This window comes from Merops nubicus, unplaced genomic scaffold (assembly GCF_000691845.1).
Source record: "Merops nubicus isolate BGI_N331 unplaced genomic scaffold, ASM69184v1 scaffold5944, whole genome shotgun sequence".
Lineage (NCBI taxonomy): Eukaryota > Metazoa > Chordata > Aves > Coraciiformes > Meropidae > Merops > Merops nubicus.
In genome coordinates, this window is record NW_008606122.1 from 21,183 (window position 1) to 83,776 (window position 62,594).

Here is a 62,594-nt window from a genome sequence, read left to right on the forward strand (position 1 = left end):
TTTGTAAAAACTTATGATTAAGATGGTAACATGACTGCTTTGTAAAATATTACATGTAATATATCATTCGTCCAATCTTACATACACTTCCTCGTGACATCCCAAATGCTGTTCTAGATACAGATATCTCTGCTGCCTGCAAATGTAAAATGTAAATTTAGGTATTAAAAATTGTATTGCAATATATCTCCTCTTTAAAGAAAATGTTTAAATATATACAATTTAATACAGATTTCTTTAATTTGCATTACTGCTGACTTTCTGGTTCTGAATTCATTTTTTGAACCTGTTTTATGCGTTCCTATAGGTGGGAAGCTTTTCCCCTCTTCTATATAATGCTCTGAGAGAAAGCAAACCACCTTCTTCTGCTGTGCCCAGCTAGGCTCAGGTTGTGCAAACAGACCTTTAAATCACTTGCCTCTTACCAGAAACAGAATTTCCTGGACCATTTTAGTAGCATCCTTTTGTAGTACATAGGAATTCAAATATCTTCACAGGCCTTCACTTCTAGACATGCTCAACAACTGAAACTACCAACAACCTCAGGATATTTGACGCCCAGCTGAACTGGGTTTATAACCCTTTCTTTTTCCCCATTTAAATCTAATTTGCAAAGACACTCAAAAGAAAGCATCATTGTTATTTTAAATTTGTCTAAAGCTCATGCAGTCAAATCTGCCTGCAGCAATCCAACAACTTCTGTGCCGTGCCCTGATTTTCAAAATAATAAACTTCAGAAGGATGTGCTCTTAATTCATACAAACCAGGCCACTTCCATACAGATTACCAGCTTAAATCCATGTACTCAGATCTGAGACCCAGCCTGATGCCTTGAAGTGTCCACTTTTAAGAAATGCAATTTACTTTCAAAAAGAAATGACAAAAAGTGTACTGTTTTATCGGTGACATTTATTTGAAGGGACTCAGAACATTCACTAAAGTGCTTTAAAGGAGGAAATATAAACAGCTTCCTTAAAGCTATTAATTCCTAAGTAGCCTTAATACAATTGATAAGATTAGCCTCCATGCATTACATGAGCTTGGACATTCTATAATACCAGACAAATGCATGTGTGCAGCTTAGCCAAGAGCATGGGAATGCTATATCGGGCTCGTAGGCACCACACACTTCCTACCTTGAAGATTTTTCAAGGCTGATCTAAAGAAAAAGGGATCCCAGCAGAACAGTCACTTATTTCCACCCGCCCTGTTTATTTTGTAAAAAGCCCAAACGCTGTTCCTACCATAATCAACGTAAAATGGGGGCGGATCACAAACGCTCATTCAAAAAAAAAAATAAAGAGCATTATTAGAGATTAGTTAATTAAGAGATAAGACCAAAAAAATAGAATGGTGCCATGTGATAAGAGCCCCCTGCAGGGAGACAAAGGCTTAAGCAACTTTATTTCTGGTAACAGTAACGTCGTTATCTCAAATCTGAAGTAATGTGTACGTGAACCTTTTTTTGTTGCTGTTAAATTGTGTCAGACCCATCGTGTTCAATGACTGACTTGAAACCCTGAAGCAGCAAAACACCTCTCTCAAAGCACCTGCATTTGCTGACCCTGTGTCATTTCACTGGTATTACTAAATAATTCATACAAAGCACAATTGTGAGGTGGGAAAGCTGGAGAAAACCGTGCCCTGGAGCCCAGCTTTGTGGGGTCTCCATCACGTGCACAAGCTCTGCAGCACCCTTCCCCCAGGAACACACCCCCATTTTGCAGCCTGCCCCCCATACACAGTGCTGGTGGAAGGGCTGAGCAAGGCTCCCACCTCCCATCCCACCAACCCCTTCCAAAGCAACACATACAGGACAAGTCTTCCCTGACTAATCTGTTTCTACTAAAAAGAAAGTCCACAACCATGAGTCAACGAGCAAGTTCTTCAGGTGCATTTCCACAGTTTGTTCTCTAAGCCAGTTTTTCCAGAGCAAAGGGTGGTACAAGAATCAGAGGTACCAGGCCAACTCAGCAAAACAAGGACCAAAGGACGGGTCTGCAGCTTCTCCATCTGAAGGCACACTGCTTCAACAGACAACAAAACCTTCACACATTTTACATCATGTTCCCAGGCAAAACAGGGTCAAGCATCACAAATCAGAAACGGGGAAACTCGGGCATATGAAACCTGGTAAGGCATGACTACAGCTGTAGTCATGTAATTAGAACCTAAAAATTTAAATTTATTTTCTACTTGTCTAAGTTTAAAAAAAAAAATTAAAATTTAGAATACTTCAGGTTATTATTATGCCCAAATTTCAAATAATTACTACTGCAGCATGTCCCCAAATCCACTTTCTGGCTCCTCCATCTCTGCAAGCTAGCACTCACCCAGGTGTGCTGCTCATGCAGGTACACCTTCCTAGTGCCATGTACCCTCCTGAAATATTTCACAACTTAAATATTTCACAACTAGGTCTCTGTCACTGGGGAAGACAAGTGTTTCCTGAAGCTCAGAGCAGGAAACAACCCATCCTCCTTTTGCTGCAATCACTGCTGCTGCAGCCCTGGGAAATCACACGCCCCTAGCCATGCCTGGAGCAGGGCTCCCCACCCTAAGCACATGCTCCACTCCAGTGCAATGAGGCAGCCACACTGGTTCTTGGGCTGGCTGTCTTAGGTGGACATGACACCTTTCAGCACCTGCATTGCTTTTATTCCATGCCTGCCTGACCATTGGAAATGCCACCCACACTGAAATGTTTTATCTAAATATCTCACATGCATTAACAGCAGCTACCCCCTAGCTTTCTAGACTCCCAGCAACTTCTGCAAGCCACACACATGGCTACCACATAGGATTTACCTCTCCATTAAATCAAACAAAAAAAAAACCCCAAACCAACAATGGAACACACCACTCAGAATCCCTTCTTTTCTGCTCCATCCCGTTCAGGTTGACGAGACAGGAGAGCTTAAAGCCTGCGTTGTGAAGTAGTACACAGAAAAAGAAACCATAACACAAAATACTGCTTCAGAATTCATACCACATTCTCAGCTTTCAGCTACTAGAGCACTCTGTGAATTACCAAAGCCTGACACGGAAAGATTTAATGCACAGAGGAGATGCCTGACTAGTTCAACAGCATTAGATGCCCAACAGTTACAGCAGAATTTTTTCTTCTCCTCCTAGGGTACTTTGTGCCAAACCACACACTCATTTCAAAAGACTGATGCAATCCTAACAAGAAAATGCAGGTTCCTTGGAGCTGTCTTTATGGGGAGCATGTGTTACCCTTCTAATGCAGGCACCTCTGGTTAGAGGACACCAGTGAATTATGTAATTAAGTGAATAACAGATCTCTTTGCCTTTGTTACATTTTTACAACCTTTTCTCTGGTTTATTAACAGGCTTTAGCACCCTTCATGTTTAGAGTACAGCATGTACAGAAATATGTTCCGCACACTATTTCTTGGATGATTTCAAATCCATCCCTTGCTTTTATAAGTCACTAAAAAAAGACCACAGTGGTCTGCACAGATGCAATCCCTGACCTGAGCTCAGCTGTCCCACCCTGCCTGGGGCTAGCTAGCCAGGCTGGCTTTCCCTCTAGGATCCTACGCAAAGGAAAAGCTGGAAAACTTACCACCTCCGAGCTCATGCCGTCTGGAAAGAGACTGTGAAAATATATATTCACTAACTGATGAAAAAGTAACATTTAATCGCTGCTGTCATGGAGACGAAGATTAGCACTTGCCATTTCTTAGCTCCTACACCTGGTGTACTTCAGAACTCCTCACACTCCCTCTTCTTTTTTCCTTCAAGAGAAGAGCGTTTGACATCTCTCCATCAAGACACAAAGATGTAAGATTTGGGCACCTAGTGTCTGCATGCCAGGAAAGGTGGCAGAAGAGCAGGAAAAAAATAAGAGGATCAATATGCAACAGCCTCGGGATAAGAATATGCAAAGCAGTTTTTGTACTTGGTAAAAAGATTTGTAGAAGAAATGTTAAAACTGCTATGGCTGCAGTATGAATAGAAACGTGTATGTATGAAACAGCAGAAGAAATAACCGAGCGAGCCTTTAGAGAGCACCATGTGTAGATAAACAGGGATGTGACTGACAGCAAGAAAGTGGGTAGATGCTCAGAAATGTGTTGTTCACCCCCAGCCCAGGAAACCTGAGCTGCAAATGGCCCCAGTACAGTCAGCTTCTCAGACACAGACCTGAGCTTTGGTAACAAGGAGAAAATGAGGTCATGTAACGTGTTGTCTGTGCCCTTCCCCTTCACATTACTGCATTCTAGCAAGAAAAGACAATGGGCAGCCTTACACCTAAGATTTATGAAGGGTAAAGCAGGGTACTGAGGCAAAACGTGGCACCACAGTTACTGCTGAAGCCCTAGGGGTATAAAAGATCTTTCCAGAAGGCAGCTTGCCACGACCAGTAGACAGGGAGGACTCAGTAGCCATTGCTCTGGTCCTCTGTGGCACACAGTGCTGGCCACAGCACCTGGACACACACATCTGGGTGCCTGTGGGTGTAACTGTGTGGGTGGAGACTGAACTTAAATATTCCTGTGCCCTTCCACATGGTCTCAAGCTGAAGCAAGAGGATGTTTTAGTGGGAAGCTCCCACTTAGCACCATACTGCTCTGCTTCTCAGGGCCAGCTGGGGGTAGGGTGTACTGGACAGCACCAAAACACTCCCCACATGATCAGGGGATACAACACTTTCAATGGCTGGTATTCACAGGACCCTGCTTTGTAAATGTCTGAACTATTTTACAATAGCTTATGTTCCTGAATCAGCCTGTAAATGTTTAACTAAATATGTACTGATTAATATAAGGTACAAATATTATTGACAGAACTAGCTCAATACAGCTGCATGGAAATCACACCTGAATTAGTCAACAGACACTGAGTTGACCCTCCTAGAATGGAACCAGGAATAACTATTTCTCCTGACCATTGTTAATAAATAGATATAAAATAATAATAAAATAGATAAGAAGCAAGAGGTAGAAGGAGCCTTATTAACAGTCTGAAGAGCACAGCTCTGTGGGACTTTCAGTCAGGCCTCAAAAGGCTTTCCAGTGGATAAACATCCAGAGCCCGACCTGGGGGCAAGCACTGACTGGTCAAGGTCCTCAGTAAAGCCAGAGATCCCTCACCACCCACCTGACATGGAATTCTTCACTGTCCCTTACCCAACGGTTCAAACTTCCAGGATAGCAAAACCCCTAAGCTGCATGGGCACTGATGGGTGGCAGCAAGGAGAGGCAGAGGCTCCAGCTCCTCCTGGGCATGCCTCCATGCTCCAGAGCTCTCTGTGCTGCGTGCTCTTTACATAGTTTCCACAGGCTGATCATAATGCACTTCCATCAGTCACTGCTTTTTCCCTAAACCAAAAAAGGACACCCCAACAACATGAAGCCACTTACTGGTAAACTAGAAATTATGAGCAACTAGAAATTAAATGTGCTATATACACACAAGACTTTCATTAGGCACTGAATAATAGACACTTTTTTGCCCCAGCAATACCTGTTGGCAATTTTCTTATTGCGAGACCCTTCCCACCTTCACTTGAATAGAGCCCAGAAGGAAAAGCCAACTCTACTCCTCCCCATTCTTCTAAACATTCAAATTCCATTAGAAAAAATAGATAACTTAAAAAAAAAAGGGAATTCATGATAAGGACAGAAATTTCCCTAAAGACAAGCCATCTGCAAGTCTTCCCCTCACTGGTGAGCAGCCTTACTGCGTGCCTGTTCCTGAGGACAGGTCGAACCAGTACCATGTACAGCCTGAACCCAGAGAAAGCAGACTGCCAAATGGGGACGTGTTAGCCATGTTATGCAGAAGTGTGACTGGCAGACTCCCTGGCTGATGTCACTCCTTGAGCACTTGAAAGCATTCTTGCAGAAGGCAAGTCTTGATAGTAACCAAATCCAGTGTTCCCATGAACTCCCCAGTGTTCTGCATGCAAGGTCAGGCTTTGGGACACTCACCGTAAGGAGCTGAGGAAATGAACAGCTAATGGTAGAGAAGAAGATAACTCCCTAGGAAAGTTTTCCTTTAATGCCAGTTAACATATGAAGAGCACCATCCCCCACCCACTAAGATGTGAGACTGGCCAGGCAACGACACAGACTCACCAAAAGCACAGCAGCTGCAACACAAATATACAAAGATCAGAAGCCCCAGAAATCAACCTGGTATCTCTCACTATTATCAGAGGAAATTCTCCCGATCCTGGTCAAAAACAAAATCATTCAACTGTTGTTTTGGTTTAAAGGCCTGTTCCTCTTTTGCTTCTTAGTAAACGAAAGTTGCTGTAAACCCACTTTCTTTGCATTATTTCAGGCCCCATCCTTGTCACCACTTTGGGCAGATGCAGCCTAGGTAGCCGGCCTGCAAGGTAGAAACTTGGTTGGATTTTCAGGCTTAGAGGGCAGCAATGAACAGTTGGAAACCAACCAGTTACAAGTGGCAATTCCCAGGGGCTCATATTCAAGCCAAAACTGTCATATTTGACTCACATAATCACTATGCTCAACAGTGGAATGGAAATGCAAAGCCACTGCTTCTTGCCAAAGACAGTTCATAGAAAGGAACAGAGTAGGAGAGTCCAGAGCAGAAAGTAGACAGATTACACACTCAGTTGATCTTAACAGGACTCTACTGTCAAGGGATTTGAGATGCAACTCATGTTGTTCACCTTCATCTCCCAAAAAGGAAAACAGCTGGGATTTTGTTCTGAAGGTACTTGCACGGTAGGTCAAGCATCCAGCTTCTCCTCTACACACTCAGGTTGTAAAGAAAGTTACCCCAATGATGGAGCTTCTAAACAAAACACCAAGTCATTTAGCATAAAATAAAATGCAGTTAAAATGAGACACCAGAGCGTGAGAGCTGGGTGGGCTTCATGTGAATTGTGAAAGGACAGAAAAGGGTCCGTGCAGCTGCACTACAACGCCCACAGGCCAGGGGAAAGAAGGGAACCACACAGCACAGCAACGCATTGAACTCTCCAGGTCAGGTTGTCCCAAGTGCCAGAGCGGGAAGCGAGGCCCAAATTTACTTTCTTAGTCATCAGCATGAAGACTGGTTTGAGGGACACAGAAGGAAGCTGTAGGGAACTGTGGGAGAGCTAAAGACATAAATAGGCTGAAAATCCACAAGCACTTCAACTCAGCCAACAAATTCCCAGTAACTGTACTGATGAGGTAGTTAAGAGAGCTGTGGGGAGCACTGGCTCTTGGCACAAGGCAGAGGGCATCAGGGGCTGCATCTTGGGTACACACTTCCAGCCTAAGGCAGATACTCTATCGCAGACTGGGGGGAGCACAGTGTCATCTTGAAGTATGAAGAGTAAAACACATTACTGATGTGAACCTCAACCCTCATCCCTTTATAAAAATGCAATTTACAATCCTTTAAATAGAAGATTAGACTTTTTGGTAGAGGTCAAGAAAGGTTTAGCCGACTGAAGCAAATGACACTAATAATATAATCATCTTACATTTATAGCTGGGGAATTGCAGATGTTGCACATCCAGGTATTCCTGTTAGCTTGTGATTAACAAGGTGACACACTTGAAAGAACAAGCACAGCAAACTTCTAAAAACAATGTTTGAGTAGTACTTATTGAATGTCAACACCAAAGGCATTTACTTGATGCTTTCAGCTTTGTTTTGTGCTCTGTTATGATTTTTTTTTTTCCAGGTTTGGGGAATTTGAGTGGAGCTTTTTTTGTTGTTTGTTTGTTTTTGTGGATTTTCTTCTCCCCCCAAACAGATAATACATTCTAGATTGTACACATAAACCATTAATACTAAATTTATAGCCAATTTATTACAGATATTATTTCCCTGATACTTAAACAATGTTATATATAAATATTTCTACATTAATATAAATACATGCAAAACAAATCAGAAAATAGATGTCTTGAGTAAAGAATGACTAAGCTCAAAAAAATTAGTGTACTTTGCAGTTACTGATGATCATAACTTTATGAACCTATGCAGCCTTGCATTCTCCGACTCTGATCCCAGAGAAACAAAAAAGTCCTTCTTGCTGTCAAACTTCTGCTTCGCACAGAGAAATCTGTCAGTATCAATTATGTTTTTAATATTAAGCTTACAGGAAAAGAGTTTTTCAAAGCAATTACATATTATCCAAAACTGTAGTACACAGCTTAAGAAGCAAGATTCTTGGCAAAGGAATAGTAACGTCACCAAAACGTCTGATTTCTAAGTACCATGCACAGAAAATGGTTGATACATCAACCAGCTTAAGTAGGGGATGGCAGAGATGAAGCATTAATGTCATTTTTTCCTGCATGTCTCTGTAAAAAGTGACAACAATATAGAAATGTTTCCATCTATGATCGGAAGTAGAGACAAGAGTAGCCTGCACCGTTTTTAAGAAAAGGAAATCACCATTGGCCAAGTTTCTTTATTTCATACTTCACATCTTCACTCAAAACTGTTACTGAATGTTTGAAAAATTGTCCTGTACACCATGAATATACAAAATTTATCTGAAGCATTAAATCTGCAAAAATAGAAACAATTCAGTCAGCTGAAGTGTAACTGAAGACACGGCAGACAGTGAAGGGATTGCTTATCCGGGCTGAAGACGTGGTCAGAAACTAAAGACTTAACTAAAAGAACCACAGGATAAGGAAACAGAACTACCTAAATTAAGATTCTAATTTGTCAGAAGATAGGCAAGATAAAGGTAATGGATTTTATTTTAAATCAGTAAGCATGTCACTTTTTAGAGATACCTTGGAGGTCTAATTACATACAACTAGAAAACTCACTGCCTTCAGGCACCCTCATATCAAGTGCAAATCTGCGCAGTTATAGAATATATTTATAAAATATACTATATGCAAACATCTTTACAGAGCTTTAAATCAAGCCAAAAAGTAAATATACCTGATGGGACAACAGAGGAAAAAAAAAACACTGATGCAAAAACGTGGGCAATGTGATTGAGGCCCTTCAAAGCCAGAGGAAACCATTCAGTTTAAAATGAAAAGCAGGTGGGATTTGCACCTTAAGAGTTGACCAGTTAAAAAAAAAAAATGAAGAGAATAGCCTCTGTGCTGCTGCAAATTAACATAAAGTTAGCTTCATGACATTTCACGTATTGTCATTGTCTTAAAATATCTTCTAAAGCACAATGCCAACCCTTGAATACCAATAACCAATCACATAATTGAAAGTGAAAGGGTTTCCCAGCTAAATTCAAATTACAAACTACATAATTCTAAGGAGTGCAATGCTCTGGAAAAGCTTTAAATTAAATTATTTTACTTGTAAAGCTAGTGTTAGGTTTTTTGAGTTAAAAAACAACTGGAAGCAAGAAAGCTGCAAGAGTACAAATGACAAAATCGTTTTAGATACACCAAGTGAAAGAGTGAATTATCCACTGACGCAGACGGAAACATCCATTTGCTACATTATTTGCTTCCTTACTTCATTCCATTGCATGGACACACAGTTTAAGTATTAAAATGCAGAACAATAAATAAAACGGCTCAGATTACTAGCAAGGGGCAAAACACAATCTGTAATTGTGCTCTATCTAGTTTCTGTTTCAGCAGTCTTTTTCTCTTGCAGTTTATAAGAAAAATCATAGTCAGACTTCCAAAAAGAGTCATTCATTTTTTTTATCAGAAACTCAAGTTCATTTGCCCAGGTTCATAACCCAAGACATTTCTGTGAAGGAAGCACAGTGCAAATTATATGACTAATAAAACTTGCTTACATAGAAATAAGTTTACTTGATTAATGTTAACTGGTATCTTTATGAAATACATTGTAAAACAAAGATTAAATAACAGGACTGGGGTGGTTGTTTTTCTTTTTTTCCCCTCAGCCTTTTTTTTTCCTAATCCCTCCTTTGAAAAGCTTACTGAGTTACAAAAATCTTAACAAAGTTCCAGTCTTCAGCAGATAACCATTATAAATGTTGCCAATCAATGCCAACTAGTGTTTGATTTGCTTCTTGTGCATGTCCAATTTCCTCTGTGATACTGTGCTGCTGCCAGAGTTTTTGGATCTTTTTAAATCGTTCTTTGCACAGGTGTAAGGGATTCCCACGTCTGAAAAGAGGATAATCATTATCAGGAATGGCAGAACAACACAACTAAGCACAAACACTCAGGTATGACATTAAATATTACATAATTCTTTAAAATATTAAAATATTTTGATAACCCTTTAAACATTATTCTCCTGTCAGAACAAATCAACAGATATTTGGACTTGTAAACTGGAGTGGTAGCTTGTCTGGTTCCCCACCCTTACTGCTCAATGATTCCCTCCAGCCTTTGGGAATCTCATGCACAACCCCCTAAGTCTGAACACAGGTTTTCAGCAGTCTTTCCATGCTGAGCTAACTCACATTCTAAGATTCTGACCAGGTTCAGAAGTAGCAGACATTATCAGTATCTAGTTTCCCAACTATTCTCATAGGAATCGGAGACAGGAGTTAAGACAAAGAAGTACCACGTTAAATAGAACAATCTCCTAGCATTTTCACTTTGTATTAAATTAACCCAGATTATACAAATGCATGCATTATATACAATTATCAGCCTTAGTTTCTAGGCAACTTCATAGATGCTAAAAGGATTTCAGTTTTTACACCTCAAAACAACAGTTTATAACCTGGCAAAGATCTTCCATTAAGTATTTTTAACCTTAACACACATGCTAGCACTAAAATGTTTGAAGACATTAGATGCAGCAGCAATGTCAAAACATAATATGACCTGCATAATTACAATAAAAAGGTAACACAAAATGTGTTTAACGAATCAGATAATTTTAGGATTGCTCTCTTTAAAGTATGTAGTTTTAAAAATATTTACCTGAGTCCCTGGTCTGTCTCTCCATAATCATCGAGATAAGGAGGAGGATAAAAGCAGCCCTTTGTTTTTCCAGCTAAAAATAGCACCTGACATTCTCGTACTCTACAGAGAAACACAGACAAGATTTTAGGTGTTGATTTCTAGTTTAATAGTTTCATTTTTTCATAGACACTGCTCTTCCAATTCTCATCTACTTTAATTCAGTATAATATGTTCAGATTTTTAAAGGTACTTAAAAAAAAAAAACCCTGAAGACCTTACCCTTCTCCTACTATACTCCTCCTTAGCAGTTAACAACAATGTCATTTCATGTCATTATTTGCAGACTGTGTAAAGTACTTGACAACCACAAAAAAAATAAAACAGTTTCACTTCTTACTAATCTCTGCCAAAGTGAAAACAGATTATCTCACATTTCCTTATATGCTGGAAGGCAAAATGAGTTTATGTTTTCAATAGCAGCAGCAACAACAACAAAATAATTAAGGTATTTACCTTCGTTGGTTTGTAATACTTGATTGGAAATAAATGCACAGAGAAAACAAATTCTCTTTAAAATGAAATTCAAATTTTCTGTAAGACTACCTTCAAAGAAACAACCTCCAAACCTTATATCAAAGTAGAAGGAAGATGAATACACTCTAGCTTCTAGGCAACCCTATTATTAAGAAACCATTGATTTTACAAACCACCCCTGCAATCACATTTCTAGACCTATTCATTTCATGTCTTCACACACCATCTAATCCATCAATATAAAGCAGAAGTTCCTTACCTAAGGAATATGCCCACTCCAGAACCACAACTGTATGTATGTGCAGTACAGGCTCCAACATCTTCTCCTTCCAATTCAGTTTGACAACAGTAACTCTGAGAGCACAGCATGGTCCCACACACAAGGCACAATGTTGGGGCTCTGCTTTTATCACCACCTGATTTTGGACACCTTTTGTTAAGGGGAAAAAAAAAAAAATCCATCATGTGTATTTACTCTAGATGGTTAAAAGATTCAAAAGCACTTTTGAATTTCTATACGATTAACATTTATACAGATCCTTGCAATTTCTGTTTTGCTGGAAGAGATAACAATCAATACATGCCCATTAACTTTATGATTGTATAAAAACCCTTTCTGAGGCTTTCAGATGAGAAGTTTCCCAGCTCATCAAGAGGAAGGCTTTATGGATCCTCACTATAAAAGGGTACAACTTACGAGAAAGTGGATGCCTGGTTAATGAGGCAGCTGTAGTCATCTGGAAGGTCTATTAATTTGTTGGATTCTCGTGCATAGCTGGAATAAAGCAACCAAATTAACCACTTGTATTTCAACAAATACTATACAGTGATTTCCAACTCATTCATGTTTTCCTGACTCACTCACACAGCATCTGTGAATAAGTAAATTTTTACATTTTTCCTCTTCTCTGCCATTCACAGGGTAAAATGGTAGCACATAACCCACAACATCTCTCAACTAGGCCACCTCCAGTTTTCTTCCCATACTTTTTATGAATTTGAGAAAATGCACAGGAAAAAGTCAGAAAAACATGTCATATGTCTGCTTTTAACAAGACCTCATGATGAGGTGTTTAGTTAGGTTTGACTGAATATCTGTTCTGATCTCTTATCAGTTTGCTTTGTATTTTCCTTCTGTCAATAATATTGAATGGAAAATAGTCCTATTCTCAAGTTCAGAGAACTTGTATCCTGAAGACACCAAAATACTCATGCAATGAAAAGGACTTAATACAAAATATGTATGTCTTTAGAAATAACAGTTAATTTTTTTTTTTTCAGATGCTACACACTAAATTTTAATAATTTTAACTCTAGAAATAAGACAAATTAGGTTATGAAATATAGAGATTTGTAACAGAAGCAATGTACAAAACTTGCTAGAGAAAAAAAAAAATCACTGTCAAGTCAGACCATCTTGGGAAGAGCAGCTAAGAATCAGCAAAAAACATGGAATAAAATTCAAACAATCACACATAACAGTATCAATTATGCAGAGTATTCTTACTGTGTCAGAAATTCTTTCAACAGCCTGATATTTAACAGATGACGCGATGCATTTTTATTTTTGTCTCTTAGCATTGTTCTACTTACAATGTTGAAAGATTGACTTCATGTATTTAGCACATGAGATTAAAATGCAAGGATATATTTTCAGTGACAACACTTTGAACCTCATATTTCTTTATAGTTTTCTGGATAATAGATAACCACTATTTTACCCAGAAAAACACCCCAAATACTTTTCTGTGCCCACTGTGAAATGTGTTCTGAATTCAAAATAATTGCTTATCAAGTAGAAATGTATAAAAAGCTATTTTCTTTTTATCAACTGGCTCGGTGTTGATTGCAAGCACTGAAAAATTCAGATTCTTTAAAAACATAATTAAAAATGCTCATCAGTGCCTGGTATTTTTAAACAAAGGTTAGATTTGTCTTTTAGCAACAGCATAGTTTTGAATCAGAAGGTACAAATCTACTATAGGAAACAAGAGAAGAAATGTTAATGCCTCTGATTACTGCAGATTGGTCTAAATGAAATGATAATATTTGACTTTGCCTTTTAAATCTACTAATTTAAGCAATATATCATTTTTCTTACAAAATTAAAAAAAATATCTTTGCTTATCCCCTAATATCTTTGTCATTCAATAAAGAAGTGACACTACGTTGTTACAAACACCTGTTAGGAAAAAATATTTGGAGAAAACTGCAATATTAAAGTTTCTCACTGCTTAAAATTTCTCCATGTTTACCTGATAGCACATCTTTTGCCTTCCAGATACCTTTTTACTTCATTGTTACTGCACCAACTATAAGAAAGAAAAAAAATTGGCTTTTAATTTCAATGGATGATACTTTCCAAAGGCAAAAAAAATTCCACCAAACATCTATTCAGTCTCTACAACAAAAATTCTTTTAAACCACTTTTTTCACAAGTGTTTTTTGAAGTCTATGATTCATTTCCATATCTGCACTCCTGGGAGAATACTTATATTACTATCTTGTGCAGGGTTCTTTATTGTATTTAAAGTAAGCATAAAACTATGACTTACCTTTCTATTAACGTGTTCAGAATCTCACTATTTTCTTGAAAAAGGCAAGTGAGGTTGTTTGGCAAGGAAAGATAGCTACATAAATGTTCAAACTGGTTTGTTCCATTTACTGTAAAAAAAAAAAAGTGTAATTCTCAGTCACATTTTTTAAGTAGCTTTATCTGCAATAAATAAAATACAACTCTAAATAATGGGACAGCTTTTTTTTTTTTTTTTAAAACTGCATTCCCCCCACACCCAAAATGTTGTATGAAGTGCATCAGACAGGTATGTTGGAAAACTGCAAGTAATGAAAAGCAACCTTCTTCAAGCCTCCCCCCTAAGCAGGTTTCAAGCCTAGTCATGTAAGAACCACAAGGGAGAGAGCTCAATGACCTTTACACCTTAGTATGTCTGTGCTTAATGTGGTCCATTAAATGGCTACTTTGTCCTCCTCGGGTGTCTGTGGCACAAACTGAAACAGTGACAAGCAGTATACCACAGGCTCAGAAACACAGAAATTGCAAATGCCTGCAATGTAGAACTCCACTACAACATATAGAACACAGCTGCCAGATTGCCATATTCATGCTAGTCTACTGGATTGACTCTGTGAGCCTCTGCTCTCCCATCTCCAGGACAAAGTGTACCATGCCTCTTCCATGGCACAGCCTCTTTTGCTCCTGAATAAAGGGGTGAAGAGAATTGCACTAAAAGCTGTGTTCACTTCCCTCTCACACTGCAGTCACTGCTGTTTCACAATTCCCAGTAAACACCAAAGAAAAGGGGGTCCTGGGGTGGGGGAGTGGGAAGGGAAAGCAAAACACCCAGTGCCACGGCCACCCTCAGGACATCCCCCAGCGGCAGGGACCTGCAGGGCCATCCAGGCACCTGGGACTTGAGGGCTGTAAAAATAGTGCAGCAAAGTGTTCCTCTTCCCCTCTCCTATGGACAACTCCCTAAAGGCCCACGGACCTACCATCTGAGAGTACACCTGTACTTTGTACCTCATCTTTAGAGTATCCATAACTAAAAGAACTCAAGTGGTCACTACTGGTCCTGACTATGAGCTTGAGAAAACTTGTTAGAGAAAAATCCAAGTTCAAGTTTTTTCTCTTTTTGCCCAAAAGCTGTGTTTCAGTAATTTTTGCCCAAAATTACTCTGATTCTTAAATAAATTGTTAACTGAAAAAAAAAAAAAAAAAAATCTACATTTCAAAACATTAATCAATAGATTTGAAATAAGAAAAATTTCAGTTTATAACAGAAGATATTAGATTTCTGTTTTAAGTCATCTAAAATGGCATTTGCCTCCATATTAAAAACATTTTTAGAACAGAAGCAAAAATATTTTTTTTCCCCTTTTTCATTATGCAGATATGACTGCACTGGTAACAAGCCCACATCAGTTTCTAATGCATTTCATTCAATTGGCTTCCTCAGAGAAGAGACTTTAATTTATTTGTCAATACATGTTTATGTCTTAAAACACAGACAGTACCTTGCAACTCTGAGGGTGCTGGGACTCCATTTAAGTAATGGAAAAACAAAGCAGAACATCTCAGGAAAGGCATGATTCCAGCTTTTAGATTCCTCCACAGGTGCCAGCCTGAGGAAATTTCTTTCAAGGCACTTAAAAGAAAACAACAAAAGTTTGCTTTTATTTTATCATTTCAGTTTTAGAGCTATAGTTAGTAAATCTTCAGTTGTATTTCATATTATATTACTAACTTCAGTTGAAACAAGCATTCTGGAAAGTGTTTTTTTCAACGTAACTCCAAGAAAAATAAGAAAATGGAAATTCATAAAAGTGTAACCAACAGTCACAGTAACTTCAGTAAAATCTTGTATGGACATTTCTGATCCTAACAAGTTTTCTGTATTCGGACGCTGCCAATTCCAGACTCTACACCTCTGCAAACAGACTCAAAGAACTTGTTCCAGAGCATAATCTTAATGAGCTAGGTATCTTCACGAGTAGAGAGGAATTTATAGCAATAGCTATGTGAAAACTGAATCTAGAAGTAGCAAGTAAGAAACGAGATGCAAGAGTCCCCCAGTTAAAAGTCTCACCTTTGACGGCATTAGTATATCGAATTCAGTCAGGGGTTAACATTTAGTATGGCAGCAAGAAAATATTATAAAATCTTATCAAAAGATCACACTTTTACCTTCCTGTACACTGGCAAAGAAATTTATACAGTGTAAATACAGCTACTTCCTCTTCACTGTTAGTGTTTTCTTGATCCATGCCATTCTCTTCTGAAGAAGAAAGAAATAACAAGTTACTTCATATATACATGTTTATACAGCAAGAATGTAATTTTTCAAGTTTTGAGAACAAAGCTAAAACTAAGTGAAACGTTCCACTGGAATGTACTGGAAAAACGTTTTCTGCTGCACATCTTACATGGTAAGTTTATGCTATTGTCAGCTCCAGTGAAATGCTGGTTTACTTGTTTGATTGTTTGGATTTCTTAAGATACTTGCTAGAAGTTCTTTGCCTTTGGCATAGCACCCCTTATCCAGTAGCTCTTGCCAGAATGTACAGATTCCTTACTTTGCTAATTGCAACTTACTCAGCATGCAACACTTAAGTCTTTATAATAAACACTTGCAGGTACTGGAAAGCAAGGACTCAGGACTAGCTATGCTCCAAAACACCTCCATCACTACACAATAAAGACAATAGACTGAACTTCCATGAGTACAATCTACCAATACTTTCCATGGGCCAAAAGAGCACCAGCAATTTCACTTTGCAACTGTCAACAGGATATATATATACCAATAGCACCCCTGTGCTTTCCAACTACAGATTTGAGAAATTATTTCAATAAAAGTTGAAGGAAAGAGGAATTACCTGTTGATGAGGTAAGTAAAATTTGTATTATGTGTGCCATAGTGACAAGATAAAACAGGTGAAGATCTCCAGTGCCAAGACTAACCCCTGAAAAATCCTGACAATGTATAGCAGGGCAAGAGAGCACCAAGCTTACCTATAAAAGAAAACAAGAAAGCTGGTATATTCCTTTTCTTTTTGAATCTTCCAACTTTTTCTGTTCATGCAGAAACTATATCCTTTGAAGGCAGCATCTCTCATAAGGTTAATTTTGAAGCTTATAAGTTAGTCATTATTTAAGCCAATAATGATTAATTTTTTTTGGGGGGTAGGGGGTTTGGGCCTGTTTGTGAGAGGCTTTTTTTGTATTTCTTGCTTGTGGTTTGTTGGAGAGGGTTGATTCTGGGGGTGTGTGGTTTGTTCTTTTTTTTTTTTTGTTTAACATCCAAAGAGCATACATTCCACCTCATTTTACCCCTTTTTAAAGAAGACAGGAATACTTGAAACAAGTCTTTTAAATGTATGAAGTAGTGAATTAGTACTAAAAATGTGAACATTCTGAAAGATTCCTAACCTAAAGTAAAAGCAAGTTTCCAATTAAGTTTTTATATAATGCCTGTTAGAACAAAACATTATTAATATATATTACAGAATACTTACCAATAAATGAAACATGTCAATATCAAGTATGCAAGGAAGATTTCCATTTTTTTCATTAGGCACCAGTGCTGAGTATTTTAGAGAGAAAAATAAATTTATTACTTGAACATTTATATATGAAAATATTTTGGCATACTTCAGTTACAAAACAATAGCCACCTTCTTGGTTTATATACCTAAAGTACTTAAAACACAGAAGTAATGGGCCAGAAAGGTGTGAATCTGAGAGTTGTTCAACATCATTGGAAAAGCCTCTTGCCTACTTGACTATACTGCATTAATGTGAGAGACTAAAATGAAATAAACTTGAAGTAAGTAGTACAAAGTAAGTCCTGCCATTCACTATGCCCATAGCGACTCTCTTTTGTGGCTTAGGTTTCCAGTGGGAGATGAAATAAGACAGCATCTCAAGCTGTGACCCAGAAATCAGCTCAAACATTAGTCACTGTAACTGCTGTCTGTTGGACAGCTGTTCAGAACAAACTTCTACAATTCACTTAACTTCACAGCGTTCACTAAATTTGCCTCATGTAGCTCATTGGCCTTACAGACTCAAAAATACACTGCTAAAGAGTCTCTTAAATTCTTTATTTTATCTCTAATCAAGAAAGAGCTAAGTATCAGTCTCCCCATTTCTGTAGTATTCACAGTCACAGTAACCACAAAATATTAACCAAAGCACTCCAGCTGACAACAGAAACTTGCACAGCTAATAAATTCCAAGTACCTCCATCTAAATGCAAACATAATTAAAGTGTCCTGAAAATGTCACAATATTTTTAAAATAACAGTCAAGGAACAGTTGCAAAATTTTTTACTGCAAGCAGTAAAATCTAATTTACAGTAAAAGAGTTTCAACTGCAGCTATGAGAATAGTTTTACAAGGCAACTATAAGCAGTAAGATGCCAAGTTTAATAAACTACAGTAAAAAATGCCATCATAACAACTTAAAAACACTTCAGTTGAAGACTACTGCCTTGCTGGCCAAAAAATTAACAGCTGAAGATCTGTGACATTTTGAAGCTATTTCCATTAGCAAACATTTCACCACCACTCAGATCTCATATGCTTTCACTTTTGTAAGCATATATCCATGGAACTCAACCAGGAAGTGTGAAAAATGCTTCTGACCAGGGCAAGGGACTTCCAAAACCAAAGTTTTATTCACTATGTATACTATAGTTCATAGAATACTGACAGATCACAAGCTAATAATTTTCCTTATTCATAGCCTGGGAAAAATACAAGAGTGAACACTTTTCCTTCATAAAAATAAAAGCAGTCCAGTTGCTTTTGCCAGCTGGAAAAAGAGCTTTGAAGAAACGTTGATTCAAGTTTTTCAGAAAAGCTAATACAGAACAGTATATACTGCAAAGTTCCAGACAAACAGTTAGCAATGTTTTTTCTTCTGCTTCACATAGAGAATGTCTCAATCATCACTGTTACAAACTGATGTCAACCAAGTCCTTCCCCATAAAGCTGCCAACTCTGCTAGTCATTTCAGTATATGAAAGTATTTGAAGATTCCCTTTTCTACAGACTATAAACATAGGAATTATTCCATTTTAAAACATCCTTTAAGAATAGTCCTCTCATGGAGGACTGCACTAGGTTAAACTTCAGACTTTTCACCTGTATATAGAAATGCTTCAACTGTGGAATATTTTGGCTGTTCTCATTAAAATTCTTAACTAATCTATGACTTTGCCTTTTAAGACCTGTCTTATCAGAGAGGCCACTTTTTGAGGACAGAAGTTGGAAGATGTATTACGGACCTCTGAAAATACCCTATTTCCTTTCAATACTCTATTAATCTTAATTTCCTCCTCTTTACATTTCCTGTGTACCACTTCTGGTTTGTGAAGGACCACACTTCCTCTTCCTTTGCTCTAGGTATCTTTCTAAAAGCAGCTGGGATCAATCAACACAACTCCCTAACAGCAAAATATTCACACTTCTCTTGAAACTTATCTTGAAAGTGTAGACCAAAAGAAATGCCTTTTTTTTTCCCCCATGGTATGATGAAATATGCATAGGTATAGATGCAAAAACACCAACTCTCAGTCTGTTAAAACCACTACACAGAGCAATCTCTTTGTAATCAAGACTAACAATCATTCTGTAAGCATTTTTCTGTATCTTTGTAAAAAACAGCATAAGGTGGTGAACTTACATGCTAAGAGAGTACAAAAATGACCCTGTACTGCTGAAAGAGCTGAAACTGTCCAGTGAGCTGCTGCAAATCTTGTTAATGATGTAAGGCAATCATCCTTTAAAAACAAAGAAAAAGAGACACTGCCACAGTTAACGAAGTTCCTCAGCATGAAAAGGTCTTTTGACCTACAGCTTCTTTTCAGGCCCCTCAGCTGTACTTTATGGAAGTAGCTGGAATATCTATGTATATGACAGATGCTTATATTTACACAAACATACAAGTTACCTTCAGTATTCTTATTTTGACTGTTACAATGAGAAACCCTGGCCTTACTGAATAACATGTTAATAGAAAAGAAACAGTTTTGCTAGATTTTATTTTTAAATAGATTAACAATCAGATACTGATTGACTAAACAGTAGCTACAAAGCAAATAAAACCATCACATAACCATAACTTAAAATCTAGATCTTCTGCATTAAAAAAGCACAATAACTTTTTTTTCTGACTCGGAGAGCAATTCCTACTTGATCCTTACCTGTCGACAAGGTAAATGACCAAATAATGGTTTATCTTCATCAGCTAGAATTCGTTCTGGAAAAAAAAATAAACCCCCAAAATATTACAATGCTGTCCATTTAACTCAATTCTGAAATTCACACACAGAGGAGAAAAATGAACACATCAGTACCTATAGTCTGTATCGTGTAAGCACAGCTTCCCCAGCACATTATAGATACACGTGGATCTTCTTCATTTGGATGAACCTTCAAGCCTACTTTGTAAGTTGCCGTACCAAAAGTTGTCAACATCTCTTTAATGCTCTCAGAATAAGGGTTCCTGAAACAAAGAAAAACTTGTAGTACTAAGCTATAATGATGAATCCCACATCCAGTTACACAGGGGAGCAAAGCTTAATCCTGATGTGGAAGTTTCTGTAAGCGCAGCATCTTCTCTGCACCTCTGAAATTCTACTGCACTATTTACTACTTGCAGGTTAGATTCCAATACCATCATAACAATAGGGTCAATTTTTCCAGTTAAAGCAAAATTAATGTATTTGCCTTCATTCTTGAGACCTTGTAGCACAGAAGTTGCTCTATTTTTATGTTACCATTTCATAATGAATATTTAATTATTTATTAAGATGTAAACACATACTTCAGTTTGAAATCTGGTCTAAATCCTTCAGGTATTTGCAGCTGATCCATTTTTTCTGCATTGCCAGAATTGCCTGCACAAACAAGAAGTAATAAAACACTGATTATAGACCTATACATAATTTTTACCTTATAAAAAGTTGCAGGAGCATATCACCAGAAACTGAAGTTAAGCTATTCTCGCCATTTTTACCACCATCTCTCAACTCCACTGTGATAGAACCAAAATATGAATGTTTCCATGAATATGGCAACATTTTCACAGACAAACACACACATTTCTTCCAACTTACTTGCACACCCTTCATCTCGAAGTAAACACAGCACTTTTATTTGCTGGGATATTGTTTTGATCCACTGAGTTAGGTTTGGTTGGCCTGAAAAGTCTAACCTGTCAAAAAACATATATAAACAGAATACATACATCAGTTAAAAACAAATCATACATAAAATTAGTACTTCATAGACAGTTCTGTTTCTCAACAGGCTGTGCTGTCCACATAGTCCTTTATGTTCAGCTCTTTTTTTGTAGATCCTGTATTTCACTGTCCTTTCATAGTCTACATTCTATACTATAGAATTATCACAGGAAGTCTATAATCCAAAATAATTAGGCAGGTAATCCACTTGACATTATCAAAACAGAAGATAATAAACATTTTGAAATGTGTTTTTGGAGTATGGCTTATTGGGGATTTTGTTTTCTACATTTATTGCAGACATTTATAAAACAAACAGACCTGTTAAACAAAACTCTTGGTGGAGGAAGCAGGGGAATAACGGTGTTGCTTAAGCATTCACAAAGTGGGCAAAGGAATTCACCATTTTCTACATCATAACTTGTGTGTACTCGTAATCTCTGTTGTCTTCGTTGCTCTTTTGCTTGGACAGCATCAAAATACCTTTAGAAAAGAGCAAGGTATTAGTGGCAAATGATTAAAACGTTACTTTAACATACAAATTCATGAATTCTCATGAAGACACAGTTTTGCCTTTTCCTAGAAAAGCCCTACCCTGTAAGTATTACTAACTGCAGGCTACTCCCCGTTTTTGGCAGCCAAAATCCCCCAAAGTGCTTAAGTTCATCTGGTTGTTAAAAATCACATTGAAGTCTGCACATGAACAATTTGCATTTCACAAAAAAGGGGTAATAGGAAGAGGCAGAGAGAAAGATGAATGATTAAAAAAATTTTCTTCAGTTTTACATATAGTTTTACATACAGTTACACAATGCCATGAGCATTATGCACGTGCATATTCCATTATGGGCTGCAACAGACCAGCAACTGGGAAAAACTGGTGGCTGATGTCTGAACCCTGTATGAAAAAAATCAACTTGCTGCTTTGCTAAATTTAACTGCTGTTCCAGAAGTCTCTGAGATGGTTTGAAGTGTGCACAATGATGACCCAAAAATGGTCTGAATAGAGACATCTAAGGACGTTTCCAGGAGTTAATAGCAACAACAGAGGACTGTAAAGTGAGCTACACAAGACAATCAAGAATCCATCTTCAGTGAGCAGTGATATCAAAGACCACAAGTGAAACCTGCACATGGTTACAGTCACAATCTCTGGGAGCTCCTATCCTCACACACAGGGCAGAATTTGAAATCAGGCACTTCCGAAGCCATGCCAGGTACCAAAGCAAGGGTCTACCTGAAGTCAGAGGCTTGACTTGTTTGCATTTGTCACATGGCACCAGCACCACATAGCACCATGCACATTTATCCCCCTTGAAAAATCAAAGAATAAAAATAGCCAAAAAGATTAAAAAAAAAAAAAAAAAAAAACCACACTAAGAACAAATCATAAAATTGGACCAGGTCATATGTTTTTCTACTTCAAAGTAGAAACAGTGGAGGAATTAATAGTGCAAGGGATGCACTGAACATGTTTATTACTGAACTGGAAAAAAAAAAAAACACACAAATATTTGAGCTTCAGTGTTCATGTGCCTCACAGTGGATTAGGCATAGGGATAAACAACCAAAAGGAATGAAAGCTGCCACATGTGGCTTTAGATTCTTCTTTATCAAGGTGACAGTAAATAAAAATTATTTTGGCCATGTTTACAGTATTTATTACAATGATTTTACTTTATTTCCCCCCAGCAGAAAGCTGTTTTAAATGTTTCATTAAATATCTTTTACAGTTTATGTTACACAGTAATAACTTTGCTATTAAAATCAGCACCATTAGACAAACTGATGACATGACATGCTACTTGGACTAAAAACTTAAATATAGCTTTTTACCTTTGCCAACAATGAGCATGCATAACATGTCCACAGCTCCCTGTGTGTGTTCCACATGACAGATCTGGGTGCATGAATAATGGGTCACATTTTTCTGTATTAAAAAAACCAAACAAACAAAAAAAACATTTAAAATATGCATTTATAAAATAGTTTAACTGCAGAGAAATGTTACCACATTTCCATCATTATTAAACTTCATCACAGAAGTATAACTCATTTGACAAAGCATAGAACATATTAGTAATCCACAAGAACTTTTGTGGATCATTTCCAAGTACCATGTCAATTTGTTTTGAGCATATGTACAGTACTTAGACTTCAAAGCAAGATTTCAGAGGTGCTGGGCCCTGGTAAAAGTCCCCAAGATCTACCAGCAGTTTTGGTGGTTCAGTGCTATTAAACAATGAGGCTAAGAACATTAACCTTCAGTGCAAGAGTGCAAAATGATTCAGTGTAGAAATCCTCTATGTGTTTACAGGTACAGAATCCAGAGAAACCAATGCCACTGACCATTGTGACCTGTTTCACAAAGTTAACCAAATCCAAACATTTTTTTCTTATCACTAAAAGGCACCTCAGATTCATATAACTGAGAAGAAGCTAACAGATACCTTGTGCTTTTACAGCACTACATCCACACTTACTCTCTCTAGAACATTATGGGAGCAGTTTAAAAACAAACACTTCTGATTTTAAAGGCTTTTTAACAGTTACAAATAATTTGTCATAAACGTCTGGAAGAACATACAGATAGTGCTTTGCAGTGATTTTTACATTATTTAGAATCCACCTTTCTACCTCACTAAAAACAGGGCAGTTTTGCCACTGATCACAATGAAGTAATTGACAATTGTACAGCCAACATTAGTAGGTGATGCCACTGTGTCAAAAGAAAGCATGTGGTTGTTACAGTGACTCCAAGATTCATTAAAGCCAACTATGAACTCTACTTACCAGGGTCTGGAGTAACTTTGTTTCTATTTTTAGACAACACAGTTGATCGCTGAATAAAGGCTGCCAAGACCATAGCCCTGCTGTCCACTTTAACTTCTTGTTCCTCCTGACACAATATACACATAACAACCTGTCTGTGTTCAGCTACTCTAGTTTGCTCTGGTCCCAAGGCTGTGAGTTTTGCATCTGAAATTACAGGGCTAGAATATTCAAAGAATACGAGTGAGCAAATGACTTGAAAAACATCACAAATCAGAGCATGATTCTGATGTGATTAATGAGCTTTCTAGCTTTATCATAAATGCTCTCTGACAAAAAAAAATAGTTTTGGCACTTACACAATTCTTATGCCCCCAGAAATAGAACATAATTTCCAGAAAAAAAAATCATACCCTCCCAATAGTGTTACCCACTCCATTTTAACACCAAAACGTTACATGCAACCCTCCACCATCACCATCCCTCAACTGGCTAGCACTCCACAAAATCATTAGCATGCTTCAATCCTTATTTCCAGCTACAATCAGATTTTCTTTGAGAGACTCACTCAGACACAGAGCAAGTATTTCCAGTTTACTGCCTTTACCAACATAGTCTCTCCAGTATTATTAACAATTTACTGCATGATGTTATGTTTACAATATAAAAAAATTATTTGCCTGCTGATGTTGAGCACTGTGAGGATGGGATGAAGGAAGAATCAATATTTATCCCACCATCTTGACAGCAAGGGGAGGAAAACATTCTATTTACTTCTGCTTTTTTAATCTCAAAAAAAAATATGAATCTTTTTCCATCAAGATTAATAAAAGCTTTTTTTTTTAAGCAGTAGCAATAGGACAATCTGATGTAAACTTAGAAAAACATTGAAAGGAGACTCCTTTACCTGTTCTCATGTACTCCAGAGGCTGAAGTATCTAGCTCCTCTTTTTTTTTAAGCAGTAACAATCTGACGTAAACTGACAATCTGACGTAAGCTTAGAGAAACATTGAAAGGAGACTCCTTTACCTGTTCTCATGTACTCCAGAGGCTGAAGTATCTAGCTCCTCCAGAGTCTGCTGGAAGAGTTCCTTGTTCTCATTGATGAAGTGCCTCTGCATCTCAGACATCTGGGCCATGATCTTCTCCCTGCGCAGCCTGGCGATCTCGGCCTTCCGCTTCCGCTCCGCCTTGTCCTTATCGCGCGAACTCTGAAACGCCACCGGGCACCCAGCCATTGCTTAAAATCTTGTGGCAGCACAATTTACTTCAGCTACTTCTATGTGTTTCTAACCTCCAAACAATTAAAAGCTCATAAAAAGACAAAAGAAAAGTCTACCAAAAAGTTAATTTATGTCCTATTTCTTTATCTCACGTTCCGTGCCAGGTAGAACTGCAGATCCAGAACCCACTCCCCCTCAACTTCTCACTGTATTTTGTATTTCTCTTCCCTTCGAGCATTCATAAGATAAAAAGGGTGAGGTCTCATCTCTAGTGCTGCTCTTCCTCTGTACTAGCTGGAGCACTGTAGTGCTTTTAGGAGTACAAGGTCTTTGTGTAGTATCTAGAACGTCACATCTGGCTAATCAATTTGGCAGAGCTTATCTGGAATGACCTGCATGGTCAAAATACAGGTATCATTTCTTTTGACAACTTTCCAAGGTGTCTGAAATTATGGGATGAACAGAATCATTAAGTGCTGTGATGGGTACTACAAACAGTTCTAAAGACTCAAAGATGTTGACAATATTAAGTGAAGAAAAATAGTTCAGGGACTGCCTCAATAAGTCTTTCCAAGAACTGAGTTTGATCTATAACCTATGAGACAGAAATTCAGAAATCACTCATGTTTCCCATCTTCAGTTTAGAGCTGCAATTAGAAATACAATCCCTTGCTAGTCACAACCCAGACCTATTCCAGATCTGCTAATTGTTACAGCTTGCTTGTACCTCCTCCATAATATTTCCTTCTGTCTCGGCCACAGGACTCGTAGAGGAGCTTTCTCTTAGTTTCTTAATACTATTAAAAGTCTGTAACAAAAGAAAAAAAAACAACCCACATTATTTCTGACATTTGAAAATAACTGTGTATACTATAAAGCTGGCCAGATAATGCAGTGTTCAATTCCAGAGGAGAAAAATAGTAGGTACCACAAATCAACATGGAAAATAAGGAATTCATCACAATATAATTGGGAAAGTTACAAAAATCTTCCTTCCATGATTTTCAGCAGTTACATGAAACATATTTACCTTCAATATCCATCTGATCATGTCCTTGTGCACTTCCAAATGAGGTGCATTTTGCAGTGTTTCTAGCATAGCCAGTATACTAGGGGAATTACTGGGTGCCTCTCCTGGTTCTGAGAAAATAATTACGACACTTGATTATACTGTTACCTGACAAACCAAACATTCACTAACATTAAAAACAAAAACAGAACCAAAAAAAAACTTAACACTTGAAAAGAAAGGCATACTTGATATTTTCTGAGTGAAGGTAAATGTTACAACATTCTCCTCACTGAGATTCTCCAGATGTTGTTTTTCTTCTTGTAGTGCCATTCCAAGCAAATGCAAAACCTAGGTAAAATTATAAATTTTAGTTCTTTTCTTAAACTATTAATATAATCTCTTTATATAGTTTCAGTAATTCATTAAGAGACAAGGAAGTCATAAAATGAAATCATATAATAAGTTACTTCTATACACATAATTCCAAAGTTACATTACATAGGAGTAACTGTTTACAAATTCTTGAAACTTTACCAGCTAAAAAACACATTATACCACTTGCATCTTTTTGCTTGCTGTCCTGTCTAGTGAGTGAGAAGTCAGTGCTGCTTAGCTTTCTCCCTCACAATTTCATGTTATTAATGTGAATGTCTGGACTTTAAAACCTTTTTACATACTAAATTCCTCTGACAAAAAGTTAAATTTGTTGAACTGAATTTATCCTAACATTTTAAAATAATGCAAAAACTTTTAGCTCAGTGAAGTGCTGTAATCTCCTTGAACTTAAAAAGTGAAATTACCCTATTTGGCACTAGCAGTCTGAATGGTGTTTCAAAGCTGAGACACTAAAATCTTTGTGGTGAACTCTGTCAGGCTCAGCCAACCCCTTTCACCACTCCATACAAACTGGCAAGATGCTCAAGAGCAAAAGCAATACTGAATGCCTGGAATCAACAGAAACCTGTGTAAGGAAAGGGTAATCACCAAAAGTGTTGTGGTTGAATTGGAATGCAACAGTCTTAAGTACCTACAGAAAAGTGGTAAAATTTGATGTGAGTCTTTTCAGTTTTTTTAATTTGTTTTACTAATTAAGAGTATTTTCTCAGTCTATCACATGTATCTATCTATCAAGGTCTCATCAGATATGGGCTACCCCTTCCAGATGTCTCGTATCATCATGTGCACAGTGCTTCCAAGAGGAGAGCTGCCTTGGGAAAGATGCAGTCCAGCTGCATGCTACCCATGAATACAAAGTGCCAGGAGTTTCTGAGGAAGTGACAGCTCCCTAATGAACCATGTTTTGAAAAACAACACAGAGGGACTCACATGGCTATGTTTTAGTTCAGTCTCAAAAAAATAAAAATAAAATCTTATTCTATTCAGTTATTCCAAGGCCTAGCATTCTCATATTGCCTAAATGTAACCACATTCCTCAATTTTTGTTGTGATTTATAATACTGACATATCATTCATTTTTCAGCTTTTTCTGAGTTATACAGAATTGCCAGTGTTACTTTAAGCTTAGCTATAGAAGGTAACATACACTCAGTAAAACTGAAGGTCAGAAATAAAAAAATCAATACTCTGTTTCCAAGCTGTGGATTCATTGCAAAATGTTACTTAAAAATACATTAATATTTTTGAGAAGCTTGGGGTTGGATATTAAACCAACAACCCTGACCAATATGAATAGCCCTGATGGCTAAGGACAAAAAATCTACAGTAACCCCTCCAGGTATCTAAAGATCATTACAAAGTGAGAAAAAAACAACTTGGTTGAGTCTCATGAAGCTGATGTATTTTCAGGTTGGAAAATCATATTCTGTACTTGCATGATTTTTTCTAAAGTGATTTAGCCTAAACTGAAAATAAGCAATGGAATGTCAAGAAAAATCCAGTGTGCTTTACTTAACATGCAACAGCTCAGATAAACTGGTTCTCTACCACAATAAACACTATTTCAAGTAGAATTATTCCCTCTACTGTGCATTCTATTGGAAATTTACCTCTGCCTCCCATTCACTTTTACAGGTAAATTGAATTGGAGGCAGAGGAGTTTCCCTAGCCTTGTATATCTTGTATATACATTTGCTTCTCATTCAGAGTATCTGGGTAAGTTAGAAACCAAACAACCCAAATTTATAAAGCAATCTTAAATGCTAAAATACATATTCTTTCCTTTAGCATAATCATAATTTTACCTAAGTCAACATACCCTTTGCAGCATTGACTCCGACCAGGCATAGCCATTGTGTTCTACTGCCCACTGCAGTATAGTTCCCATAATGCACAGCATGACATCAGATTGCAGAATATTGACCAGACTTGCAAAAAGTGGGCAGAAAGGAGGAAGAGCTGGTGGTGGAAGTGCTGAAAAGGAAATTTGTGTTGGACATTTCAGCACCTCTAAAATTTGCCACACTCATGTCAAATGTCTGACTTTCAGAGAGCTTCACCCAAGACAGTATGCTAACTGCCTGATGAACAGTATCACAGATAACAGGCTACTGCAGCATTTTAAATGGCTTGGATGGAACAGAAAAGCCAAAACAATAAGCTGTTCAGAAGGCTGGTACCATGATGGATCACATTCCTGTCTATAACCAGGGAGATACAAATGAAATTGCTGCATTTTCAATCAGCTTCTGCCTAGCCCAAGTACAGAATGTTAGTCCAAGTGTTGGGGCAACACAGAGTGTGATAAATGCTGCCCCCTTCTCCCATCTTCTCTCAAAAAGAAATACCTGTATCTTCTCTGTTCTGTCTTTTCAGCTTTCTTTGTGCTTCTTCTGCCTGAAATAGAATGGTGACAATATTACTCAAAACCTGTATAAATACAAAACTAAAAAAAAAACCATTCATGCTTTATTACCTCATTATTTTTTTCCCCTCTTTTCCCAGCCTTAAATAGAACAAGAAAGCTTCCAGGTATTTTCAGTTTGTCTTACATTCTACTTGTAAAGTAGGGCATGTATCTTCAAAATTAATCTTTCATCTGGAGCCACCCTGGATTCTTTTTCTAGCATAAAACTGTAAGACAAGCCTGAGCTAAAATGGTAACTTCCATAAAGGTAAGGAAAAATACAGACTGTTTAAATATTTTCAGTAAAATGAGACATAAGAGAACCCACAGACAAGCTCCTGAAGGCCCACTGATTTTAGCAGCTCTATACAGGGCACAGGATCTGGTGGCACATACATCACTGTAAACTCATGGGCAAATTTTTTTAACATTCTCAAATAAGTTGACTTTTAAAAGTTAACTTTTAACCAGTAGAAAACAAAGCTCAATTCCTTGAAGAATTAGAAAGAAAGCAAAACAAAAAAAGACAAAATAAACCCCAGAAAGCTGAATTACTAGTTACCTTTGATTGCTCTGCCCTTGAGAGTAGAAAATAATTCTTCAAGGAATTGAGCTTTGGAGAGAAAGCAAAACAAAAAAAAGACAAAATAAACCCCAGAAAGCTGAATTACTAGTTACCTTTGATTGCTCTGCCCTTGAGAAATGATAAAAATACAGATTGAAGTTTTTGGCACATTCTGGTTTTAATTCATACAGCCCTCTCCCTGTTAATCCAGGTTTTCTACAAAGAAAAAAGATATATAAAGACATATGGTCATTGGTTATTAACACCTGTGAATAAATGGTTATCTAGAACAGCTAAAAACCACTGCTCAATAGACATTCTAGAAATCAAGTAACTAACAGTATTAAAAATTATTAATAAAGCCATGGGAAAACATCATGACCCAGACTCCTTTCTTCTATTCTATCATCTCCACTAATTTAAATATTCCAATTCTAAAATGGAAATATTAGGATAAAAGGAAACATACTTGAAACATGCCACTTCTTCAATCACACTTTCCATTCCTGTCTCTCTGTTCTCCTATGTTGAATGAAAAAGCAAGACAGTGTGTTACTGTTGTTCTGGAATTAAAGGCATTCAAGTATCACACAACCCTAGATAAGGATCCAAAATCAATGTAGTGCAAAGTTATTTTATTGGCACTTAAGGGAATGCTAAAGCATGTAACATGAAAATACATCCAGGAATAACACCTTTGCAAAAAAAGTATTTACAAAAAATTGTGCCTTAAAATAGTACTTATTTTTTCCTGTTTTTCCCTATTGTAATGAACTTGGATGTAACAGTAACAGAAGAAAAATCTACGTTAGCTTACTCAGTGTATCTTAGGAATATACAGTCAATATTTCTAGTTTCTAGGCCTTTAAAATGCAACAAATACAGGAAAGCTAAAGAAGACAAGTCACTGAAAAGTGGTAAAACCACCACAAAGGGCAGCAGGAAGAAAATCAGCTAAATATGTAATACCACTTCATACACAAATCATTTTTTAATGTCCCCACTCCCTTCCTGCAACACATTCACAGCAGTTAACAGGCCAGGGAAAAAGTATTTATGATTGACAACGTAATTTAGAACTCTACCTTAAATCCTAGTTTACTCTTTCATTCAACCTTAGATTTTTTTTTAACAAAATCATAATGCTACCCCAAAATTTCAATTTTCAAAATGTTTAAAGTATTTAGAACAATTACAAATATTTCAGAATTTATCATTAAATGTACTACTAGTACAGTAAAAGATTAGCTTCTGAATTTTGACTGCCTTCAGAAATAGTTTAAAAGTTTACTTCAAAAACACTCTAAAAAATTTTTTTTACTATCCTACAAAACTACTCATACCAGAATTCAGATATATGTTTCTGTACATGCAAATGAAGCATTTATGTTACTCAAGTTGTTACATCGTGTCTGACTCCATGTCTTTTCAATTTTTATTAGGCTTAAAAATTCAACATCTTATATTTCTGGATAGCTCCAAAAATCCACTTCTGTACATCTATTCAGGGTTTACAAGCAGACTGCAGAGACTGCCAGACAGAAGGTATGCTAAGAAACAGCATCAAAACCAGAAAAGAGCTAAAGAAGCTCCCAGGCTCCTTCCTCCTCCACATGTTGCTGCTTCTTCTATAGCTTTTTCCCCACCTTCTCCATGACAACTATTAATCTGTACTCACACTAACCTTGCTCTTAGCATAATCGTGCTGCTTTCATTCCACATTAAGTGGCATAAACTTGCATAAGGAAAATTTTCAGCAATCAGCCTTACAAAGATGAATTTGCTTCCCCCCCAGGTAACTTACATCTTCAGGTAATGCCTTTACTAATTCACTGTGAGCCATGGGCCTGATGCTCAGCTGATGGATGATCTCTCGTTTGATTTCATCTGTTGCATTTACCTGTCCTATTCCAGGACTGAATCTTTCACCTGTAATAAGAGAAAACTCTTCTGGTTTTTAGGACTTTAAACATTTATTTCTCTTCTTTTGCAACTTGAAGGAAAATACTGGAAAACACATCTCTTCTGTGAAATCTTGTGTTCACCCATTAGTGGTCACAAATTCATTACATTAATCTTCTTTCAAGGCTTTTCTCCTAGTAAAGAAGTCAGGACTACAGGGAGTTCAAAATAGAGCCAAACTTCAGATGACAATGAAGAATGCTTGCTTCAGACCATTAAAGAGATTAAAATTTAAAAATTAACTAAACGTGTTAAGAACTTACCAACAATCATGATAATGAGGTATAGCATCTCTTCTATAAGTGTGTTATTTTGTTGAACAACATCCTGGATTAAAATAAAGTCACAAAGAAAGAATTTACATTTTTCAATTAAAGGTAAAAGATTATTCTACATGCTGAAAATATTTTTCCAGTGTTTCAAAAATGTTGCCCTTTTTCACCCTTCAGACTCCCAAATTAAACTATGCTGAAATACAAACATTCTTCTAATGCAATCCAAGCTTCTTAAACAATGCAAAAATTATCATCAGTTTCTGACAGGTAAATTTGACAGGTAAAAATATTTATGCATATTTCTAACTGGCCAAACAAAATTAAAATAGGTTTATTCAATTTCTTGATTAGAAAAGCAAGTCTTGGTGCAAAAACACCTGATAAACTCTCCAAAACAAAACTGCAGATTTTCTGTGCAGTAGTACATAAAATACCTTGTTTGTATTTTCTGTGCTGAATCTTTTGCCATAGTCTGGAGTACTGAATATCTGATAAAGTTCAAAGCGACTCAGCATTATCATCAGGAAGTGATTTGGATCCATCATGGACACACCTGTCTATTAAAGAAAAAAATATGATAAACAGAAAATAGATTGTGCTCTTATAGCACGTTCATGTATTTATATACAATGTTCACAGCTTTTTCTTTATGAAATTCATTCCTCTATCCTGAGCATGAAGATTTAACTACTTGAGTTTACTCTTCTGTGCTCTACCAATAACTTCTCACGCCCTTTTAAGTGTAAAATATTCAGAGTTATTCTATCAATCTCAAATATTCTAAAAGTTCATTTAAAAACTTCTGGTTGGTTGGTTTTGTCTCTACAATCCTGTTCCTGATGATTCAACTTTTTAGAAAGCATAATAACACTCAGTATATAGTACATAAAGATTTAAAAAACAAAGGCTGAAGACTTTATCAATGCTTCCCAAACCTTTCTGGAAAGAATACTAGTTTCAATGTAGCCACAAACATTTACTTCCATTTCTGAACACGACTGGTCCAAGTTTTTTCTGTTTGTTAAACAATATATCTAAGTTAGCCAATTAAAAATATTTGTTGTTAGTTTACTATTGCTTATGGGACCACCTTTAAGACAGAATTATTTCCAAGAGAACTGAAGTTTATCTACCCAAATGGATGGCTGCAGATTATCATTAAAAATTAGGGGCAGATCGAGCCTCAGGGAGATACATCTGAAAGCAGAAGTAACTTGGGACTTCCGTATCATCTTGGGTATTGTTAACTCTAGGTAAGATTTGAGCAGCTTCCTGAGAAAAGGTTTTGCTGTCTGGGTGAACTACACACCCCAAGCTGCAAATTTTAGCTGTTGTCCCTCTCAGTGTAGAAGTAAGGCATCAGACCTCTCTGTGCCAGAGCTAAGTAGACTGACAGATTTGAAAAATCTCTTCTGAAGGGGAAAAAAAGTAAATTAAAAAACTACTACATAGGGTTCCACTTTCTATCCAGCATTTTAGATGCCAGCTCTCAAGAGAGGGAGAAAAGGCAATACATACATTGAGTACATTACTGAAGACCTGCAGACTCACACAACTGCAGGTAGAGCATGATCAACTAGTTAAAATACTACATTCTTGAAGATAAAGCATTACACATACATTACACAGAAAATTCTGCAATTCCCACAGTGTATTTAAAAAACAAGGATCACAACAGTATTTCCTTTACAAATTTCCCCCTAAAGACACAGATATAATAAAAAATAGAAGTTCTTCCACAAGAATTAATTTCCTTGTCATTAAAAGGTTCTGATGGAGCTAAAGCCAAATGCACACATATCCTGAAAATGCTTGATAAAAACAAAAATGGGTACATGTGGTTACCTGAAGCATTACTATGTCCTTGTCAAACATCTCCCTCCTGCATTTCACATTATGATAGTAATAAATCTGAAAAACAAAGCCAAAACACAATAATAAAACATATTTGATTTAAACTTATTTTCATTCTGGAAAAATAAACTTTGTTATACAGCACTAGTACACAAAAAAAAATTAAACTGGGATTTGAAAAAAATTATACAAATATAGATTTGTAAGAAAAAGCATTTTTATGTAACACAAAAACATAGTTGCTGGACCAGCTGTACTGGTGTAACATCTAGACTGCATACACTTGGAAGGAAAAATCTCATGGATCTTTTTTGGCTTCATTTTAAAATTATCTACTTTTTTTAGCAATTAAATGTTTGAAATCCACAAGAGAGAAAGCCCTTGCAGTTGGGAGGAATATTTATTCCTTGCTCCATTAATTGGTCTTTAATTATTTGAGATACAATCTTTCAGGAATTGTCAATTTCAGCAAAATGTTAATATTGTGATGGAGCCATACTTAACCTAAACCATCCTAGGAGTGAACTCAACAGTCCCCCACCCAGCAGCAGCAACACCACAACCTCTGCGTGGCACTGAAATGTGAGAAAGGTTGATTCTACCACAGTTAAGGAAAAGTAAAGACTACTGCCAGGTTTCCACCTGGGACTGGTGACAATCTTCAACATGCTGCATTTTCCTCTAGAGATAAACAATTTCTCACCAGAATCATCACATGGAAGAGAGCTAGGCCTGCCTTCTCTCTCTTCTCCACACTAATAATCCACGCATGTTGGTGGCTGCTCCTATCTTCTGGGAAAATATCCAAAAGGAGATGGCTGAACACAAGCTCTCCCACAGCCAAAGGAAAGAAATTACTTCCAGACTGCAGAAGCTCTATTACCTAAACTAAAACAGGCTCTTAACTTCAAGAGGCTGACAACCAGGGGAACTTTAACACAGAGACTAACTACTCCATCAAAAGCTATACTGAAATTTCAGATTTGATGGCTGTCTATAGTAATATGGGTGCTGCTATAATTTTACGTAACTAGAGCTCCTTTTGCTTTAATAATGACAGTTACGGACATCACCTTTATTAAGATCCTTTACATTAAGAGGCAAGAAGTGTCAGAATATAATATTTGAGCAGCATAATGCAGCCTCTAGTACACATGCATTGCAATTCTCTAGTGAAGGTGGGGGCTTGTGGAAGGTAAAGAACATTCTTGCAAAAAAAGTCAAGTTAAGAGCTTGTCAGAGAACTAAGCCCTATGTCTTCTGTAAACTATGTCTTGTTGAGAAAATGACTTTAGACAATCACCCTGCTGGGTGGCACTGACACTACTGTGTCTATTTTATAGTTGTTAAGCTTGAAACACCTAAGACCTAATTCATACAAACCTGGAGAATGTAGGTTTAGACAAGGAGCTTTTCTCCAGAAGTATGAAAGAAGAATGAGAGATAAAAGCCACAAAACTCTCAGTTCTATGCTGCTTCAAGTGTTTCTGTATGGTCTTTGGATTTCAATTATTTTAGAAATATAAATAGTAATAATAATACCTGTATAACAGTGCATATTTTTGAGACACTTATGTGGAAGTGATGAATGCATTACCAAAGATGCAATTCTGTACTTCATCCTGCTGTTTGACAGCATGCAGTAAAAAGGCTGGAGTCATTAACTGCATTCTAATGAAACTTTATGCACAGAGCACTAAGTTGACTGAGCACTGCAGCACTCCTGAAACAAGCAACTTCTGACTAAGAAATCAAAGACCAGTTTAAAAGCCAAAATATTCAAGTGATGTGAGTGCTGATACAAAATGCCTACCTCACATTGCCTTTCCTACGATTTTACAAAAGTGAATTTGAAATCAATACAGAAAGGTGTGGTTTTGAGGTCCAAAATTATCTTGGGGGAGTTACCAGAGAAGAGTGGTTCTACAGCTGCTATGTGCTTACCTGATTAACAAGAGAGAAGCCATTTCTCCTCCACATCCCTGCATGCACTTGAGCACACAGGACCAGGCAGCGTAGGGGATGCTCTATCAACATAGGCGGGCTAAGTTCACTCTGCAGTAAGAAAATGAAATATTTCGAAACATACAGAGAAACTCAAAGAAAATGGGACTGAAATTAAGGATGGTATTTGTGATCATTAAAATATTTTGGCAATACAAAAGAGAAGCAAATCTAACACATGTATTCCAGAAGTTTGATGAGCCTATTCACCATCTATCCAGTTGTTGCCAATGAACCTCACGTTCTGCCTTGGCTCCACAGAAGTACTCCATGAGGATTTTAGTTTATTCTTAAAGGCAGTGGGTTTCTTATCTTGAAACATCAACACTATCACACTGTCACTGGCTTTCTTTCAATTCAAAGGTTAATTCCTTGTTTCAAAAGACACTGGGATTTATTCTCCCAGTTATGTTTTCTCCTCTTTTAATTGATCTTAAATCTTTTTTCAACCTCCCCTTAAAGAAACAGCATATCAATAAGAACATGCAGGAAGCAAGAAACAGCTGAGGAAGTAAATTAGAACCTAGGCCAAGCAGAAGGAATCAGATCCTGCCAGGAGTTTCTAAAAACAGTTTCTACTACAAAAAGAAGGTAATGCATGAAGAACAAAATACAAACCCTAAACCTAAATTATCTAAGAGAGCAATACTCATTGCTTATGCTCCAGGCATGAGTATTTAGATATTCACCTTTTAAGAAGTAATTTTATCCACTAATTTTATCCACTAAAGAAAGCCTCTCTGAACAGAATTCACAGCAAAAGATGTCCTTTGTTTTATTTAAAATTATCCTACATTTACAGGACCAGTTTCACATTCAGCATTCATTACATTTAATGAATATGCTACATTTAATTACATACCAGGGGTAGAAGCTCTGGAAACTTATATGCCACTTCAGTTTTACTCAGCAAAACATGCAAGCCTACAGAAACACATGAAAAAATATATAACATATTGTGTGTAATATTATGTAATTCAAATATTAAAAGAAAGTCATCTAATTTCCTACTGGACACAATTACAAGTAAGTCTGCAGATTTATCACCTGGAGCTACACAGTGATTTCCTGAAGGCATACATTTTAGAATTAAAGTTTTCTGAAGGTATTTATAAAAAACCTGCAGTATAGGTGAGATTTGCCTTCCTTTACACTCTATTATGTCCCCTTAGTTACAGGCAAGTCCTTGGTCTATCAGGACAAATTATCAACCAAAGATTACCTCAGTTTTTCAATCCTGTTAGTCTTTACAGGTTCATAAAATATTTCAGAAACTATAATGAGGCCCCTACAAAATACACTGGGGCTTTGTCATTTGCTTTGTTTAAAAATTATAAGGGTTTTGCTTAAAGACTCAAACATTCAAAGTTATTTGAGCCACATAGTATTTTACTTAAGAATTACCTTTTTCACTTTACCTCTGAATTTATTTTTATCATATGACTTTCTGATTCTGTAAACTAAAATTCACCAATGTTTTTTCAACACAACTGTTGAACAAGGTAGATGCAATATAAAGAGATAGCTTTATTTTCTGGTGGCACATCTGTTTAATACAACTGCTCTCTATCAGACCCTTGATTAGTCTGATTCAACTGATTAGATTGATGGAATCTGACAGCTAAACATCTCAAACCAATCAATTACAGTCCACATTTTATTGTATCTAGTTTGCATCACTCAAGTAGTAAAAATAGTAGGAACTGCCTACAACACATTTCCCTGACAAATCCACAGGCATGAGACAATCTCCCCCAGGCCTAAAATAACTTCTCTCTCCATGCTTGATAACATTTTGCTTAGAGACTATCAAACAGCTAGAATATGCCCCAAAAGCATCCTGTTCAGGCTTTAAACAACCGTTGTGTTGTTTCTTATGTACACACAAATACAAATCATATTTATACAACATTTTCCATTTCCTGGAATATTTTAAAACTACTTCATACCTGCAAGTAAACGAGAAACTGGGAGATGAATGCTAACTTTTTCCTGAGAAACACAGTATCTGATGGTCTCAACTGAATGCCCACACATACTAAGAACAATAGGCTGCTCTCCATCAGTAAAACCACTATGACACTGCATCAAGACAGTCAGGCATTTCTTGTAAGCTTCAATTAACACTTTTTCCTAAAAGAAAAAAATCACAGTTTACAGAGATTATAAAAACAACAAAAAAAAAGCTCTGCAAAATAATACAGCCAACATAAAAAGGTCTGACAGGTTTGGTATTTTTACCATCAGCCCTGCAAAATTAAGATAACAAATCCAACAAAAGGATCTGAATTAAGGGGGACACAGATTGCAAAACTCATACTGGTATGTCTGATTAGAAAAAATAATCATTAGTATGTTTGGGTTTTTTTCTGTAACTGATGTTATAGGAACTTTCAGAGCAATGATCACGCTAGGGTAGTAAAATCTGAACATGAACTAACAGTGACATATTAAAACCAGCTTGAATGTTCAAGCACTCTAGGATCACTTGTTCCACCTTTTACCAAGCTGAAGTTCTGTACTCCTAACACACTCAGGGAGTAGAAACCTGATCTATCATCAAGCAGCATTTCATAGATTCAGGACCTACTCCTATATTCCCTCTTCTCTGAAAATTACAAGTATTGCGATGACTGGAACTTTCAGATGTGTGACAGAACTCTCCCTGCAACACTTTTTAAAAAGCTTAACCACAATCTTATGAACTGATCAGTTCAAGCCATAAAAGGTGTTTAAATCTAGAGAAGGTTTGCATGTGCTCAAGGATGATGATTTTACCTTATCGTGCAGCTCTGAGTTCAGCTCAACTGCTAGGTGTATTCATGTTTGGGGTTTTATCCCCTCCACACAGTCACATGTAAAAACAATTCAGATGGAACTTACATCTAATGCACACCAATCCTGCATCATTGAAATAACAAGTGTCAATTTCATCTGCAATGTAAATGCTGCTTCCCACTCTGGTTCCATTTCTATGTGTTGTCCCACTTGACGAGTTATTGGATCCATACCCTAGAGCAAAAAGAATTATGCATTTCACTACACATATCACTGAAATACGTTGACAAGATTAGCAATGTCCTTATAAATATATTGTTGCTACAACAGGAAAGAAGCAGCTTGGGACCATATGAAAAAGAATTGTACACATCAAAATAGTAGCAAGAAAACGAAACAGGAATTGGAAGAGAATACTCGGACAAAAAAGGTTTTGGATATGAGCTCTATTTGTTATGAAAATCTGCAGAGATTTCAGTATTTTGAGAAATACAAAAACGTTTGCATACATACATTATCTTACACATTTTGGGGTTTGAATGTATTTTCTAAGGATAGTTAAGTACTAATTAAAGACTGGGTACTACAGCACTTAATCAGCTCTTGGCGTAAGAAGAAAAAGGCCAGAATGATCTGAGGATTACAATATATTCAAGAGACTATCATAAACAGACTAAATAAAGCTAAGCACTGAGAAAGGTATGCTACTGAAGTACTGAAAAATGGGAGTGATTCTGACTTACACCTTACTGATCACACATACAGTCAATTTGCCCTTGTAAAAGCTGCACTGCTTTTAAAAAACTCCGCTTAATGTAACACAGCACATGACAAGGCTGGGGAAAAATAAAACACAGTGAAGAGGTCTCTTTGTATGTCAGAACTAGATATTTCTCAATACAAGGAACAAATCTGCTGACAGTTAAGTTGTAACTGGAGCTCTCACTATGAAGGAAAGTTGGTTGAGATGGACCCGATTTCACTCACACAACTAATTGTGTCTTGTCTGCATCTACAACTACAAAATATGTCCAAACCAACATTTTGCTGTTTGAATCACTCTTCCTTTTTATTGCTCTCTACAACACTGTTTGAATCACTCTTCCTTTTTATTGCTCTCTACAAAAAACCAAATTTTAAAAAGTTAAGTGAGATGTCATGTTTCAGGAAAACATGAGAACTCCAAAAGTTATACTGCACTGAAGTTATAAAATGGAGAGTATGTTAAAAATTCTTCCAGTTTTATATCCTGATAGCTACTTCTGATTTTGATTTTGCAAATTTTTTAAATTCAAATTTCCATACCTGCATACATTTGAGTAATTCCAAGAAGGCATCAAAACCTTCCAGGAACTTGTGCCTCAAGTTGTCTGACCACTCAGTTGGCTTACTTATCAACACATACCTGGGTATATTAGAAAGATGCAAGTGTTAATTTTGTATTTTTTTTCCCCCTCCTCAATTGATCAAACCATCATATAGTTACCATACTTACTTGAGATCCAAAATAAGGCTCTGAACACGCCTGAATTTGAAAGCCTGCAGAGCAGTGTAACGTTCAAACTGAAACCTGCCTTGGATGTCACGGTGCCTTAAGTGGTCCATAAAAGTTTTGATGATAGTGGTCATGAGATTTTCTTCTGTTATTAGCATTCGAGCCTATGCCAAAGTACATTGAAATTTTCTGTAATTAACAGATGCAGCTAACAAGAGTTTCATACTGCACCATGAAGTTTATAAAATACACAGATTTTAATCCAAAATAGTTACATCAATAACTAAACCAGAAGAATATATTGAAAGTGCATCTTCCAAACATTCACAGAAGGCAAAAAAAGTAATCCAGCCAGAAATTATCACAATCCAGATCTCTTTCTTCAGATCCCTGCTGTACAGAAGTCCCACTATAGTTAAGCTCCTGCTAACCTATATTTATGACACAAGACATGTGTTATTATGTGTCTTATAATTAACTTGTACCTCCCTTTAAGTATGCGCTGTCTCCTCACGTAATTGAGGCATGAGCCCTTCAGGGGAGTGACAGCTCTCCCCTTTTCTGTTTACAAACTGTCAAGCTCTGTGGTGAACAAAGCATCTTCTGAACTGCTAAGGACTCTAGAGTGCAGTTTCCACATGGAAATTACATGAATGATTTATGATTCCCCTCAAGGGCTACTGCATATGTCCATGTGTTGTAGGAAACAAATCAACAGGCATCTTAAATGACTAAGAACTATCTGAAAAAATAACTGGGGGATGGTGGGATGGTTTTACATTCTTCAACATATTCATTCAGTTAAGAACAAATGGCTTTAAATAGATTTTAAAATTTCTTAATTTGTATGGAAATTAATTATGATAAGAATTTACATGTCATCAATCTATTTTATCCTTCCACAAACCAGCCAAAAGCAATTTGCTTTACTTTTTTTGCATGCTTTTGAAAAAGGAAACATGTAAAAGGGACACTACAATCATTCTCCTCTCAGGAAATGTTTCTAATTCCTTCTCTAAAAAAGTAGTATTAAAATATATATTCCACCACCCCATCTGCCAAAGGAAAAAATAATACCATAACTATTAAACATTAGTTGGTTAGATCTAACTAAGTCTGAATATTGAAAACATCCTTACTGACAACATCAAAATTAAGAGTTAACAGTTAACAAATTAAAAGGTAACACAGTTACCCTGAACCATGGAAACAAAATCCTGAGATCCTGATGAATTCCTATGAATAACAGTCACACCTAGGAAACTGAAAACCAACTTTGCTCAGTATCATAACTACCATGCTACTATTGCATTTTAGAGTTCAGTTAAACTTGACTAAATTTGGAAAGAGTCAGAAGCACGAATTTTTTAATTTTTTTTTTTGTAATTCTGGCTATGACAATCAGGCTTTTATTTCCAGTACAGCTCCAAAGTTTAATTTGTCTAGTTTGTAATACAAGCAAAGACAGACTTGACTGGAGAAAAAAGGAAACAAAACAAAACAAAACACAAAACCACCACGCAACACCACACTTCCCAAACAAGTATAAACTGGTAATGACCAGCAGAGCTGGTAAGCTGGGAGAAGTAACACTGCCTGAAGCACTGTAACAAAAAATAACTGGAAACCTGAAAGAGGGCACCGTCTGGATCTAAAAGTACCAAAGGAAGCCAGGAATATCATAAGACAATTTTTGCTTGCACTTGTGTTGATGGGGAAATAAACAAAGTGGACCATTTATAAAACTGGACCAGAATGGTATGCTCTGAAACCATGACATGCAAAACCATAAAGTAGATTTCTACAAACAATGACTATGTCTCTGTATGATGAGGAATGTAAATGTTATTTGTGTATCTCTAAACAAATATTTAAGTACCTTTTAAAAAAAGTAAAATGTAAAAAGAAAAACCAAAAATAACCAGCCCACTCTAGGAAATCAGACTTCAGCTTTGCAATGGTGAACACAAACTTCCAAACCCACAGCAGTGCAGGTAAACAGTCTGCTGTGCAGCAGCAGTGCCCTGAATTTCCACAATAATGTTAAAGAAATGTGCAGTCTTGATTCAAGAACCTTGAGTGGCTTTTAACAAAAAAATATTTCCTTTTTTGGTCTTTCAGTACTTACAAGAGAAGGCACTGTGAATATCTGTATCGAGAGGTCAGCAATTGAGAACTCTCTGTCGTGGTCATCTTTCATAAAATCACTCTGCAATCGCTCATAGTTCTATTAAGAAGGAGGCAAAAAAAGGCAAGGAGTGCCAACTATCAGTTTTTAAAAGAAAGACAGGCACTACTCACCAGAGTAGGTACAGTGAAGAGTTGGACAGACAGAGCAGCCACCGATACTGCCCGTTCGTGATCATCCTCCATATAATCTCTCTGCAACTGCCGGTAATTCTAAACAACAAGGGGAAATTCACCTCTAATCCACACTGACCTGATTTTTTGAATTTAAATGTCTGCTCTGGGAAACTTTAATGCCATGATAAAGGGAAGAGTAGCTCTTACAGGTTATTAGATAGGTATTTTGTACAAAGAACATGACAACTTAATCTGCTCATGTGTGAGATCTACTCACTCTCATTTTCACAATAAAGGCTAATATTTTCTACTCAATAAAGCTACTTGTCTTCAGCAAAGTGAGTAAAATGTTGCAGTGCTGACTTAAAGCACTTCAAATACTAGTTACTACAGAAATACTAATCAGCATAACTGAATTCCAGCACTATTTCTGCATTGTGCTGTAAAAGCTTACACCTCAACAACAAGAGGCAATTAACTCTTAAGAAGTGGACAGCCTGTGTAGCTGACAGTGAAGACATCTGAACTGCTTTAGTTCTGGGGAGCCTGGAAAGCTCATTTTCTTCCCAGGAAATAAGATGCTATTATAACTAACATTTGGAAGACAGATGTAAGGTAGCAAACACACAGTTTCAACAACTTTTCCATTAAAAAAAAAAAAAAAGGAAAAAAGTTCTGGCTAACAGTTAAGCTGAAGCACTGTTTGCTAACTAAACTCTCTTCACAAGACAGTTCAAGCATCTCGTGGTTCTTTGTAAGAAAGATACTTACTCTTGCAAAGCGGATAGCGAAAAGTTTCTTGTATTTCAAATCCATAAGTAGACTGCTCATGAATAACTGGTGATACACATTTCTAGCTCCTGACAAGAAAAAATGCATGAAATATTGCACGTCACTATTTTCCATCAACATTATTACGGAAATATTAAGAAAAGTAAACTTTACAGAATGAGCTGAGTGTGCATTTCTGAGCAGAAGTTGTTTTGATCATGTCCATCAGGCGGTAGCAAAGGAAGAATATATAAAAACCTCTTTCATTGGCATTACCTATTACTTCTCTATAAGATGACACTGGGCTGTTGAATAGGAACATAAACCTTCAACATAAGGTAAATCAGGCAAACAAGAACAGAACTCTATTCCTCTTCAGGATAAACAGAGGATTTGGAGGGCCCAGGAAAAAACAAAGCCACATGATATTGGAAGTCCTGGGAACTGCAATAAATTGTGCTAGTTGTCAACAACTTGGACAAATAATTGGCTTAGCCAGCTCTGAATTTCTAGTCTGTCTGAGCAGTTTCCCAGAAAATAGTATGAATACAAAAGTGACCATATGTAGTTTGGAAATGCATGCACGTATTTATAATTTCTTTTTGTAAGTCACTTAAGTTAGAAGCTATTACTCTATTTCCTTAACGCTGAGTAACTATGAAATACAGGAAAACATAGAGAAATCCTGATGTTGAAATAGAAATGTAAGTTACTCCTTCCTTACATAAAAGACGTTGTCCTAATGAACCTTGTATTAAAAATACCGTAATGGTCCACCAGAACAGGACCTTTCAGGTCATGAAATGTGGTGGGAAAAAAAAAAGTAATAATTAAAAAAGAATAAACCTGAGTGCCAGGAATTCATTCATAGAAGTAAGGGTATTAGATGAACAAAACCTAAAAAAACAATAATTTTATCCATAATACATTCGCTTTCCACCTTACTTCTTCTGTTGCTGCTCCAAGAAGTTCCCAAGAGAAGGTACTATTCTCTAGAATATCTGTACCTCAGAACTGAAGAACAACAAAAGATACTGGGGGAAGGGTAGCAACCTTCAAAATACTGTATTCATGTCTAAATAAGGAAAGGACATATACACTGCACTATTCTCTGACTTCTCTTTGCTACTCTTTCTCACACCACAAAAACCACAAGGGAAAAGAAATTAACTACCTCTACTTCCCCAAAACCCACACCTTTCTAGCCAATCCAGCCAATACCAATGAGACTTTTGAAATTTTAAGGGCTCTACAATAACAGTAGTTATCATTGAATTAAACAGTAGTTTTCATTGAATGTTCTCAGAACACTTAAGAATACTTCACGTTAAAGCAGAAAACCTCTGCCTTATCCCTTAAAAAGCAGCATTTTGGTAGATATGACATAGATGTTGAGAACCTATACAAGCAGCCAAACACAAAATCACTGCACTGTTGAGGCAACTTCCCTTAACTATCACTGTCATCTGCATATTTAAGTCAGCCTTAATTTCAGACTACGTTTAGAAATTAGATCTAAACCCAACCCCATCTCCAAATGGTCTCCTTATGTTCTTGTCTTCATTACATTTGGAGTGTATCACGAAGGACCAGATTACACCACAGTAAAACTGATCAAACATTAACAGATACAGTAAAGGGAAAACTTCTTTCACAGCATTCTTTAGTATTTTGCAAAAGTTTGAGAAAACTCACCTTTCCACAGTTTAGAATCATACAGCATCAGGTTATCCACAAGAGAAGAATTCTCACCATCTGGTCCCTCCTGTAAACCAACCTGACACAATATTCGACGAAGGCCATCTTAATGAATATAAGAGACAGAAGTTAGTTATAGCTTAAACACAAGATGGTACATTATTCTGACATACTGGAATTTTCATAAGCCACAGTAGAAGCCATAGGGTCCTCTTTTCCTCTACACTGCTTCTATTTTCCTGACAGAAATACAAATATTTTATACCTTGCAAGTTTCACGCTAACGTTATGGAGCATTAGGAACCTTGTGAAAATTGCCAAGCACAACTATTTGTTTTAAAGTTATCAGATAAAAATGTGCTTTCTTAAAAGTGCTGCTGGTTTATTAATATAAGAAATAATTATACAGCAGGCTAGTTTTCTAGGTTGTATTTTTTTCTGTTTAGAGTCCTATTAAAAGGAAAATACAGTTCATATATGAAACAACTCATATACTCATATAAGAAGTTTTTGTTTACACTTTCTAGTTGCTATTTTTTTAAAGCTTCTCCACGTATTTGTTCTCTAATGGAAAGCAGTAATAATTGTTATTATATGAACATGTAAGTTATTATATGCTTGCAGATAAGCCTGTATCTGCAAGAACACAGACATGCTCAAACTAACATTGTTCAAGCTCACTTTAGGTCATGGACTTTCCCTAGCACAGCTATACAGCTCACACACATTAGCCCTTACTCCTGCACACCAGCCAGCCACCTCAGCTCCCCAGGCAGAGCTGCCAGCGGCCTCGTGCCACCTACATTACGCCTTGTGCTGCATGATGCAGCTCCACAAGGTCTGTGAAGCCCTACAGTAGATTGAGGGTTGGGATTTTTTGGCTTCAAGAGCTCAATTCCAACTCCTCTTACAAAGGGTAACTGCACTGCTCAATGAATAGCAAACAGATGCATATTCCTGAAGAAGGGACATTTGCAAGAAAGGATGTGGTAGTTAAGCTCGAGGAAGTTACATAGTAAGGTTTTTCTCCTCTATTTGCTGACAAGAATTTGACACTCATTTCACATCAATCATCCAACCAAACTTTGTGGCACAGCAGTTTTGGCTTGAAGAGCTCAATTCCAACTACTCTTACAAAGGGTAACTGCACTGGTCAATGAATAGCAAACAGATGCAAATGTCCCTTCTTCAGGAAGAAAGGATTGTGGTAGTTAAGCTCAACGAAGTTACATAGTAAGGTTTTTCTCCTCTATTTGCTGACAAGAATTTGACACTCATTTCACATCAATCATCCAACCAAACTTTGTGGCACAGCAGAAGACCCCTCCACCTGCCAACTGCTCTTCGGTCAGGGACATTTAAGTGTAACCACCTAAGGGGTGCAATCCTATCACCCCACGTTACAGGCGAACAGTAACAGGTTGTTCAAAAGACTGAGCAGAATCTAGATGTCTGGGTGTGTTTGTTAAAAAGCTAAGGGAAACCAGCTTTTTCAAAAGTGCATTTCACAAAAACAGACTCAGTGCAAGACTGCATCCCAAGGTGTGTAGGGCATTTCAAGTAGTTGAGCACGTAGGTCACAGACAAAATGTACACATACTGCTCACCATCAAACATTTTTGCCCTTCTGAATCATAACGTACACTGCATTTCATGAAGCAAACCCTGCAGGATTTCAGAAACACCACACACAAAAATCAAACTGTAAATGTAAATTTTCTTCTGTAATTTGGTACTGCATCAACATACTCAAGTTATATTTCTGCAACTGTAATTTAGTGCTGAAAATAAGTGACTTTGGCACTTGGCACAAATGACATGGTACAAAACTGGGCTTAAAGAAAATTGTAAAGACAGTGTCTGTCTACGTGATACACTGAAAGGAAAATTTATTCCAGAAATTAAATAACTTCATGCTTCACCTTTCTATTATACCTATCATTTGCCAGCAACACTAACAAATAGTTAAATACACTGATACCATAACTTCTCAATAGCCTGATTTATGTATCTTGATTAACTTAGCCAAAAAAATTACTTATCTTTTAAAAAAGATGAGATCCTGTGCCTGAAACCTTGGCTGGTTTTTCAACTATCAGCCTAATAAAACAGTCTCTGAAGAAATCTTGCACATACACAGAGCATATAAGCAATATTACAACTGAGTATGCTGTGCTAATAATTCTTGTTAACATTTACAGATGCATAAAATAGTGCACTGGGGACTGTATCTACATTTCTACACATTAGCAGTTTGACACATTTGCCTTTCATTTTCCCCATTCACAGCCTTATGATTCCTCAGGACTGAAGAGGAACCAAGTCAAAAAAACTACAGAACCTTCCCATAAAAATGATACTGTGCATCTTGATTCCTCTGAAGAAACCTCTAAATATCTTATGAATACTTCATTGGCTTCTATACTTACCCAAAAATCCTTCACACATCCTTGCGTTTTGTCTGTTGTTCTACTTAGCAAAAAATCTGAAGCCATCACTTTCATCATCATTCATCAAATTACTTCTGAATAATTTAGTTTTATCTAATCAGACAGATTATTTTCAGCTTACTGCATTCATTTACAAAGAACTATGGACTGAAAAATAGCTTGTTGGTGTACGCCATCTGATAGCGATTCTCAGCTTCTGTTAAACAGCAACTGAACAGAACATTGCCCAAAACCACCAAGGAACACTGGGAGCACTTCCACATCGAAGTTGGAGCTCAGAACAGCACACCAGTAAGAGAAAACAGGAGTTTGACAAGTTATTAATAGCTTTGCTGAATATATTACATATCTGAAATAGGTAGACAAAATTGCTTCAAGAATTCCGCTTGCCTCACAAATTTTCTCCAAGTTTGCCCACCTGAATATCCAATAACACTGCCAAGCCAAGTTAGAAGCTTCAGACCAAAGCTCTGATGGGCAACAATAGATGAATGCATAACTTGTACTTTCAATGGCTTTGTCTGACGACTGGTATTTCTCTTAAAAAGAAAAGGAAAAAGGAGGTAATGCATATCTGAAGTGAGGACTAACATATTTCTGTACAGAAACACAGAATTCCTGTGATTAATTTCAATTATTTATGATATTAATACATATTCTAATGACTAACACCTACACAGAGAAGAAAACCAGAAACATCTGAACTTTGTTTACCCTATTAATGTTTGAAGAACCTCATTATGCAATTTCAACATATTTAGACCAATCTGTTCTCCACTTTTGGCCTCTTATCAATGTAAACACCGATCTGCTGCATTTTACTGATAAGCAGTCCCAGGCACAACCTAAGGCAGCCACACACATTTGTTCCTCACATGACAGGCAAGTCACACAGCAGCCCATCAATAAAAAACTGATCACTGACTGTTTTCAAAAATATAAATGAAAGACACTGAGCTGAAACAAAAAAGAAAGTATCTCCCCTCACCCCTGTGATAGAAACTTTAGTAGGTTAGACATTACACATAAAAACCACTTGTTCTTTGACTGCATAGGTGGCAAGTTAAAAATGTTGCACAACTTTATCTTTAAAGGTACGTTAATGTTTTCAAAATACCTTAAGTACTTTAAGGGTAGTAACTAGTTGCACTTTTTCAGCAGTATGTACTATACATGAATTATTTCATGTGATTAAGTTCTGCACTGCAGTAGCTGAAGCAAATGCAAATAGAAATGTTCTTACATAGAAGAACCTTGTAATATATAGATATTATGACTATATAGACATATAAAGTATATTTGTAGTTTCACACCTGGATTCAATCAGTAACAATTTCCATAGTTGTGGCTGTGAAAGGTGCAACCTTCATACCACAGGAGAAAAACTAAATAGTTTAACTACACTGATCTGAACTGACATGCAATTCTAAAAGACTGTATTTGAAGTTCCTGATCAAACTCTGTTTTCTGAAGGGAAAAGTTTTCTAGGAGCTTCTTTTCAGAAAATTATTTTGGGTGCAAAGTAGACCATAGTAGAACAGAACAAAAAGAAAACCAGAGCATAAATCTGTATCTTGATACCTTTACCCTGCACATTTTAAGTAGTATCTTCAATGCTTTATATTATTAAAATGTAAGGAGTCATTACAGTAACAATATCACAAAGTTGTGCAGCAAAGCCTTCTTTGGGTGAAGATGAAGCAAGTAAGTAATTACATTACTTACCACTATCACTGATTTTGCTTGATCGCAGTACTGAAAGTCTCCGTATCGAACAGACCTACGCCCCTTCAAATTTGTACAAACATAACATTATCACCAGCTCCACAACACAAGCTCAAATGTTGTTTTACAGTAGTATGGAAGACACAGTAAAAGCTTCAGCTGCACATTAACCACTCTTTCTTTCATGGTCTTTTACTTTTTAAAGTAAAGTATATAGTTACATACTTGGATTTCCAAAACGTACTGTTTAAAAAAAATTATATACGTAGTTACCTGCTATATTACATTTTCTCTGGATAATACTGCTTGTAAGACGTAACCATCACAATTCTTTTATTTAAAATACTGAAAACTTATCTTTAGTACTAATGCATCAATCGTTAGTTTTAGTAGAATCTAAAGCTATTTTAGACTTTACAATGCTTCTTAAAAAGTAGGTATTAAAGCTAATTGTCGTTTTAAACATACAACTAAAGTGCTTAGTTTATTTCAAAACTGGAAGGTTTCCTATCTTTCTATCCTGTCAATACATACATTAAAATATATAGTCCATTCAATTTACAGGGTATTACAGACAAAACAGTGCACTGATTTCAGATCTGGTCTGAAACCAAATCATTGTTTCATGCATAATCTCATTTCTTTCACATACATACACATGTGCACACATGTGCACGCCGTTATGCATTCATGTATTTAGATAGGACAGGGATTAACAGTAGGGGAAAGATCTCCAAAGTCCATCCTACAGTACACAGCACATGCTCATGTCAGCCCACATTCAGGGATCACACAGGAATATTCTGGTTACTGATACCACAAAAATAAAGGCATGATAATGCAAACCCAAATCTAGTTCAGTGTTAAGTAATACAAAGTGGTTGTCTTGCCTTTTCCACGGACCTTCCTACTTTAACAACACAAAATGACACTGCCATTTTGGAATATTTCCTCCCCACCCCACAAAAAGGCACGAGCCAACTAAACAATATAAAAGGACACTCATTTTTGCAGCAACTGCTTACAGGCTCATGGCACAAACAGCAAGATGCATCTGTCCCTAGAAAGTGTCCCAAAAATATGCACACAAGCCAGAATACAAACACAGCTGGCAGAGTGCTTCTGAGACCAATATAACAGTTAAAATTATACTCAGCATGTAGTGATTCTGAACTCACTGTTCTTTCTAAACGCTGTATAAAAATGCTTTACCTCTTCCTGCCATTATCATCTGACAATTATGAAAATTAAATTTTAAAAACCACACAAATAGTTCCACGAGCACCGGAACAAAAGCAGTCAATTAAGGATTTTATCCTTCACAGTTGGCTGGTGTTACTCTGAGAAGCACTCCCCGTGCCTGGAGCACAAACTGGGGCTCTTTCAGTGTCAGCTCCCTGGTGTACAGAAAGGGATGAGCTAAAGCTTGCTGCCTGTCCTTGCCAGAGCAGTGGGAGACACCTTGCTATCTACATTCACAAGACTTACTGGAATACAGTTACACTGAAACACATATTCAATATTAGGTCTGGTTTCGACTGGCCAATGAGTGTGGCCTCATTTAGGGCAGCCTGACACATAAGGCTCAATCACATTGCCCACACTGCTTGGGAAAACAAACAAAAGTTAAGTGTAGTCATATAACATAAACATTAGGCTAAGTATAATTAAAAGTTCTAGCAATTAATGTACTCACATCTCTATCTACAGTTGTTGCAAAACCAATAGCTTCCTTCTGCGTGCAGTTTACAGCCTTCTGAAGAGTATAAATAACTTGTTCATAGGTATGGACTTCATCATTAAACAGCATGCAGTAATAAGTGTCACTCTTCTCCCTTCAAAGCAAGGATTTAATTTATATAATTCAAAGAAACGTAATTAAAGAAAATAAACTTCCTAATCTAAACTAAGTTCTCCACCAAGCAGACAACCCAAGCCTGGGGTTTGCTATAGTGGAGCATAGCTCAACAATTTATTTGAAGAGGACTGACCACCCCTAACTTCTATACAAATGTGCATCTCTCCTCCAGAATTATGTCCAAAATGAACAAAATCTTAAGACAATACTTAAGTCTGAGTAATATTTTTGAACATTTGTTAACTACAAATTGACAGTTTTGCACTAAGGGAAACACCCTTCTTTCCAGTGCAGCTGTGCTCAACACATTCCCCTACAGCTGCTTAAGAGATTTCATTAGTCTTGGCATTATTTTTGCTACACCAGTTTCTCTAATATTGCATACAGGTCTGTCAGACAACAAACACTTGGCAGTCTCTTTAAAAAGCCCAAACTCTGCAGTCCTCAAAACCACACTTAAGCTTACATAGATCCAATGCAATAATTTGATTCCCATCATTTATCTAAACAGCATTCTTACTCACACAACACAAAGAAGACACAAAGAAGATACTAACAAGATGTCACAAATGAATCCATGATAACTATGATGCTACAGTAGACTTAAACATTCCGTAATATTACAAACTTTGAAGCAAGTGTAGCATCAAAAGTACAAAATTCTTTTGCCATCAGAATTTCAGAAACTTGGATAATAAGAAATTAACCTGCCACTCATTTTAGGACATTGTGTTTTCTAATATTTCATTCTCAATATTAAGAAAATGAAGGTATTGTAAAGACATTATTTCATCATTGCTATGCAGAAAAATGGTCTGTATAATCAGAAAAAAATACAAGAAAAGCAAACTTATTAAAATTATTTTAGTTCACTGTCTACAAAATTTTCGTGACAATTTTAGGAAAGGCAGAAAAGATACTTAAAATTCATATTTGCATTTTCTATTGTAAATATCTGCAAGCCTTTAAAAGGCAGAAGACAAACAGTATACTTACATCATTTCTAGGCCAGGCAATTCATTTTCCTTTTCCCACGTTAATATATCTACTGCATATTTAAATGTGATGGCAAAAATATTATAAGCTCTTGCTACCATATCTTCTGGTAAGTGCACAAGAGGATCCTGGAAAATAAATATAAATAGCAATTGAAAAATTAAGTTACATTCCAACAGAAATTGTTGAATTTGCACCTCTTTGTCAAAGAGGATGTAAGAGTCTTTAATAATGTCTTTCTTTAAATGACAGCATTTGAAAGGAATAGAGTCAATTATCCTGTTTTCTCTTTCCAATTCTTGACTGACCACCACCAAAGCAGTAACCTAACATTCAATACCTGCAAGTTAACTTCCCTCTGATCACCTACTTAAATCTTGACATTTCATTTTCTCCATTTTAATTTTCACTGTTCCCACTTCTGCACACCTTCTAAGATAATTCTTCTGAAGAGCTTTCGACCTCAGTTATGAAAATCTCCTTTTTCCACAATGCCTTGAAAACGACTTGAAATCGCTCTATCTTTTGTTCCACTTACCAATACTAGTGAAGTGCAGACTAAAAACACCTATGCAAATAATGCCTTGTTTAATATGTAGCACTCACTTAGAGGCAGAAGTCTTTCTTATCTGTCCAAGCTTATACAACCTCCAGCATGCTGGGCTCATGATTTATTATGCCTGTCTCTTACATGCTGTGGTATATAAATAATTAAATGCTTGGATACAACTAGATATTTCATAATGACCTACTGATGTCTCAGTCTTGATCACAAACAACTATCTCCCTTTTGTACATGGAATAAGCACCTACTTGTGCCCATTCTGCTCTCTCCAGGGTGCCCTCTGTTTGATGTCTGCACCAGGCACTATAAACTCATCCTCCTCTCTCTGTCACAGAAGAACTGTGCACATGTCACAGAAGAACTGTGCAGAAGAATCTGGCTACTGCACATGGGAGAACTGAAATGAGGAGAGGGTGGAAGAGGAGTGCTGCCTCAGTGTGCAAAGTCAGACTACTTTTTGGAGCAGCAAATGAGAATCACTGCCAGTTCTGAATCAGGTAGTACTGGTACTGCTGACATTTCCTTCCAATGCGCTTCAGGGAATTTTTTTGTATGCATGGAAAACATTAAAAACCTCTTTTCTGAAAGAATTCTACTTATACTATTTCAAATTTTTGATGTTCAGAACAACTAGTCCTTCTACAAATCCAGAAAGGAAACCCTGCAGGCCCTGCAGGTCACCTACACAGACTATAAATTGGGTCAGTGACCCAATCATTTGATATTCTGAACCATGTGCAATTGTTATACAGTTAAAATATTAAGAGTAGTCCAATTATCTGGTTTAGGATTACCTAATAGCAAATTTAGTGTTTCACTACAGTTTACATTGTATACAAACGACCACAGTAATCTTTTCAGAACTTAATCTGTGTTATCTACAGGAGAATCCTGCCAGTCAGAAACTGACCTGTACTAGTAAAGTTTATCCACACTCCACACAGCCCCAAGATTCTTTAAGAATATTTGGCAGCTCTGCAGGAACATTAAAAACTGTAAGTTCTTTTTTCCTTCACTTAAAACTTATCTAGGGTATGCAGAACTATCAGTCAGCAAAAGCAAAGACAAACTTTAAACAGCAGCACAGTGGTGAGTCCATGCAGTACTGCTGGAGTCTTAGGGGGGACACAGTGACAACAGATTTTAGAAGGACCACTGTCACTGCAAATACAGTTACAGTTGCTTCACTTAAACCATCAGATCAGCAAAACTACTATAAAAATTTGCCTTTTATATTTTCCCTTCAAAAAGATCTCACAGAAATAGTACATAAGAGCAGATGTAAGTGGCTAGATGAGAAGCCAAACTGGCCACTCCCATTTCTGAAATGAAGAAAGAGATACTAAGGGCGAAGTGTAAGAAAAGGACAGAATGCTCCTCTGGTCACCAGTAACTTAAGACAATAATACTGCCAAAGGTGCTATCAAAGATACCTGTGATTTTAAATGGCCACTGATCATTTTATCCCCCTCTACAAACATGTTAAACATCCTTCTGAACATACAGGAACTTTCAACAAGAGTTTTGTAATGCTTAGACCCACAGCTTGAATTCATACTGTAAGAAGTAGCATGTCTTTCTGCATTTAATACAGACAAGTTGTTATGCTATAAAAAAAAATGGTGGATATGTTCTCCCTACCAAACCAGCTTTTATAGACCTCTATTTTATAGCTCCATTATGGCTTTCCTGTAGCAGCAAATTATTTTGATTTTAAAAATCTGTGCACTTTACTTTGGTATGAATCAGAGCATATGTTGCCCAGACAGCTTTAATTTGGCTTCTTCATGCACATGATTACACATAGCTTTTTTTTTTTGTTCCTATGGCAGACTCCTTCCACCTTTCAGAATAAGACAGAAAAACAACGGAACAGAACTAAAGCTGCAGAAGTGAACACGAATATACAAAATGAAGCCTTCAAGTGGAAAACATAATTCTTGAGTCCTTAAGTTAGACTAGACATTAGTTTTGTCTAACACAGTGCAATTCAAATATTACTATTAAAATTCTTCCCATCTCTCATGCATGGTATACGAGACTAAAAATAACCTTGTATGAATGATTTATCTATATAAACATATATATACACATGTATATACACAGTTAACGTTTTGAAACACAATGCCTCAATTGTTATTACCTCTTCTTCTGCAGTCTCTGAAGTGTTAAGTTCATGCTTTTGACAGTAAGGACCTTCTTTCCAAGCTTCTGTGTCACCACAGTCACAGAAACCTCCTCCACCTGATGTTGTCATCTAAAATTATTTAAAAACAAACCAGTTACAGTTAATAAGCACATACATACATGCACATGAAAAATAGGTAGCCATAGCAAAACTACAAAAGCTTGATCACAACCTGATTACTTCAGCACAGTGAAACCACGTCTGCTTCTGTGACGGCTGAAAATTTATCTACTTCAGTAGTCTGCCTATCCCAAAAGAAAAGACAAGCAAGAAAAAACACAAACCCTTCAAATGCTCCCATTCTGCCCCACCTGAAGTCTGTGGGGGTTTCACCGCCTTCAGTTTTCCTGAATCTATTACTTGCAATGTCATCTGTATCATTTCAGATTCCCACATTTTGAATCTGGACAAAGCTAAATCATTTCATATAGCATTAATACACAGTGATGTGCTGCTTATAACCAAAGGAGTTAACAGACAATTCACAAGTCTTAGGAAGTACAGAAAAAAAGTAAATGAACACTCGTTATATATTTACACTGGTTTGATAAAATTTATTTTAAAGCTAAGACAACCTCTAATTAATTAGTGTAACAATACTCTTTTTAACCCACAACTATCAATTATTCATAGAAGAGTTCTTCTTTCACCTATTTCTGGCATACAGGCACATTCTATATACGTACAGGTATACCCTATAGTATCAACAAAATTAGATGGACATTTGAAAGAACATTTGCTTACACTTTTATGTTTAGACTTGTTAAATCACTAAGCTTGCAAACTTAAAGCCTACATACAAGATATATGCTGATATCATCAAATTGGATTTGTTTTTTTGGGGCAAGTTGCTGTGATTTTTTTGTTTTGTTTTGTTTCCCCCCCCACTCCTAATGCTCAGTGTAATGATGCAGTGATTTGATTTACATTAACAGCAGTGCAGTATTGCCCAAAATAAATGTTCAGAAAGGACACACTCTTAGTTTGTGCTTAGCTTCTTAGTTTAAAAATACACCAAGGCCTCCTTGGTTTTCTTTGTAGGATTTTTTGAACTAACCTGTACTACTAACAGTAGTACATTACTAAAATAAACAGCACCTACAGTTTTAGTTTTCTATTTTAGCTTTGTTTAAAAACAAAAATCCTGCTATTGTACAGAATTTGATAACAATTCAGATGTTTAAAGAAAATGAGTTTTAAATGGAAGTCACTTCATAAAGGTTTTTCAATACCTTTTAAAACCAGTCAAACATTAAGGACAATGCAAGTCAAAAAACAGCTCTCATGCTGTAAAATTCACTAAAGGGCACATTAAAAATGACATACATCTGTAAGCTTAACTGTTGTGCATAAAATTTAATTACTCGATATTTTAGTGTTAACTTTCAGAATTGACAGAGCAAAACACTCAAGTTCCTGTAAAATTACAACAAGACAATTCTGCATTTCATGCTCATCCAACATTTTGAAATTATGTATGCGTTCTTAAAACTTCAAACAAGGAGTTTCATAGACATACAAAATTATTAATGATGACAGTGTATATTCCAGCAGCATTACTAACCCTGTATCGATGCTCTCTATGAATACTTCCAAGAAAGCACTCCATGCATAACACACAAGTTGGGTCAACTGCACAGTCTCTGAAAACAGCAACAAAACAGGAGGGGGGGAAAAAAAAAAAGCATTAAACAAATTATTTTGCCTTTACACATTTTGCAACAGGTAATTTTCAAGTCTCTGCAATACGAAGCTTCTGACTGACGTGTATTTTATTCTGAAAAAGGAAAGGGATGTCTTTCAAAGAGGGGGAAACAAAGCAGAAGAAAAAATCTGTTCTCATAACAGAAGAGACTTTAAAATATTGTCTGGGTAGCATGTATATTTAGGCAAGATAGCCATCACCTTCAAGAGGTGAGACAAGTATATAAGCAAGTGAATAGATGAATTACACAACACAGGTAAACAGTATAAACCCAAGCAAGTTCTCTGAAGTACAGAGTACAAGTATTAGCAATCTCCAGCAATCACAGAAGGCATTTTTTCACTGAACACTGGAAAGACAGCACACAACAGATTAGATCAATGCTTCTAAATTTAGCCCTACAAGCTCACTGAAGAGCTCTAAGAACGCAATTTCCCCAATCAAGAGATGAGAGACTATAACAAGGTCCTGTCTACAAGCACTGCTATATTAGATAGAAGTAACATTTCTAGCAAAAGGGGCTAAACAAATGAGACAATTATGCATTATATTAAACTGTGCCCCTGAGAAATACTGAAAATACATGAACCTGTGTAATGCAACTGACTTCAAAAGGCACTTCATAATTAAGGGAGTCAGGTTTTGCAATGTAAAAATAACTACCAAGAGAATAAATGTCTTATGATGGTTATTATGAAGACAAATATTCAGAGAAACAACCTATTTTGTTCAAAAAGAACAACATCTCACAGGATCTCTGGTGTTTTATCAAGAACTCTCTTAATCTTATTTTACCACATAAACTAAAGCAGGTAACCAGAGAAAGATCATCAGGCAATCACGACTCACTACGCACAAAGTATGATTTTCACATTTGTTTTCTCCAGAGGAACCACAAAAGGTGAAAACATCAAAGCAAAATCATAGAAAGCTCTTCTGGTTTAGAACAATTTATGTTCATGGCATTTTTTTTTTCATTTAGGAAAAAAAATCAAAACCACTTACTGCAACAATATGCCTACAAGATTGAGTAGATCAGTTCTACAATATTTGGCATCAATTCTTCAGAGCCCAAAACTTGTGGCAATACACTTAAAGTTAGTACCCTTTGCCAAGCCATTTCACAAATATATACGGGTGCTTATACCTAAAGCAGAGGCAGACCCATAAGCTTCACAACTGCACAGAACAGCCACTGCTTTACTGTATTGGGTGGGCTCAGAAAACAGTTCTTTCCTGTACCCCACAAGTGTTTCAACTGTTTAAACTCTCACTTGTAAAACTGTTAATGTTTCCTGTTGTGCATGGATGTTCAGTACATAATCAAAAGATCAGACTCCATCTTGGTAGCAGCAATAACAAAAACCTTCTGTATTCACTGCAGACCCTGGCTTGAGTTGAAGATAGGACAAGATGGTCTACTAAGACATCCTAAGCTGAATGATATCATGATTATATTGCTGTATTTAAATCATTTTTCTACTGAAACAAAGATCTTCAGTATTAACAGTATATTCACTCATTCTGTCAATTCTACACCCGGGGATTGCACCATCCTATGTTTTCATCATACCTGACAGTAACTGAGATGTTTATCTTGAAAGAGCAAGTGCTTAGAAGAAATTAACGGAACTCACACAGTTTTCCTTAGTCTGTATGAAGAGCAGTTGATAATCATCATCATGATGTTACTTCTAGGCTGCACTGCAATTTGACTTTAACTAAAAACACTAGTTCTGAAGTTTGTTTTTTTTAGTTCTTTGGGATCAGATACCATTAAAAGCTACTAAGGAAACTGGAATTCTTTTCATAGCCTCTGACAGCCTTCAGCATCCCTACCTAGGCCTCCACTTTTTCATAAGTGTGAAGAAAGAACCTAAGAACACCTGAGAGGAGATAGAGTTTTCTTAGTGGTTGGAAGTATTTAAAGGACCCACCCGTTTAATCTCATCCATCACAAGATAAGAGGTCACAAAATGTTTCCAAAACTACCTATACGAACTGACTGTTGAAACAGAAATGCAGAAGAGGCAGCTGACAGAGTTAAGTATCTCAAGTCCAACCTGAATCAAAACTTCAGTAAGGCAAATAAGGTATCATTGTTTCCAGAAGAGGAGAACACTAGAGAGTACAATCATTCTACAATCATTCTCTCTTTTTACATGAACAGGATGGAAACTCGGAAAAATAACCCCTTGAAACAAGACTCCCTTTCCCCATCACCTCACCAAGCGTTCAGGTGCCCACGAGAGTGGTAGAAACTGTAACAATCAAGAAGAATCTCTGACAGAGAGTGTACAAACTAAACTTGAAGATGGTTCAGGAAAAATCTCTCTTTGTACATGAACAGGATGGAAACTCAGAAAAATAACCCCTTGAAACACACCTCACCAAGAGTTCAGGTGTCCACGACAGTGGTAGAAACCGTAACAATCAAGAAGAATCTCTGACAGAGAGTGTACAAACTAAACTTGAAGATGGTTCAGGAAAGAGAAGATTATAAGATAATGAATATACAGTTAGTAATGCACTCGCTTAAAACTGAAAATTTTAGAATACCTGTAATTAGTAACTTCCTGTCCTCTTTCAAGCAAAGTGATAGTTTGAGAGAGAGAGAGAAGAAACAAGAAGCTGGTACACCTGTTTTAGCATCCAATAGATTGGTTTAACAGGTCATGGAAAGAGGTCTAAAATCCAGGATCAACACACTAAGAGCTGATATTAAACACATGAATTGCATACACACACACCTGCCTGCTTGCTTCTGATTAAAGCCCTTAAATCACACCCATGGTTCACTCCTACCACTTTCTTTATCTTGCATTTCTTTTGGACAGAAAACACTTTACTAACAACAATATACTAATTAATATATTTCCATTTACAGATCCATAGTGTTATTTTTTTCCCTGGTCCCATCAGTCACGAAACACTGCAATGTTACTTTAAAAATACATTTGGGGCATTAACTTCATTAGGACAATATATTCTTATCAGAAAATGTTCTGCAACTTCACAAATCATAAATATTCCACAATGCTAAGTTGAACTACCTGCAAGAATATGTAGGCTCTCCCACTTTAAAAACACGGCCACAGAGATGGGAAGGTTTGTTTGCTTGCTCAAGCTTTGGAAAACCAAATGCAGGATCTTCACCACAGAGATACCATTCCATTGGTCCCAGCAGAACGTGTTGTGCCAGCATGTCTTCTCTTTGTGGGGCAGGGTTAGGACCCCTGCAGTAAATTTTCGGTACATAATAGGCCAGATGCTGGTATACTTCTTTCTGAAGGTCATTTGCTTGCAGCCATTTCTTTCAAAGTAAAAGGAAGAGGAACAAATGTTCATTAATAAAAACACCAAACATTGTTCTACCAAGATTACTGTTTTATTTCTAAATCAAAAATGTAAAGTTGCATGCAAAACTAGAAGTCATACTTCCTTCTAAGTATTAAATATAGATGATCCCAGAATACAGACATTAGGAAAGTAATTTGTTTTCCTCCTTGCACATTTTATCCTTTTGAGATACAAAAGTCTTTTCAAAACCATGATATTTAACAGACCAAATTCTTAAGAATTTTCCTCCGGTATGCATGACCAGTAAAATGTCCCAACATTAGCAGTGACTTCTACTATAAGGCCTAGACTATGCTGGTTGCATTTTTTTGGAGTGCAGGGTGATGCTGCCAGCTGGGGACACAGAAGAGCAGCGGAACCCTGGAGTTGGCAAGGAACAGACAAAGACAAAAACTACAATGAGAATGGCAAACACAGCATTAGGTAACAGTCCCTCTCTGGGTTAATTTCAACAAATCTCCTACGAAAATGGAGGGGGAGGGGAGTTGGTTCCTCCTACCACCACTCATCTGAATTACTGTTTCAAGTGCGATGTTAGATCCATGAATTCTTGTATCACATTTGCATGGCAAGGTTTTGGTAGCAGAGGGGTACAGGGGTGGTTCCATGGAGAGAAGAGCCCACGCTGGAGCAGTTCATGAAGAACTGCAGCCCACGGGAAAGACTCACATCAGAGAAGTTTGGAGGACTGTCTCCTGAGGAGGGACCCCACACTAGAGCTGCAGAAGACTGTGAGGAGTCCTCCCTCGAGGGGAAGGTGTGGCAGAGACAGCATGTGAAGAACTGACCACCATCCCCATTCCCTGCCTCCCTGTGCAGCTGGTGGGGAGCAAGCAGAGAAAATGGGGAGTGAAGTTGAGCCTTGGAAGAAGGGAAGGGTCAGAGGAAGGTAGTTTTAAGATCTCCATTTATTTCTCATTATCCTACTCTGATCTGATTAGCAATAAATTAATCTTCCCCAAGCTGAGTCTGTTTTGCCCATGACAGTAATTGGTGAGTGATGTCTCCCTGTCCTTATCTACACCCATGAGCCTTTTGTTTCATATTTTCTCTCCCCTGTCCAGCTGAGGAGGGGAGTGATAGAGCAGCTTTCAAGCTTTTTCTTTTTCCTCGTATAACAAAAAAAAAAATCCTCTAGGACAACATTTGTTTTATTTCTGCCTTGTGGATTACAATTTTATAAAGGTTCAAACTGTAAATTAAGACTGCAAGGTTTTCATAATAAACAAAAGGGAGCAAGCACATACTGCATGTGTATGCCGATTAAATCCTGTGTTACATAAAGAGCCCCAGTATGCCACCTCCCCTTGTAAACATGACAAACAGATACCCCCTGGCCATTTCAGAAACAGTACTCAGAATCAACCTAAAACTGTACATGAAAACTAAGAATTAATTACACCAGAATAAATGGGTTTGGTAATCAAATACTGAAGCTTGATTTACTCTGAATTATTTATGACTTACTCTAAAGAACTTATGTTTGAGACAACACAGTCATCATACGTTCTTCAGGATCCATACATATAGAGACAGAAGAGTATTTGTGCCATTTAAAAATGGCTACATTTGTGCCTTTTTTTTTTTAAATATATTGTTGTATTTTCATTTACTAGACCATGTTCTCTAAAGCAGAACTTCATATTAAAAAAAACACTTGTCAGTACAGCTTAGTGGAACAACATGTTTTCCTCACTTCTCTTGAAAAATTTCCCTAAGTTTGACTTCTTAAAATCATAAGCAATCTACTAAATCTTTCTGTATTGATCTAGCTTTTGCTGGCCAAAGACCACATTTTTTCCAAGGAAGTCAACGGGAAAAGCCTGACAAACTGTCGTATCAGTAAACTTCTAGGTTGTTGGATATCTCACTATTCCCACCAGGATTCAGAGAAAACCACTCAAAAAAGAAAAAAAAAAGTTTTTATTACTAAGAATTGATTTGGGTTTTTCCCTAGCTCACTGTTCTTTTCCTCTCCTTTCATCACTTGTGCCATCTACTAAGGCTGAGAACCGACCCAATCACCATGAATGTGGCTTAGTCTCTTCCACGATTTCCACTTGATAAGCTCATATTTAGAATGTTTTCTGGGGCATATATTAGTTATTATGTCTGCATGTTTCTCAGCAAAATACCTTGAATTTCAGCCTTTTAATTTAGCAGTACATTACTAATTTCTAGCTAGAAAATATGAGTGCATACGAGCTACACTACAAGCTCAGACAAATGCCTAGCCAGAGAAAATTCTTGTTCCTCCAGTAAACAGCTTCCCCAAAAATTCTGGGAGTAGTTAGTTGCCTGTAAGCTGGGTGTGGCAACACTGAACACCATCACACCTCAGTCTCTGTGTGGAGCCAGTTCTACACTCGTAACTGTGCACACAGTTTCAAAAAATCAGACCTCCACTAAAAGAATAAAGAACATCAGAACGAAGTACAGGCTGCTAAGGCAAGCAAACAGATGTCACTCCAGGAGCCACCAGGAAGGCAACTCCCAGCTCCTGTTGTGCACATGCAGCTGTTACCAGTGAGACACACAAATGCACACCTATGCTGTCCTGCCTTCCTATATCACTTCCTATGAGATACTTTGCTTCCAGCAAAACCACTCAAAACTTTGGAATTTGTTCTTTAACCTAAGCACTTTTTATTCAGGCAAGTTTTCAGTTAGTATTTATCTATCTTCTAACTTGAAGTCACACGTAAGAAAAGATAATGTTGTATTCTCCCAAGGGAGAATTTTATATTAAAATTGGAATGTGTTTTCCTGTTAATTTCCTCCCCCCTCAAACTTACTCTCCCATTGTAATTTTTTGTAACACTTTATATAAGTAAAAACCCGACTGGCCAACAGGTTTTCTGTTAAATCCACATCTAAGTAAAAGATACCAGGAGAAGAAAACTTATGCAAATAAGCCATAAATCAATTCAGTTAACCACTTCAAAAGCTAAAAGGCATAATTTCTTTTCCTTAACCATACAAATGAATTTGCAATGTAGGCTTATGTTTTGTTACAGATAATGTATCCCTTTGATTGGTGTTCTTTGGAAAGTTATCCTTAAGTTGCTGCAATGAGAAACTGAAGCTTTAAGCACTACA

At 36.8% G+C, this 62,594-nt stretch overlaps 1 protein-coding gene across 1 annotated transcript; it reads right to left on the bottom strand.

Moving 5' to 3' along the window:
- Positions 1 to 9,367: 9,367 nt before the first annotated feature.
- Positions 9,368 to 59,340, bottom strand: UBR2 (ubiquitin protein ligase E3 component n-recognin 2). The gene is made up of 47 exons (XM_008939545.1): positions 59,189 to 59,340; positions 55,995 to 56,073; positions 54,386 to 54,499; positions 51,678 to 51,805; positions 50,520 to 50,658; positions 48,824 to 48,886; positions 47,517 to 47,637; positions 44,646 to 44,753; positions 42,951 to 43,039; positions 42,177 to 42,275; positions 42,004 to 42,102; positions 39,876 to 40,039; positions 39,686 to 39,785; positions 38,486 to 38,614; positions 37,552 to 37,735; positions 36,465 to 36,526; positions 35,543 to 35,653; positions 33,590 to 33,655; positions 32,179 to 32,301; positions 31,733 to 31,796; positions 31,312 to 31,436; positions 29,977 to 30,029; positions 29,621 to 29,723; positions 28,884 to 28,932; positions 28,355 to 28,509; positions 26,385 to 26,487; positions 26,158 to 26,267; positions 25,855 to 25,935; positions 24,934 to 25,115; positions 23,925 to 24,124; positions 22,968 to 23,061; positions 21,453 to 21,614; positions 21,006 to 21,103; positions 20,714 to 20,786; positions 20,244 to 20,392; positions 20,091 to 20,146; positions 19,571 to 19,667; positions 17,397 to 17,464; positions 16,758 to 16,893; positions 16,066 to 16,156; positions 15,396 to 15,526; positions 13,916 to 14,024; positions 13,616 to 13,672; positions 12,058 to 12,135; positions 11,620 to 11,790; positions 10,845 to 10,946; positions 9,368 to 10,073 (listed from the first exon to the last, which is right to left on the bottom strand). Exons 1-47 carry the CDS (start codon positions 59,338 to 59,340, stop codon positions 9,932 to 9,934), a joined length of 5,169 nt encoding a protein of 1,722 aa, XP_008937793.1. The 3' UTR covers positions 9,368 to 9,931.
- Positions 59,341 to 62,594: the final 3,254 nt, after the last annotated feature.

Bases quoted from the DNA above. Each gene is read 5' to 3' on its own strand.
- UBR2 (XM_008939545.1), bottom strand. From the start codon at position 59,340: ATGCTGGCACAACACGTTCTGCTGGGACCAATGGAATGGTATCTCTGT. The intron at 54,500-55,994 runs GTTAGTAATGCT...AAATAATTTTAG, and splicing joins ATAGAGAGCATCGATACAGG to ATGACAACATCAGGTGGAGG. The intron at 36,527-37,551 runs GTATGAAGTAGT...GTGTTTCTGTAG, and splicing joins AGTTTCTCGTTTACTTGCAG to GCTTGCATGTTTTGCTGAGT.